Source organism: Meles meles, chromosome 20 (assembly GCF_922984935.1).
Source record: "Meles meles chromosome 20, mMelMel3.1 paternal haplotype, whole genome shotgun sequence".
Lineage (NCBI taxonomy): Eukaryota > Metazoa > Chordata > Mammalia > Carnivora > Mustelidae > Meles > Meles meles.
In genome coordinates, this window is record NC_060085.1 from 12,485,368 (window position 1) to 12,551,557 (window position 66,190).

General features: G+C 43.2%; 4 protein-coding genes and 1 pseudogene across 4 annotated transcripts; 3 read left to right on the plus strand and 2 right to left on the minus strand.

The window, feature by feature from the left end:
* The first annotated feature begins 9,218 nt into the window (after nucleotides 1–9,218).
* Nucleotides 9,219–10,166, plus strand: LOC123932992 (olfactory receptor 10H1). The gene has a single exon (XM_045991813.1). The coding sequence runs from the start codon at nucleotides 9,219–9,221 to the stop codon at nucleotides 10,164–10,166; it is 948 nt and encodes a 315-aa protein (XP_045847769.1).
* Nucleotides 10,167–22,319: 12,153 nt separating this feature from the next.
* Nucleotides 22,320–23,438, minus strand: LOC123932993 (olfactory receptor 10H1-like). The gene has a single exon (XM_045991814.1). It carries the CDS (start codon nucleotides 23,391–23,393, stop codon nucleotides 22,320–22,322), a length of 1,074 nt encoding a protein of 357 aa, XP_045847770.1. The 5' UTR covers nucleotides 23,394–23,438.
* A 10,716-nt stretch (nucleotides 23,439–34,154) lies between these two features.
* LOC123933006 (olfactory receptor 10H3-like) lies at nucleotides 34,155–35,093 on the minus strand. The gene has a single exon (XM_045991846.1). It carries the CDS (start codon nucleotides 35,082–35,084, stop codon nucleotides 34,155–34,157), a length of 930 nt encoding a protein of 309 aa, XP_045847802.1. The 5' UTR covers nucleotides 35,085–35,093.
* Nucleotides 35,094–37,155: 2,062 nt separating this feature from the next.
* On the plus strand, nucleotides 37,156–42,975 carry LOC123932197 (annotated as a pseudogene).
* A 12,806-nt stretch (nucleotides 42,976–55,781) lies between these two features.
* On the plus strand, nucleotides 55,782–56,726 carry LOC123932958 (olfactory receptor 10H4-like). The gene has a single exon (XM_045991747.1). It carries the CDS (start codon nucleotides 55,797–55,799, stop codon nucleotides 56,724–56,726), a length of 930 nt encoding a protein of 309 aa, XP_045847703.1. The 5' UTR covers nucleotides 55,782–55,796.
* The last annotated feature ends 9,464 nt before the right edge of the window (nucleotides 56,727–66,190 follow it).

The window sequence follows — 66,190 nt, forward strand, 5'->3', positions numbered from 1 at the left end:
AAGAAATAAGTTGAAATCCACCCTGAAATGTTTGCACAGTATTTTTTGGTAGATTAAAGTTTGAGAGGCTGGCAAAACTTCTCTGTAAATGGACAGATGGTAAATATTTTCAAGTTTGCAGGTCACACTATTTCTGTCACAGCTACTCAGTTCTGCCCTCTTAGAACAAAAATAGTCATAGCTGATGAATGGGGATGGATGTGTTCCAATAAAACTTTACTGATAGAAACAGAAAATCTATGAGAGGTAGTTTTTAACTCTAACACTATCTTATAAAAGCATTAGAAGAAACCAAGGATGATGCTCTGGGTGTTATACACAGCTGATAAATTATTATTATTATTTTTAAAATATTTTATTTATTTACTTGACAGACAGAGATCACAAGTAGACAGAGAGGCGGGCAGAGAGAGAGGAGGAAGCAGGCTCCCTGCCAGGCAGAGAGCCTGATGTGGGGCTCGATTCCAGGACCCTGGGATCATGACCTGAGCTGAAGGCAGAGGCTTTAACCCACTGAGCCACCCAGGCACCCCATATGGCTGATAAATTATTGAACACTAGGTTGGAAACTAAGTATGTCCTATATGTTGGCTAATTGAATTTAAATAAAAAATAAATATAAATCGTGAAAAAAAGGAAGAAACTAAGGAGAATGTCTCTGACAGGAAAAGTAGTGAGGCATAAGATACAAAAGGCAGAGGAAAAAAAATGTACAAAAACTAGTATTTAGAATCTCTTCAAAAATGCCTGCAAATCAATAAGAACAAGACAATCCAACAGGAAAATGAGGAAAGATTTTGGATAGACATATCACAAAGAGGGAACTCATACAGTTAAAAACCAGTGGAGATTTTCAGCCCCACCAGTAATTAGGGAAATGTAAATTAAAGCCACAATAGGAGACCACTTGGCAACCATATTGGTAAAATTAAGTTTCACATGATCAGGCATTAGTGAGGGTGGGAGAAATAAATCCTCTGACACACAGGTGCTGGGAGTGTGAATTAGCACAGCCATTTGGGAGTTTAATTTGGCAATTCTTCTTAAATTTAAGAATCGTATTTCCTATGACCTAATTATCTCACTAGTAGTAATTTGTATTTTTTTAAACAAGATTATTTATTTATTTATTTGACAGACAGAGATCACAAGTAGGCAGAGAGGCAGGCAGAGAGAGAGGAGGAAGCAGAGAGCCCCTGGTGAGCAGAGAGCCCGATGTGGGGCTCGATCCCAGGACCCTGAGATCATGACCTGAGCTGAAGGCAGAGGCTTAACCCACTGAGCCACCCAAATACAAATACGTAATTTGTATTTGATAGTGCCTGTGGGTAGTAAATGATATACAAAGATATGTATTGTATTATTCCTAATAACAGTGAAAATTTAGAAGCAACTGAAGTGTCTATCAGATAACTATATATTGTGCATATTCATAAAATTGAATATTAAACTGATTTTATAAAAATGGGGCGGTTCTATAACAGTGGTTCTCAGTGGCAGCAACAACTTTGCCACAGTGGCAATTTTGGCAATATCTGGAGACATTTTTGTTATGACTGGGGTGGGGAGGCTACTGGCATCTGGCAGGTAGAGAACATTCTGCAATGTACCAGACAGCCCCCACCACAAAGAATGATCCGGCCCCAAATGTCAGTACTGCCAAGGTCCAGAAACCTTGGTCTCTGTAAACTAACATGGATTTCACTTTGTGATGTTGAGTTAAAAAAAAATGCCAAGTTACAGAAAGATACCTACCTTAAACCACAGCAAAAACTCATAATAATAATCTTATTTTATGTTTGTTTACATGCTACATGTGTACAAAGGTGTGGAAGGACGCCCACCAAATTCACCCTCATAATTGCATGGCTGGCCATTGCATGATTTTAGCCTTAGTTGTGGTATCTCGACTATTTAATAAGAAGAAACAAACAGTTGTGGGTTTTTTTTTTTAATGTTTTAAATCTTTAAAAAGACATTTAATTGTGTAAGTGACCCGGGTGGGGAAGGATGAAGGTTAAGAGGGCGTATTTGGCAGACTCCTTGACCCCAGTGGCCCATGGCAGGGCTACTCGCATCAGAAGTCAGGGCCTCAAATCCCAAATTTGCAGAGCATTAGACTCTGCTCAAGTCCCTGAGAACCTCAGGTAATTGACTCACCCCTGGCAAGCAGGGAGAGAAAGAAAGTGAGGACATAGTCTCTCTGAGGTTGCCCCCTCCCTTGCAGGATCCCAAGGGGTCCTGGCATCCCTGTAGCAGAAGCAGAAGCAGTAGGACCACAGTGAGAGAAGGCAGCAGGTAAGAAACAGAGGCAGCATAAATAATGGAGGTCAGGCTTATGTACCCCCCCTTCCTGTCCAGCTGGCACGCTCAGGGCAGCAACTCCTTGTTTTGCAGTCCAGCCTTCACCTGCAGAGCAACACTAACCAAGGACCTCCTGCTGGAGTGAGGCAGAGGCAGATGCAGAGCCTTGACCCCAGGTGAGTCACCTTCCTCACATTCCACCTAAGAGAGACCTGGGGAACCAGCATCCTTCCTGGACTCAGTGAAGCCATCCTGTTTATACAACCCCTTGTGCAACTTGAGTCTTTGGCATGGGGGCAGCAGGTGGGGGTCCACTTCCTAGCTTTGAGGCAATGTGATGATTGCTTTGCAGGCATTACTTTTTTGGAGCTCACATTACTTTATGAGGGAGGTTCATTGGATAGCTGAGAAACTGAGGTACAGAGACAGAAGAGCTGCCACTCAAAGTTACCCAGAATAGCTATCTGACTTTGCACCTCTCTCTCCTCTCTGTCCTGCCCAGAAACCAATGGTAAAGGATCAGGAAAAGGCAAAGCAAAGAGAGAATAAGAGGATTCAGGATTGAGAGACTCTAGCCACCTTCAGGGGTGCAAACTGTCAGAGAGGCCTGAGGGACAGATGGGGTGATGGTGAAGGACTCAAGGATGAAGAGAGGGAGAGACAAGGCATGTAGGAGATGTCTAAAGTGTGAAGGAGGATGCAAAGAGGGGAAAACAAACTGTTTGACTAAGAAGAAACAGCCAGGATGGGGGCAGACAGGTAAGGCAAGATGGGGACTGAGAGGCAAGACAGTTCTAGCCTGTGGTTCTTAGTGAGGGGCACTTCTGCCCCCCAAGGATACATAGGGCAATATGCAAAGATACTTTTGATTATCCCAACTGAGAGGTATTATTGGTATCTATGGGTACCAGAAATGCAGCTCAACCCTGTAATGCACACATAGTCCCTTCCACAAGGAACCCAGCCTTACGGGTGTATATGGGCAGCAGCTGGTCCCACCATGGTTTCCTCTAAGTTCTAGGTAGCCAGATCTCTTTCTCGCTCTCTCCCCCACTCTCTCTCAGTAAAAAGACTGGTCTTCAGGGAGAGAGAGGATCTATAAGAAATCTCTGCATTATCTGCTCAATTTAAAACATTTCTTTATTTGAGAGAGAGTGGCTCATGTATCTGTTCACACTGCCTTAAGCGTCTGCCTTCAGCTTAGGTCATGATCTCAGGATCCTGATATCGCCCCACATCTGGGCTCCCTGCCAAGGGAGGAGTCTGCTGCTCCTTCTCCCTCTTGCCCCTCCACTCTCTCTCAAATAAAGAAATTTAAAAAATGTTCCGAAAAATTGAGAGGAATTTGTCAGTTGCATATAACACCCGGTGTAATGAGCACCGGGTGCCCTCCTTAATGCATCTGAAACTAATGATACACCATATGTTCACGAATTGAATTTAAATAAAATAAGTAAAAAAATAAAAAGTAACAAAAAATTGAGCAGATAACGCAGAGATTTCTTAGAGATCCTCTCTCTCCCTGCACACAGTCCCTTAATATCCTGCATTAATGAGGTACATCTGTTACAGTAGCTGAGGTAATACTGACACATTATTATTGACGAAAGCCTACAGTTTACATTAGGGTTCACTGTTCGTGTTGTTCCTGCTGTGGGTTTTGACAGATGCATGATGTCATTATCCACCATTACAGTATCATACAGAACAGTTCACCAGCTTACCCCACGCCCCCAGAGTTTTACCTATCTATCCCTTCCTCTCTCACCACTGAGCCTCTGGCAACCACCAGTCTTTTTACTGTCTCCATAGTTTTGCCTTTTCCAGAATGAACAGACACCCCTCTTAGGTGCATTCTTCATCCCCATCATTCCAGAGGGTGCTTTATGCAGCTCTGGACCACCTTCTCAGGACATGGTAACTTCTCTTCTTCTCATATGTCCTCTCCCTTTCTTTCTTCATGGCTGTGCATTTTTGTGATCTTAACTGATACCGGAAGGGAGTGGTCCAGCATAGTGAAGCTGACATCTCCCAGGTCCTGGGAGTGGCCTCTGACCTTCATTAGTAGCCACCAGTAAGTGGTGAGTATGACAGAGAGGTTAGGAAGAGATAAATTTTGGCAACATTCAAATACAGGTTCTGATCCTGGCTTCCTTATTCCGCAGCTGCGGTCCCTTGAGCAAGTGATGTGTCTTCTGTGGGATTCGGTGGCCACATCTATAAGATGGGGATCATAGGGGATGCCTTATAATGTTGGAGTAAAGATTTAATACAAAATGCATAAGCCCAGGTGCTGGGTTTATAGGATACATCCAATAAAGGGTAGCTATTCTCACCAAGAACTCAAATTCCAGTGCCAGAAACAGTTGTGTCTCCAGCATGACCCATTATGATGAGAGTCATGGTAAGTTAGGAGCAAGGAATTTTAAACTCACTCAAGAATCATTTTTTTGGAAGCATGCAGGAATGAGTGATTAAATCTGCTTTGGGAAGAGAATGTCCAGGATGACATTTAAGCTGAATCTTAATTTATTTACTTATTGTTTATTATTTTATTTTTTCAGTGTTCCAATATTCATTGTTTATGTACCACACCCAGTGCTCCATGCAATATCTGCCCTCCTCAGTACCCACCACCAGGCTCACCCGTCCCCCTACCTCCTCCCCTCTAAAACCCTCATTTTGTTTCTCAGATTCCATAGTCTCTCATGCTTAATCTCCCCCTCTGATTTCCCCCTCTTTACTTTTCCTTTCCTTTTTCTAAGGTCCTCTGTATTATTCCTTATGCTCCACAAGTAAGTGAAATCAATGATAATTGATTCTTTCTGCTTCACTTATTTCACTCAGCCTAATGTCCTCCAGTCCTATCCATGCTGATGCACAAGTTGGGTATTCGTCCTTTCTGATGGCTGAGTAATATTCCATTGTATATATGAACCACGTCTTCTTTATCCAGTTGTCTATTGAAGGACATCTTGGCTCTTTCCACATTTAAGCTGAAGCTTAAAGATAAACAGGCATTTGATGGGCAGAGAAGGGAAGGAACCAAGATTGGGGCAGAGGAAACCTGCCAAGGAATGGCTACTGCACTATCTAGATCATTGCTTTCAACCAGGGTTGACTTTGCCCCCGTGGGAACATTGGTGATTGCCTAGAGACATCTTTGGTTGTCACAACTAAGCAGTTTGGTTGTCACAACCCTGGTAGTAGCCAAGGGTGCTGCCAAACACCTTATAAGGCACAGAATGCCCATCACCACCACCCCCAGCAAAGAATAATCTTGCCTTAAAAATCAAGAGTCCCACAGTTGAGAAACCTTGCATTAGATATCAGAGAGCCACAGGAAACGTGTGAGCACAACTCATGACACTAGTCTCACCCATTCAGCCTCCTCTAGGAGGTTCTTGTTTCCAAATTATTGACTTTGACTCACCCGCCAGAGTGGCAGGACTGACTGGGGGGGGTTTTTGGGGCCAGAGTCCTGGGGACCTATGGCTAGGTGCTACCCAAAAGAGGAGGAAGGATGCAAGGGACTCTAGGGAAGGGAAGCCACGAAACTCTGAAAACTGGCGGTATTTGGAGAATGCAGTCTCTAGTCACCAACAGTTGCTCCCCCCTTCATTTCTCACTATCAACCTGTCAGGGCTTGATCAGGGATCTGTGGCCACTTAAGAAGGCATTGACCACTTTTCCCCCATTTTTTTATTGTGGTAAAATACTATAACATAAAACTTACCATTTTAGCTATTTTATAGCATACAGTTCAGTGGCATTAACTACATTCACAATGTTGTGAAGCCACCACCTCTATGTAGTTCTAGAACTTTCTCATCATCCAAAGGAAACACTGTGTCCATTAGCAGTCATTCCCTATTCTCCCTCCCCAGTCCCTGGTAACCACTGATATGCTTTGAGCTCCTGCAAGAATGAGTATTCATAGTAGCACTCACTATTCACAATACTGAAAAAGTGGAAACAACCCAAATGGTGAGTAAATACACAAAAAAATAGACAAAAGTAACAAAGTAAATAGACAAAAAAAAATTAGGCAAAATAGTTTATCCATACAGTGGAATATTGGTCAACTATGAAAAGCAACAAAGTTTTCAGAATGTTACATGTTACAGTGTAGATAAACCTCAAAACTAGTAGGCTGAATGAAAGAAGCCAGACCCCAAAGGTCATATAGAGTATAATTTCATTTAGATGAGTGTCCAGAACAGACAAATAGAGACAGAAAGCTGATTAGTGGTTTACACCCTTTAAACTTTATATTGCCTAATAAAAAGATCATTGAAAAATGGTTAAGTACTCATAAAGAAACATGGAAATGTCATTAAATTGAAGTTATTTCGTGATCACAGACTATGTACATTTGTTCACTTAGTGTATTTATTTATCATAGGCAGTACTTGCTGTGTGTCAGGTGACCTTCTAAGAAACTCATTTATTTCTCATAACAACTCTTTGAAGTAGGCAGGAGGACATGGAGGTACAGAGAGGTGAAGAAACTTGCTCAAGTTTATGAAGTAGGCAGAAAAAGAATTCAAACTCAGTTTGGCTGGCTCCCATGTCCCTTTGTCTGATGGCCATGTTGTGTTGCTTTAGAACATATAGACTTCCCTCTGGGAGCTGGAAAATAACCATAATGTTATTTTAAAATTTTTTTTAATTTATTTCTTATTTTTTATAAACATATAATGTATTTTTATCCCCAGGGGTACAGGTCTGTGAATTGCCAGGTTTACACACTTCACAGCACTCAACATAGCACATACCCTCCCCAATGTCCATAACCCCACTCCCCCTCTCCCAATCTCCCCTCCCCCCAGCAACCCTCAGTTTGTTTTGTGAGATTGAGTCACTTATGGTTTGTCTCCCTCCCAATCCCATCTTGTTTCATTTATTCTTCTCCTATCCCCCTAACCCCCCATGTTGCATCTCTACTTCCTCATATCAGGGAGATCATATGATAGTTGTCTTTCTCTGACTGACTTATTTCACTAAGCATGATACCCTCTAGTTCCATCCACGTCGTCGCAAATGGCAAGATTTCATTTCTTTTGATGGCTGCATAGTATTCCATTGTGTATATATACCACATCTTCTTTATCCATTCATCTGTTGATGGACATCTAGGTTCTTCCCATAGTTTGGCTATTGTAGACATTGTTGCTATAAACATTCGGGTGCACGTGACCCTTCAGATCACTATATTTGTATCTTTAGGGTAAATACCCAGTAGTGCAATTGCTGGGTCATAAGGTAGTTCTATTTTCAACTTTTTGAGGAACCTCCATGCTATTTTCCAGAGTGGTTGCACCAGCTTGGATTCCCACCAACAGTGTAGGAGGGTTCCCCTTTCTCCGCATCCTCGCCAGCATCTGTCATTTCCTGACTTGTTAATTTTAGCCATTCTGACTGGTGTGAGGTGATATCTCATTGTGGTTTTGATTTGTATTTCCCTGATGCCGAGTGATGTGGAGCACTTTTCCATGTGTCTGTTGGCCATCTGGATGTCTTCTTTGCAGAAATGTCTGTTCATGTCCTCTGCCCATTTCTTGATTGGACTGTTTGTTCTTTGGGTGTTGAGTTTGCTAAGTTCCTTATAGATTTTGGACACTAGCCCTTTATCTGATATGTCATTTGCAAATATCTTCTCCCATTCTGTCAGTTGTCTTTTGGTTTTGTTAACTGTTTCCTTTATGGTGCAAAAGCTTTTGATCTTGATGAAATCCTAATAGTTCATTTTTGCCCTTGCTTCCCTTGCCTTTGGTGATGTTCCTAGGAAGATGTTGCTGCGGCTGAGGTCGAAGAGGTTGCTGCCTGTGTTCTCCTCAAGGATTTTGATGGATTCCTTTCTCACATTGAGGTCCTTCATCCATTTTGAGTCTATTTTCATGTGTGGTGTAAGGAAGTGGTCCAATTTCATACCATAATGTTATTTCTAATCGGCCTCCTGCTTCTGACTCCCTGCATGGGTAACTCCAGGGGAAGAATCCGTTTAAGTTAGAGGGGCAAGCTGATCCAAGGAGTTGTAGCCATGGGGAAGGGGTATCTTGTGGTCTCTGAGGATATGGGGAGAACAGGCTTATCAGAAGGGAGTAGGAGAACACAGGGACAATGGGTGGAAGCTCCAGTGGAGGAACGTTTTCATTTTGGTAGGCAATCCAGAAGGATAGTGAAAGGCATAGTCGTTGGAGACAGCCAGGCATGGATTCAAGTCTTAGCTCTGCCATTTTGACAGCACCACCTTGAGCCAGCAGCCCAGCCCCTATGCACACCAATATTCTCAATGAGTATGCTCAAGATACTCAAAATGCTGGTGATAAAAACAGCACCTTCTTTATTAAAATAATGAGAGAGTCAAATCATAAGAGGCCCAGAGTGGGAATTCAATCAATGTGTTAACCTTAAAAATAAAAACAATCAGTTATTTCACCAGCAAAAGATGTGTTTATTTGGGAATAAAGGAGAATCACAATCCAATGCAAACAAGCTGCTGAAAAATTGAAAGCAGGTTGAAGGGAACAAACAAGAGGTAGGGTTTTTAAGAACAGGGGTAAGATAGGAAGGCTGTTATAAAAAGTCCATTAGAATAAATGGAGAATTCAAAGTATAGTGGCTTCTTAAGAGGAGAACTGTTAGGGGCAGGGAGTAGTATCCATACCAAGGTCAAGTCCACCTCTTCCTGTCTTGTTGTCCAGTTTGCAATCCACCAGGAGGGACAAGGGATGAGAGCTCTTCCTGCTGAAACCTTCCAGTGCATTTTAGTGAGGTTTCCCTCTACTAATTTTCACAAATGCCAGCTTCACAAAAAGGCAGCTTCCTGAGCCATTCCAGGTATGGTGAAATCCTTTCCCCATCCAGTAGCTGACCTCTCTCTGTCACACTTCATCCCAGACACAGCCTCCATGCAGAGAAGCAACTTCTCAGTGGTAACTGAATTCATACTGGTGGGTTTCTCCACCTTCCCTCACCTTCAGCTGATGTTCTTCTTGCTGTTCCTGTTGATGTACCTGTTCACGCTGCTGGGAAACCTGCTCATCATGGCCACTGTCTGGAGTGACCGCAACCTGCACACGCCCATGTACCTCTTCCTGTGTGCACTGTCCATCTCCGAGATCTTTTACACCTTGGCCATCACCCCGCGCCTGCTGACTGACCTGCTCTCCACCCGCCATGCCATTGTCTTTGCAGCCTGTGCCAGCCAGATGTTCTTCTCCTTCATGTTTGGCTTCACCCACTCCTTCCTTCTCACCATCATGGGCTATGACCGCTATGTGGCCATCTGCCACCCCTTGCGCTACAATGTGCTCATGAGCCCCCGCGGCTGCTCCTGCCTGGTGGCCTGGTCCTGGGTTGGTGGCTCTGTTATGGGGCTGGTGGTGACCATGGCCGTTTTCCACCTAACCTTCTGTGGACCCAATGAGATCCACCATTTTGCTTGCCATGTGCCACCACTGTTGAAGCTGGCCTGTGGAACTGATGTACCAATAGTGGCCTTGGGTGTGGGCCTGGTGTGCATCACTGCCCTGCTGGGTTGCTTTCTCCTCATCCTCCTCTCTTATGCCTTCATCATGGCTGCCATCTTGAAGATTCCTTCTGCAGAGGGCCGGCACAAGGCTTTCTCCACCTGTGCGTCCCACCTCACCGTGGTGGTCGTGCACTATGGATTTGCTTCTGTCATCTACCTCAAGCCCAAGGCTCCCCAGTCTCTGGAAGGGGACACTCTGATGGGCATCACCTACACAATCCTCACACCCTTCCTCAGCCCTATCATCTTTAGTCTCAGGAACAAGGAGCTGAAGACTGCCATGAAGAAGACCTTCCTCAGCAGACTCTACCCAGAAAAAATATAACGATCTGGGAGGAATTACTTGGAAACAGCTAAATCGTGTTACCAGATGCTACCATCAGAAATGCAATAACCTATATTTATCTGATGTTTTAAGGTTTACAAGGACCTTTGAAGGCAACATTCAACTGTACACACAATGGTTAATCAACATTAAGAGTGTATGAAGATGTATGAGATGGTGGTACACAGAGAAAATCAGATTTCATGATTCTTACCTGCTGCAGGACACTTTACTAGGCAACATCAAACCTAGGATCTGTTCTTTTCCTGCCAGAAGGTCTAATTACTTCCACAACTATTAATCCATATTATGAAGAGAAATGGAGGATGTCAGTCTCCCACCTTCTACTAGGCAGCAATGGGTACGCACAACATGGATTTTGCAAGGCTACAAAAGACTAAGCCAGATTATAACAGAGGAGAGCAAAGCACCCAAAATTTCAGCATTGCACAGATCTGTGCAACAGCAGTTAGAAATAGTAATAAAGCAGACTCAGAGAAAAAAAAAATCATGGAAAACTGCATTTCAAGTGAGTATCTCCACAGTCAGTTCAAGGAAAAAGTCCCACTGTGAGAAATCACCTGTTGTGTTAGAAAGTGATGTGGAGATGAATGGATAAAGAAGATGTGGTATATATATACTATGGAATACTATGCAGCCATCAAAAGAAATGAAATCTTGCCATTTATGATGACGTGGATGGAACTAGAGGGTATTATGCTTAGCGGAATAAGTCAATCAGAGAAAGACAATTATCACATGATCTCCCTTGATATGAGGAAGTTGAGAGGCAAAGTGGGGGGTTTGAGGGGTAGGAAAAGAATAAATGAAACAAGATGGGATCGGGAGGGAGACAAACCATAAGAGACTTTTAATGTCACAAAACAAACTGAGGGTTGCCAAGGGGAGGGGGGTAGGGAGAGGGTGGTTGGGTTATGGACATTGGGAGGGTATGTGCTATGTTGAGTGCTGTGAAGTGTGTAAACCTGGTGATTCACAGACCTGTACCCCTGGGGATAAAAATACAATATATGTTTATAAAAAAAACTAAAAAAATGTTAAAATTATATGTTTTCTATATATTTTTCATGAATATTTGGAATATACCAAATAAAACACAAAACCAGCCAGAGAACAAAACCCAAAAATATTAAAAAAAAAAAGAAAGAAAGTGATGTGGAACAAAGCTAGTGGGGAACTCTTTGTTGAGCCACAATAAATGCAGAGTCCAGGATAGAGGAGTATCTCATGATCAGATCAGCTTAATGCTTCCTAGTAGGCATGAGGAGGGATTTAAAGTTAACCATACTACATAGTATTTATAATTTGTTGAAAATATGTATATTTAAGAGAATAACAAATACTACATAATATCACAATATGCAAAACCTAAAAAAGCTGAACTTGTATAAAGCAGAGCAAAATTGTTTGTCACCAGGGACTGAGGGAATTGGGAAGATGTTGTTTAAAGTTACAAATTTGCAACCAGTAGATAACTAAGTCCTGGAGGTCTTACCCAGAGCATAGTGATTATGGACAACGATACTATATCGATAACTTAAAAGTTGCGAAGAGACTAGATCTTAGTTGTTCCCACCACAAAAATGAAATGATAATTATGTGACGTGATAGAGGTATTAGCTAATGATACAGTAGTCATCATATTGCAATATATAAATTTATCAAATCAACACATACTATACCTTAAACTTACACAATGTTATGTGTCAATTATATCTCAATAAAAAAAAATTTTCCTTGAGTTACCTGGCTGGCTCAGTTGGTAAAGCATGTGACTCTTGATTTGATTGACTCTTGGTTTCATTTTGAGGTTGTGAGTTCCTGCCCTATGTTGGGTATAGAGATTACTTATAAATAAAATGTTTAAAGAAAGGTTTCCTTAAATTGTTTCTGCATATGAATTCATGAAATTTTTAAAAAAGATTTTATTTATTTATTTACTTATTTGGCAGAGAGAGATCACAAGTCAGCAGAGAGGCAGGCAGAGAGAGATGGGGAAGCAGGCTCCCTGCTGAGCAGAGAGCATGACAGGGGCTCCATCCCAGGACCCTGAGATCATAACCTGAGCTGAAGTCAGCAGCTTAACCCACTGAGCCACCCAGGCACCCCTGAATTTATGAATTATTTTAAAATAGCAATTTATCATAATACTTAATGGACACTAGCTTATGGTGCTACTGTTGTACACAACAATACATGTAATTAAAATGCACAAAAATGCACAAGCAATACATTTCAAATTGGCCAAAGCTAATAAAAATACGTTTATTCATATTTAAGTTGAATAGTAAACTATTCGTCATTTGTCCTAAAGTTGAATGCAGTTTTTCTTTACAAGTTGAGCAATAAAAATATCACATGTTATCATGAAGTGGGAGGATGTAGGAAACAACTTCAGTCAAAAGTGGGAAACCTCCCCCCAAAAACAAGAAGATGACAGTAATAGAAGTGAAAAAAAAAAAGTGGGAAACCCAGACCATCCTCCTTTGCAGAATGTACACTGCACTGCATATTTCTTGTTATCTCTCATGTACATTATCTCATAGCCTCACAATGAGGGATCATGGCATATAAATTCACATCCCCTCCATTTAACAGAGGGGAAACTCAGGGTTAACATGTTTTGATGACTCATACAACATCATGCAACTTAGTAGGGCCAAGCTTCTGTTGTAGGTCTTTTGTGAATCCCAGTCCTGGCCACCAAGCACTTCACACGGCATCTTCCTACAGTGGGTTTTGTGGGTTGCCTGTCCATGGAGGACTAGTCTATCCTCAAACCAAACACTCCAGAACTCTGAGAGTCTTTTATTCATTTTTCTAATTTTTAGTTTTCTAAAGATAGAAATAGAGTGCAAATGAGGGAGGGGAGGGGGGAGAGGGAGAGAGAGGATCACATGCGGGCTCCAGGCTCAGCACTGAGTCCAATGTGGGGTTTGATCCCAAGACCTGAGATCATGACCTGAGCGGAAACCAGGTCAGATGTTCAGCCAGCTGAGCCACCCAGGTGCCCATCCTGAGAGCCTTTTCAACCACACAGGTAGGCAATTACAACCCACCATGCACTGGAGCAGGAATCTTTGGGAGACTGATGGGCTGTTTCTACAGATTCAGGACTACCTCATTATTTTATAGTAAATTTGGTCTTGCAGTGAATTCCTTTCACATTGAGTTAAGATGCTCCACTTTCCCAGAAGTGTAGCCAATCTGGACAAAAATACAAAGTAGCCTCTTTCATTGTCTTCATTAAGGCCAGTTGGCAAGAACCTGGAAGGTGGCTGGGTACCCACCGTGAGTCAGACCCCCAGTGTCTTTTGCTAACTCATTGGGATCTCTTAGGCTATTAGCTTTCTGAGGTCAGGAAGTCTGTCCATTTTGCTCACCATTACGTAACACCAACATGATACTTGGAAGATATAATTGGTTAATTAATAAATATTTCTTGGGTGGACCAATGTATTCCCTAGAATACTGAACAAACCAGAAGGCTGGCTTATAATATCTACTGTGAGAAACCTCATTGTCCTCCAAAGCAGTGGGAGACAGTGTGTGGGGGAGCTGTGTTTGAGGTCAGACTGACCTGGGTTTGAACTGGCTTCTCATCTTCCTACCAAATTAGATTGGCCTCTTACAGATATATCCCATATCTGTGCAAAAAAAGTATATTCAGAGCAGTGACATTATTGATTGTAAAACACGTTAGATATACTCATTAGTGAACCATTGTTAAACAAATATTGGTTTATTCATACTTGGAACACAAAACGGCCATTAAAACCATCTGATCCTTGAACTTCATCAGTGTTCTTCCTTCCTGAGGGGTCCTATCAGTACCAGGGCTTTATGTATACTCTGCACACAGGCGACCCCCAAATTCTTACCTTCATCCCTATCCAACCGCCTATGCAGTTATCTCCACATGGATACCTAGTAGGCATCTCAAACAATGTGTCCAAACCCTAACTCTTGGAAGTTCTCATTGCTGTTATCATTCTCTCTTTCTCTGTCTCTGTCTCTGTCTCTCTCTGTCTCTCTCTCTCACATACACAATTCTTCCACAGTCTTTCTTATCTCAAAAAACAGCAACTCAATCTCAAATCCCCAAAAACATGCCTGTTCAAAAATCATAGAGCCCTTCTCTAACCCTACCACAGAAATTAGAAACACCTCAGCCATAACCTATGTCTCTTGATCTGGTTATTTCCTGACACGTGCTTATTACCACCTGGCATATTATCTACTTATTGGATGTTGTCTGTCTCCACACACCAGAATGTTTTTTGAGGTAGTCAGGGACTCTTGGTCCATTTTGCTATGTCTACATAGTATATGCTAAGTTCTCAAATATTTGTTGAATAAATCAGTTTAGATGATGGCAAATGAAGGTAACTGTGAGGTACAATTTTTGTCTTTCCGAGCAGAAGGACAAAAAAAATTTCAAGTTTATTAACACTGTTTCAGTAGGGTGGGGAAACTGGCTCTCATACTTTGCTGTTTGTGCTTGGGCAGTTCACTTCCCCTCTCAGCCTACCCTGGAGGAATGCATAACACCTACCTTCTAAGACAGTTTTCTTTTTAAAGATTTTTATTTATTTATTTAACAGACAGAGATCACAAGTAGGCAGAGAGGCAGGCAGAGAGAGAGAGGAGGAAGCACGCTCCCCGCTAGAGCAGAAAGCCTGACACAGAGCTCGATCCCAGGACCCTGAGATCATGACCTGAGTGGAAGGCAGAGGCTTTAACCCACGGAGCCACACAGGCGCCCCCTAAGACAGTTTTAAGACTGAAGTAAGACAATGCTTGTGAAGGGCTTAGCATGGTGCCTGGCACAAGGATATCCACAGTAGTTAGGATGACTTTATAATTTCAAGTTTTGTTTGATGAGCTGGGGATCAGAGAGAGGTGTGAGTTGAGGCAATGACCAATTGGAGTCTTCAACTTTGATATATCCATCTTGGTTATCAGTGCTGCAGAAGGAGCTGACCTTCAGTGGAGAGGATTGGGGTCCATGAGGGGGCACCATTGGGAGAAGTGCAGCTCCAACTAAGCTTCCTGACCTAACCCTCTTCTCCCAGAACCCTCTTATGGAATATCCTCCTCTCTATGGCTCCTAGCCTCCATGAGTGATCCCCATGACTCATCACCATGGCAATAGCTAATGGCACTAGAGATAGGTGAAACCTAGCTCTCTTGAGAGATAAAAAGATGCTCTGAATTGCAGACAGGATTGTGCAGTGGGTAAGGGATGAAGCAAAGTGGCATTGGTTAAATTACATCCTATCTCTTGGCCTCAGTTTCCTGTCATTAAAATGGATTTAATAATAATGTAGTCATCCCTTAGGATAGTTCTGAGAATTAAATAACATCATCTGTGTAGGGTGATTGACAATGACTGACATGCAATTGCACTCAATTAATGCCAGCTTTTTAAGATCGGTTCTATAATTATTTGCAGCCTTCTGTGTCTCAAATCCTTTGCTAGTTTGGGGAGTACAGAGGTGGGTCCATTGCTCTTCCCTGTCTTTGAAGAGTTTCTAAGTGCTTGATGGAACGACAAACAGAGAAATATAGACCAAGGTACAGACCAAGCACTAAAGGCCACCAAAAGGGGCATGACTTTCACCAGTGCTCCTCAGAGGACACTTGCAAGTTTCTGGAGAATTTTTGGTTATTACAGCTGAAGGAGGGTGAGATGTTTTTCAATATCTAGTGGGTGAAGGCCAGGGATGCTGTTCAAAATCCCACAAGAGCAAAACCTGCCACAAAGAATGAGCCATCCGCAAAGGTCAATAGTGCCAATGATGACAAACCTTGTTGTATTTATTCAACAGCTATTGAATACCTACTGTGTGCCAGGCACTTTTTAGATATCACTAGGGATACAATGTTACACTGATCAGACATGACCCCTGATTTCAGTGCTTGTACTTGATAGAGAAAGACATAGATATTAAACAAATAGTCAACCTAGTGGATATATATGATAAACTGTAATAAATGCTATGAGGAAAAAGAAAGAAGTTGCTGTGATAGGAGTTGCTTATAATAGGGATGGTAACCTGGTATGGGGAAATCAGGAAAGGGTTTCCTGAGGAAGTGGCATTTAAGGTCAGACTCAAGGATGTGTAAGCATAGGGGGAGGGTGTTTCAAGAAGAAGCAACAACTTGTGCAAAGTTCCTGAGATCCAAGCATGCTTGCTTTGTTACAGAACAGCTGAAGGCGTAGTGGGGCTGGAGAGCAGGGGAGGGCTGGGGAATAGAATTGGAGATGAAGCACTGATCCAACCACACTAGAGTTTGCACTGTATCTAAAGAGTATAAAAACAGACCAATGATTTTTCGGTTTTTCCCTTTAGAAAGTTCCCTCTGGCCTCTGGACAGAGATAGTCTGGTGGGGGTTGAGGGGGAGGAGGAGGAAAACACTCTTCAGGAAGGAGCTGGCAAGGGCAAGGGAATCAAGGCCAACATTGGAGGAGAGCAGAACAGGCGAGGTAAAGGCAATAAATTGCATCTCTCAAGCTGGCCTTTGCCTCCAGCAATTAGCATTAAAACACTACAATTAGTACAGGGAGGGATGGGTCCTCTAAAGTCTGGAGATCTCCCCAACAACAGCCCTTCTCTGTGCTCCAGGACTTTTAATCAACTCTCTGGGCTCTGGCTCTGCCTTGGGGATATGGAAGAATGTGGCACAAAGGGGACCATTAGCAAGGAGTGGTAAAGAGCTAGGAATGGAGGGGGTGAGGGAACTTCAGAAAGTGGGAGCTGAGTAATGGAGGGGAGGTGGGACAGGGCTCCTGGGTGTGGGGATGGGGTCCTGGTCAACCCTAGTGAGAGGAGAGGTGGGGGCTGTCTCCACCTCTGTGATGTCAAGGATCATTCTGTAAGAACTTGTGTTTACATTGACTTTCTGGCATATGTTCCTATTCTATTTTCTGTCACCAGATAAGTTAATGATGGCTTCTATTTTTTGTCTTTTTTAGGAAAAATAAATGCAAGGTTACTGGAGGGCAAGGAAGGGGAAGTCTAGCAGGGCAGGGACTAGGGTCAGACAAGTGAGGCATTCACCTTGACTACCAAATTTAAGGGCAACCAAAAAACTCAGTGATTAGATAAATCATATTTAATGCAGTATATTAAAAGTCAAAATTAATGCAAAAATTTATGATGAATAGCACATCAACATTTTCAATAAAGATGGGATGAACACTGTGCTTTTGTAGCCCTGCCTCAAACATCGTCCTGACCCAGGCCTTGGAGTTTAGAATATGTCACTTATAGAAACAATATACAGGTGGTGGGTAATAGGGAGGGCACGTATTGCATGGAGCACTGGGTGTGGTGCAAAAACAATGAATACTGTTACGCTTAAAAGAAATTAAAAAAAAAAGAAACAATATACATTCACTAAGTTCAGTTTCTTTGGTTGCTTTAAATTTTCAAAACGTCTAATACTAAAAAAGCAAAGGACTAAACTAAATAAACTAAATAAACATATGGTTTATTTAAATTTCAGAATGCATTGACATTGGTCATTCAAACTAGAGTAAGTTGATTTTCTGAAGACCACGGGAGCCACACTGACACTTCTTGGATATAATCCAGAAGATGCTTTTGCCATCAGCTCTTTCAAATTCAGTCTCTTACCTATTTCCCAGGTCAACCAGGATACTCCAAGTTGTCTCTGGATCTGTGAACAGACAAGCTCTGGCTATACCCCAAGACTTGTGCAGGCCACTTCAACATACCTTGTACAGGACAGCTCTAAGAGGAGCAGCTCTTACCATCTGACACTCTTTCTCATTATGTAAGGGAGGCAAAGGATGTTGCCAGATATTGCTAATTAACTACCTCAAATCTTCTCAATATAACCCATGAACCTGGCTCCAAAAGAGGTCAGAGTTTTTTCTCCTTATAGAAAATTTATTTATTTATGGAATTTAATTAATTGATTAATTAATTTTTATGTTCAATTAACCAGTATATATAGCACATCATTAGTTTTTGATGTAGTGCTCAACGATTCATTAGTTGTGTATAACACCCAGTGGTCATCACCACAGGTGCCCTCCTTAATACCTATCACCCAGTTACCCCCATCCCCTCTTTCTGTAACCCTCAGTTTGGTTCCCAGAGTTTTTTTCAGAGCAAATAACTTGGTGTTTGAACATGACAATATTTTCTGTATTAATGCATCTATTAATGAAAACTAAAACCAGAAATGCCACGGCCAGTTTTGTCAAGCTTACAATGTGTCTCTCCCATATCATCACACTGGATCCTTCTCTCTAACCTCCCCACCCCTCAAGATATCTTCAGTTCTGCCTCATTTCATCAGTGCTTCCTAAAATTGGTCCCTTCTTTCCAATCCAGGTCTTTGTCCCTTCTTGGAACACACTGGCTTCCTCTCCTTGTAACCCCTGAAAAATCTATGCTTCTGATACCCTGTACCAGCTCAAAGAATTCTAGTTTTTCCATTTCAGGGGCAAGACCTTTAATGAATATATTTGATCTCTTTATATCTCTGTTTCCTCATCTTCAAAATGGAGCTAATAATATGATCTTCCTTGTGAAGTAAAAGAACTATTATGTGTTAAATCATTTAAGATTGTACCTATCATGGGGCACCTGGGTGGCTCAGTGGGTTAAGCCTCTGCCTTCAGCTCAGGTCATGATCTCGGGGTCCTGGGATCAAGTCCCACATCGGGTCCTCTGCTCAGCAGGGAGCCTGCTTCCCCCTTTCTGCCTGCCTCTCTGCTGACTTGTGATCTCTGTCTGTTAAATAAATAAATAAAGTCTTAAAAAAAAGATTGTACCTATCATTAGTCATCAGTGAAAATCAAATCAAATCACAATAAGACACACTAGAATGGTTATGATCAAGAAATTAGATATGTTAGTGTTGGCAAGGATGTGGAGAAACTGGGACACTCACACACTGCTGGTGGGGATGTAAAATGATGCAGCTACTTTGGAAAACAGTCTAGAAGTTCCTCAAGTGATTTAACATAGACTTACCATACGATCCCTCAATTCCACTCCTAGTTCATATGCCCCTGCGGATGAAAATGTATGTCCACGCAGAAGCTTGAACATGAATGTTTATTGCAGCATTGCTCATAGCCAAAGGTCAGAAATAGCTCAAATATCTATCAACAAATGAATGCATAAACGAAGTGTAGTCTATCCAAACAATGGAATATTATTCAGCCATAAAAAAGAATGAGACTCTCATAGTTTTGGAGGGGAGGGAGGTGGAAGGTTGGGTGAGCATGGTGGTGGGTATTACAGAGGGCACGTATTGCATGGAGTGCTGGGTGTGGTGCATAAACAATGAATTCCAGAACACTGAAAAGAAATTTAAAAAAATAAAAATAGGGGTGCCTGGGTAGCTCAGTGGGTTAAAGCCTCTGTCTTCGGCTCAGGTCATGATCTCAGGGTCCTGGGATCGAGCCCCACATCGGGCTCTCTGCTCCCCGGGGAGCCTGCTTCCTCCCCTCTCTCTGCCTGCCTCTCTGCCTACTTGTGATCTCTCTCTCTGTCAAATAAATAAATAAAATATTAAAAAAAATAAAAAAATAAAAATAAAAAAAAGCAAAGGAATAAGACACTGATTCATGCTATCATGTGAGTAAACCTTGAAAACATGCTAAATGAAAGAAGCCAAACACAAAAAAATCAATATTGCATGACTCCATTTATTAAAAAGTGTCCAGAACAGGTAAATCTATAAAGACAGTGGATTAGTAGCTGCTTAAGCCTGAAGGGAGGGAAGAAAAGAGAGATGACACCTAAATGGTATAAGGTTTTATTTGGAGATGATGGAAATGTCTAAACTGACTGTGATGGTTATACATATATATTTTTTAATTTAATTTTATTTTTTCAGTGTTCCAAGATTCATTGTTTATGTACCATACCTATATATCTTTAAGTGGGTGAATTATATGGTACTGTGAAGTACATCCCCATACAGCTGTTTGTTAAAAGACCACACCTAGCTGATGATAAATGGCCCCCCAAATGGGAAAAAAATGGAAGCTGTTATCAGCATAACTATTAATAAGGAAAGAAGGAAGATAGGAAGGAAGGAAGGAAAAGAAAGAAGAAGGAAAGAAAGGAGAGAAGAAAGAAAGGAAAGAAGAAAGGAAGGAAGTAAACTCCTTTTGTTTCCAACTCAAATATCTGGCTTTATCTTTGAGCTAGAGATTCTGTAGACCAGAGGTTTCCAAACTGTCATCAGCAGACCAGCAGTCTCAGCACCTGAGAGCCTGTTAGAAATATAGTTTCTAAAACCCTTTCCCAGACCTGTTGAATCAGACACTTTGGAGTGAAGCCCAGTAGCCTTTGACCTAACCAGCCCTCCAGGTGACTGTGATGTGTCCCCATTTTGGAGAACCATTGCTCCTGAGGACTCACTGGGCCGACCCCATACTGCATCCCTGCACCTTGCTGGCTTTTCAACACCGAGCAAGTCCTGAGCCTCGCTGTGCCCATTTCCTCATTTCAAAACTAAGTGCTACCCCAAGGGGCTGCCTGACTTGCCTGAGCACCTCCTTTGAAACAAGACCCAGCTTGTGGATGCTTCCCCCAATATAACTGACTCCACAACACATGAAAGAGAAATGGATATTTAGTGAGGATTTTAAGAGAGTCAGGGAAGGGAATTTACATCAGGCACTTGATGGCAATTGTAAAACCTTATAAAATGCCCATTTACATGCCTGTTCTTTCCTCAAACTTCTTCACCAGTCACTGGACCAATCACTTCCTTTACATCCTGGTCAACTACCAGCAGCTGGTTTTTTTCTCCTGTCCCAGTCCTTTCCCTCAGCCCAGTCCTCACTTACTGAGCCTTCTCCCACATCTTTGCCCCATCTGTCCACACATCTTTTCTCTACCAAGGAGAAACAGATCACCCCTCTTTCTTTCTGTAATTTACATCCCCAGACTGGTCATTTGGCTCAGCCAACAAGACAACACATAAGAGGAGACATCTTTCCACGAAAAATTTGAAGAACTAAAAATGAACAAATCATTTTCTTCATCAACAATGCTTTCTTTCCTTCAACATGATATTCGGAATGAGAGCAATGATGTGTCTGAAACAGAGGACACAGCAGGTGCCCAATCACAGTTTATGTATTTTGGGCAGAGCAAGCATCCCTCATTCACACTTTTTTTTTTAAAGATTTTATTTATTCATTTGACAGAGAGATCACAAGTAGACAGGTAGGCAGAGAGAGAGAGAGAGAGAGAGAGAAGCAGGCTCCCTGCGGAGCAGAGAGCCCGATGCGGGGCTCGATCCCAGGACCCTGAGATCATGACCTGAGCCGAAGGCAGCGGCTTAACCCACTGAGCCACCCAGGCGCCCCCCTCATTCACACTTTTGTGATAGACCATGCACATAGGCTACCCAACCCAGCAATGTGGGCATGACCCCACACCTGCCCACCCCCAGCCACTCTCAGGCACAGGAACCAGGAGGAAGTTGATATACACAATCAATACTGAGGAGGTTGTGACCCCAGTGAATCCAGAAGGAATGAGGTCACTGAGACTGGGGGAAAGGAGAGAAAACAAACATCTAGAATTTAGAGTACTTGCCAAGAAGACAGGTGGGAGAATTCACATTCAAGAACCAGGGACACTTGGGTGGCTCAGTTGGTTAAGCATCTGCCTTAGGCTCAGGTCATGATCTCAGGGTCCTGGGACTGAGTCCCATGTTGGGCTCTCTGCTCAGTGGGAAGTCTGCTTCTCCCTCTGCCTCTGCCTCTTCCCCTGCTCATGCATTTTCTCTCTCAAATAAGTAAGATCTTTTTTCAAAATTTAATTTTATTTTTTTCAGTGTTCCAAGATTCATTGTTTATGCACCACACCTAGTGCTCCACGCAATACGTGGCCTCCTTAATACCCACCACCAGGCTCACCCATCCCCCACCCCCTTCCTTCCCAAACCCTCAGTTTGTTTCTCAGAGTCTGCAGTCTCTCATGGTTTGTCTCCTGAAATAAGTAAGATCTTAAGAAAAAAAAAAAAAAAGAATCGTCACCAGTGAAGCATAGTCATTCCCATTTTATAGATGGAAGCCTGAGGAGCCTCTACCCAAAACATCTGCTGCCACAATAGAAACAACTTCAGGAGCTCTGGGGATAGAGTCTGCTGAGGAATGTCTTCTTCATGGCAGTCTTCAGCTCCTTGTTCCTGAGACTAAAGATGATAGGGCTGAGGAAGGGTGTGAGGACTGTGTAGGTGATGCCCATCAGGGCGTCTCCTTCCAGAGACTGGGGAGCCTTGGGCTTGAGGTAGATGACAGAAGCAAAGCCATAGTGCACGACCACCACGGTGAGGTGGGATGCACAGGTGGAGAAGGCCTTGTGCCGGCCCTCTGCAGAGGGGATCTTCAAGATGGCAGCCACGATGAAGGCATAAGAGAGGAGGATGAGGAGAAAGCAACCCAGCAGGGCAGTGATGCACACCAGGCCCACGCCCTGGGCCACTATTGGTACATTAGTTCCACAGGCCAGCTTCACCAGAGGCGGCACATGGCAGAAGAAATGGTGAATCTCGTTGGGTCCACAGAAGGTGAGGTGGAAAATGGCTGTGGTCACCACCAGCCCCATGACAGAGCCACCAACCCAGGACCAGGCCACCAGGCAGGTGCAGCCACGGGGGCTCATGAGCACGTTGTAGCGCAAGGGGTGGCAGATGGCCACGTAGCGGTCGTAGCCCATGACGGTGAGCAGGAAGGAGTGGGTGAAGCCAAATGTGAAGGAGAAGAACATCTGGCTGGCACAGGCTGCAAAGGCGATGGTGCGGCGGGTGGAGAGCAGGTCGGCCAGCAGGCGCGGGGTGATGGCCAAGGTGTAGAGGATCTCAGAGATGGACAGTGCACACAGGAAGAGGTACATGGGTGTGTGCAGGCTGCGCTCGCTCCAGACAGTGGCCATGATGAGCAGGTTCCCCAGCAGTGTGAACAGGTACATGAGCAGGAACAGCAGGAAGAAAATGGGCAGGAGATGAGGCGGGAAGGTGGAGAAGCCCACGAGGATGAATTCAGACACGGAACTGTGGTTTAGGCCCAGAGCGGCAGCCATCCCTGGGTGGGGAGAGAGCGAAGGCGGCCTGGTGGGCAGGAGCTCTGGGTCCAAGCTGAACCCAGCCCTGGAGGACTTCCCAGGGGAAGAGGGGGCCCTCACCCTGCAGACCATGGCCAGTCCCTCTGCCACCCGATGCTCATGATGACTGTCAGCGCTTCTCGGAGCTGCTTGGGGTTCATGGAAGATTGTGTGCCTCAAGTGCATAGTGCAGGGCCTGACACATAGTAAAAATTCAGGAAATAATGACAATAGTAATAGCAATAATAATAATAATAGCTACTATTTTGGAATCTCAGTGGAAGGAACTCTGGGTCTCTATTCAGCCACACCTGGGTTGAGTCTCTCTTCAGAGCTTGTCAGTGCCTCCAACCATATTTCTAAGTACGAATGGAAAATTAAAGAAAAAAAAGCAACAATTTAGTCTTCTTTTTAAACAAAAGTTATTGTGTGGGGTCTCCAATAAAAATGTTCAAACTGGAACATTCTGGTGCTGGTTGGAATTCCATCTTTGAAAGGTTAATGCAGATCTTGCCATCACTATCCCCAGTTTGCTGCATCAACTCTGAGCTGTTTGCAAGGCTTAGCAAGTGTTACATGGTGGCTTTTTTTCTTTTTTAGACAAAACTCTACCATGTGATCCACATGAGTTAAATAAATTTGAGAAGCTGTTTTGAAACAGTGCTTCCAACAACTATACCAACAGTAACAATATTGGGTTGGTTCCTTAATTTTTTTGAGCTTTAGTTTCCTCACCCCTAAAAGGAAGTCGATTATAATAATATCTAGCTGACAGAGTTGTTATAAGGATTAAATAAGTTTATACATATAACCTACTTATTGTGGGGCATGGAATAGATAATAAACATTGGAGAGGTTAAGAGTGAGGACAAGCACACATGACCAGAATCAGATTCCCTTAAAATGTAGCAATTTATGATTGTATCTCTCTTTTAATTGGGTATTTATACATTTTCCTCTTTTGTAATTACTGGTGTCTTAGGGCTTAATTCTGTCCCACTATTTAATATTTGAGCTTTTATATGTATTAATGTACATAGCTAATATAAACTTGTATATATATATTTAATCTGTACAAATACACAAAGACACATGTACATTCCTATTTACTATACCAAAAACAAACAAAGAAACAAAAAGAAAACAAGATTGGATTATGGACAGTGGGGAAGGTATGTGCTATGGTGAGTGCTGTGAAGTGTATAAACCTGGCAATTCACAGACCTGTATTCCTGGGGCTAATAATACATTATATGTTAATAAAAAAATAAAAAAAAGGAAACAAGACCCCAAACACCAAGAGCAGGTAATGATCATGAAAAAAAAAACAAACCTTGTGTGAGGCCATAAAGGAAGTGCTGGTACATTCCCAAGTACCAGTATTACAAAGACACAGGTATCTGACCATTTGACAATGAAACTAAAACTTAATAAGAGGATACCTGAAAATTCCCAAATACTTACAATGTAAATATTAGGTTGAACCATTTGACATTGCCACCATTACATACTACTCATTAATCTTCAGGCTTCTGAAGATTAAAAGGAAAATTAAGAAACACTACGAAGTGCATGATAATGAAAAGTTGAAATAACTAAATGAAATGGATCGTGTCCTGGGATAGAAAAAGGATATGAATGGACAGCCAGAAAAATTCTAGTAAGATCTGTTGCTTGCTATATAGTTATATACACCAACAGTCATTTCCTGGGTCTCTCATTGTCGTGGGGTTCTGTAAGATCCTGCTGTTAGAGGGAGTTGTTGAGGGGAAGACGAGAATTTTCCGTATTATTTTTGCGACTTTTTCGTAAGTTTAAAATTTGTTAATAATTAAACATTGCAAATAAGGTATCACTCACTGTTGCACAAAACCTGTCACAATCTAGGAATTACTTTAAACAAGAACACACAAGAGCTGCATGGAGAAAAATTAAACCTCTTTAGATTAAAAAAATGACAGATCATATACATAAATGGATGAAAAGAAAAGACAATATAAGAAAGATGTTCATTTCCCCCCCAATTTAATCTATACATGCAATGTAATCTTCGCAGAACTATCCAGCTCAATTTCTTTTCTTTTTTTTAAAAAATATTTTATTTATTTGACAGAGAGAAATCACAACTAGGCAGAGAGGCAGGCAGAGAGAGAGGAGGAAGCAGGCTCCCTGCGGAGCAGAGAGCCCGATGTGGGGCTCGATCCCAGGACCCTGGGATCATGACCTGAGCCGAAGGCAGAGGCTTTAACCCACTGAGCCACCCAGGCGCCCCTCCAGCTCAATTTCTTGAGAAAGATGATAATAAACTTATTTCAAAATGTTTATGAAAGAAATAAAGACCCATGAATCACGGAGGCAGTCTTGAAATGAAGAGTGAAAGGTGGTGGAGGGGTGGGGTAATTGCCTTCTGAGACACAGAGACATTCTACAGAGTCTTGGAAACAAAGCAGGGTAGGATTAGTGCAAGGGCAGACAGATGACCAGTGGTTCCGAATGCAGACCTCCAAAACAGAGTTGGCCATTTGTATATGGTTAAGGTCACACCACAGATCTTTTAGAAAGAAATGAATTGTTTAAGGGATGCTGTTGAGGAAAGTATCTCTGTACAAACAAAAACCAAAACTAGACTCTCACTATCCCAATGAAAGGAGAATCAAGATAGATTAGTAACATAATGGTGACAGATAAAAACAGAGATAATGAGAGCAAGTGTAACAGGATCTTTGTGCTCTAAGAACAGAAAAGAAGTTCCTTAAACAGAAAAAAAAGCACAAACCTTAAATAAAAAATTTTACATCAGATTTATGAATCATATTAACAAAGAGCATCATGGATAAAGTTAACAGATGACAGAGAACAGGAAGTTATTTGCAATATAAGTTCTAGAGCTCTGCTGTACAACCCAGAGCCTATACTTAACAATACGATAGTGTGCAATTAAAATCTTTTTAAGAATATAGACAACAATATTGTATTATAATCATCAAACTTGCTTAGAGAGTAGATCCTCATTATTCCTAACACTAAAAAGAAATAATTATTATGTGACCTCATAGAAGTGCTAACTATCACTCCAAGGGCAGTCATATTACAATATGTAAGCATACCAACTCAGCATGTTGTATACCTTAAATTGATACAAGTTACCTGTCAATATATTTCATTTTTTATTAATTTAGCCACATAACGTACATCAATAGTTTTTGATGTAGTGTTCAATGATTCATTAGTTGCATACATTTCAATAAAAGAACTTGCTAAGATGATTGATTTCTTTAATGTTATTAACACACACACCCACAGAGGAAGGGGACACAAGGTATCATTTGGAGCTGATGAATACATTTATTACCTTGATTGTGGCGATGGTATCACAATTTTAGGCACGTATGTCCAAACTCATAAAAATGTATACATTAAATATACGCAGATTTTTGTAAATTATGTATACTTCAGTCAGACTGAAAACAAATCCACTGATAGAGCAGTATCTAGAATCTACAATGACAAAAAAGAGAAATGAGAAAACCAAGGAGAGAAAAGACAGGATCATGATAGAAAGAGGGTAACAGAGGGGCACAGGAGATTTGCAGCTGAGGAAATGCAATAGGCAAGCAGAAAAGATATGAGCAGCTGATTAGCAACTAGAGGAATTCAATTTAAAACTGCAATACTCTCATGGTTCATCTCCCCATTCGATACAAACTGAGGGTTTTGGAGGGTAAGGGGGTGGGGCATTAGGTGAATCTGGTGGTGGGTATTACGGAGGGCATGTATTGCTTGGAGCACTGGGTATGGTGCATAAACAATGACCCTTGGAACACCGAAAAAACAAAATTAAAAAAAAAAAGAGTCACACCATAAAAATAAATAAATAAATGAAACAGCAACACTTTGCGAATGCAATGAGTACAGGCATCCCCTACCACCTGTTGCAGCAGCAAGGCTTAGAAAGTTGGATCTGCTATGTGTTGCCCCAGATGTGAGATAAGTGGACTAGAGTTACTCTCCCGGTACTTGGGTGGTTCATGGCCAAATTAAGGGGACACTTACCTGAAGTCCCAAAAACACTGCTCATAGGTCTCCATCTGAAACTCTCATAGAGCTCAGTAAAGGGACGTGGTCAAGGCCATTCATTGCAGCATTGTCTCTGATGGCAGAGTTGGGGGACAGTCTGAGAGACCCCCACAACCTGGGACGTGAAGAAGTAACATGTGGTGAGCCTGAACCATGGAGCTCTAAACAACACGTAAGAAAGAAACAAATCTGACATCCACATAGCAATGTGGGTGGGCCTTAAACCATAGCTTTGGGTGAAAAATTAGAAAAGAAGTATATTTATGTATATATATATATATATATACACACACACACACACACGCACGTATATATATATATATATATATACACACACATATATATATTCATATTTATACCTGTATCATTGATACATATATATCTCAATGACACATGCATATATATCTATGATACACATATCTATCATATACATTTTTTTTTCATTTTATTTATTTTTTCAGTGTAACAGTATTCATTCTTTTTGCACAACACCCAGTGCTCCATGCAAAACGTGCCCTCCCCATTACCCACCACCTGTTCCCCCAACCTCCCATTGGGTACATTTGATGACAAGCTTTGAAGTATTTACCTAGGAGCAGAGCTCACCCCCATATTACAACCCTGCTTCCATCCTCCCTACTCCCTCCCCTGGAAGACTGTTATTAAGTGTCATCTCAGAGCCATGGTGAGCCAGTGCTTGGAGGACCCAGAATCTGGTAGAAAATGGACAATTGGGCTGAGTGTCAGAATGGGGTCCCTCATACAGGAAAGCAGCATTGGGCTACAGGGGCATGGGGCAGCCCAACAATTCCAGGGGTACCTGTCTCAACTCCCTTCTCTACCTCATCCCTTGGCCACCTCTCTGGCCCCTACCCCCAGCCTCTCTGTGCCATGGCTAGCCCTGGCTCTGGCCTCATTCCCTGTCTCCTGGTGAACTGTGTGTGCCTGCCCACCTCCTCTTTTGACTCCAAATCTACACTGGCTTCCAGAGTCCATGTCCATCTTTGGAGACACATGCACCTTGGGGAGTCATTCCAACCCGCTTCAAATCCTGGATCCTCACCATGTGTTGGGATAACCAGAGAACTGCCCTCATGGGTTCTCTGTGGGGATTGGATGCCAAGTGATTAGCACAGAGAAAGTTCTCAAGGAATGCTAGCTGGCCTTGTGATCAATTTTTATCATCGTCTTTGGGCTGGCTGTTACTCACTCTTCTCTTCCAGGTGATGCATATTGGCGCCAACCCCTATTCTGGGGCACCCTATGTCTATACTGTGAATGCCGTCACCCTAGCACGTACTCCTACTTCCTTGGGCAACCCACCTCTTCCCCTTTGTTGGCTACAAACAGGCCAAAGTATGTGCTTCAAAATGTATAAATGGTACCAAAAAAGGGGGTCTCTCTTGGCTCTGTGTCTCTGTCTGGCACTTGTTCTGTCATCCTTCCCAGAACAGCCCCTGTGCAATGCTCTCCATGGGAGGGGGGTCTCCAAGTGACCTGACCAGGTATGAGTTAAGGAAGGAGAAAGGCCAGGCCCTCATCCTAGCTATGGGCTCTCAGCCAGAACTGCAAGTCAGGGCACATTCGGGCTGGCCCCACATCCTGCCCCTGTGCCCTTCCTTCCTCCTTGAGGGGGACACTATTCTACTCATTCAGCTCTCTCTGCTTATGCATCGGTGTCAGAGACCCAAGACTGGGCTCCCAGGAGTATAAGCAGACAGAGCTGAGCACTGCCACATAGATACACAGATTCTGAAATACACACCAGCAGTGAAACCCAGGAGACACTCAGCCAGGAACAGAGACACTGTTGCTCATTCTGCACCCCTCTACTGAGCATGAACCAGGTGACTGGAGCTGGTACAGGACTGAGATAAGCCAGAGACACACAAACAAGGGTACCATGGTGGGTTGAATAGCATCCCCCTCCAATTCATGTCCACTGGAATGTCAGAATGTGACCTTATTTGGAAATAGGGTCTTTGCAGATGTAACCAAGGGAAGGATCAAGGTGAGATCATCCTGGATAAAGGTGGGCCCTAAATCCAATGACTGGTGTCCTCCCAGGGATAGGAGGGGACACACAGACAGAAGCAGGCTTTGTAAAGACAGAGGCATGCCTCAGGCCACCAGAAGCTGGAAGAGATTAGGAAAAATTCTCCCCTAGAGTCTTTGGAGGGAGCATGACCTGACCCTGCCAATACCTTGGTTTTAGACTCTAGCCTCCAGAACTGTGAAAGAATAAATTTCTGTTGTTTAAAGCCACCTGGTTGTGGGACTTGTCACGGCAGCCACAGGAAATGAATATGGACAAACACAAGTGCGCATAAACAAACAGTGACCACAGAAGCACACACAACATTGTATAAATGAACACATGTACATGGTGACAAACCCAGGACCACCCTTCTGGCTCAACACCATTCTCCGTACGCCTGGTATAGAGAACACTTCCTGCCTGGGATGGACCCTGGCATGCCTGACTGCTGTGGGTCCAGAGTTTGGGGGGAAGGAGGCAGTGTGGGCAGTAGATGGACTCAGTGTGGGACCAGGTTGCTGGGACTATAACCCCACTCCACCCCATCGCTCTCCCAGCCCCCTTCCTCCAGCCAGAGCCTCCCTCTGCTTTGGCTTTCCATGGTCCGTAAAATTTCTCCCTTCCAGCTCCCCTGGCTCTTGCCACCTGTTCCTGGAAAACATTGCTGGAAAGAGGGTTCCTCTTGTCTTGCTTGCAGACTGCTGCCTGGGATGCCCTGTTTGCAGCTGGGACAGGGGCTGTGCATCCTGCCGCGGGCAGGGCCAGTGGTGAGCCGGGGCCAGCTGTAAGCCAGGCAGGAGCTTTATCCCCCTGGTGCTCTCCCCTGTGATGGATTCCCAGAGGTCTTTCCCCAGAGTCTGGGATGTAGGATGCCAGCTTCTCCAAGTTCAAGGAGGGTGACAGGGGCCCTGGAACTGCCCTTTCTCTCTTGATCTTTCTCTCTTTTTCCTTCCTCTCTCTCTTCCTCAGGTCCTCCCTCACTTCTTTTCTTCCTGTGATCCCTCCCTTCTTGTCTCTCATGCTCTTTCCCTAATTCCGCCATCCATCACACCTTCACTGAGCCCTAGCTAAAGAACTTGGTCTGAATCCTGGAATCCAAAGAGAGCATTGCTGTAACCCTAAAAGAGCTCTCAGTCTAGCTGACAGCTGGATGCAGACATATTACATTATATAAAATGCAACAGTATAACATAATGTATTATAATCTATAGTAGATTGTAACTGCACAGGAACATTATTTACTTTCTTTTTTTTTTTTTAAAGATTTTATTTATTTATTTGACAGAGAGAGATCACAAGTAGACAGAGAGGCAGGCAGAGAGAGAGAGAGAGGGAAGCAGGTTCGCTGCTGAGCAGAGAGCCCGATGTGGGACTCGATCCCAGGACCCTGAGATCATGACCTGAGCCGAAGGCAGCGGCTTAACCCACTGAGCCACCCAGGCGCCCCCATTATTTACTTTCTACCTTGAGTTTTTTTTTACTCAATTAACAAATATTTAATAAACTCCTACTATATGCCAAGCAAGCTTTTCCTTTTTGATACTATTTTAAAGTTTTTTCTTTGTTTTTAAAATTAGTGCCAAAAGAGAAAGGCATTACAATTTGTAAATGAAATTACATATCTTGTATCTCTTTAGCTTAGTAGTTGGGGCTCCTTAGTCTTTAGCTGCAAGACTATTGTTCTAGTACCAAGGAAAAAATGTTACATGTGCATGAGATTGTGCATTTTTAAAAAATAAAAGCAAGCAGTAAAAAGATGAATTCAAACATACAATAACATTATTACATATGTTATATGATATATATATATATATATATATATATATACACACACACACACACATACATACACACATACTGGTATATATATAACACACAGATATGAATACGCATTCATCCTGGTAGTTCTCTGGAGAATTCTGACATCCACAAATCCAAAAGAAAAAGAAGCCTTATAAAAATGTCATCTTTCCATCTAAAGAGGTGAGCTTCAGATCTCCAGATCCCTGGTGGTTTTTACTTTGTGTAAGTTTTTCCACCAGGTCAGCCTCCTGCAACTCACCGTTCTCTCTGATGAGGTACTTGTTCATGTACCCTTATTGTAATGCAGAGGTCCCATCTCACAGCAGTTTTAGCATCTCTTACGAGCTCACACGGCCCACACCAATATGGAGAAAGTTCCTGGTGTCCTCCAGTTCCTACTCTGCTGAGTAGGTTTGTTGGGTGTAGACCATAGTCCCTGGGCTGTGTACCCTACAGCTTCACAGCATGTGTGTCCTCACAACACTCCCCAAGGGCCTTGCTGCCAATGAGCGAAGCCTGCAGCCGGGCTATCAGGATCCTTCACCTTTGCTGATGGACTTCCAAGGGTACTCAGCCCTTCTCATGAGTGATCGCAATGTCCTAAGTCTTCTCCATAGAGCATAGCCCAAGGATCTGGCTTGAAACAAATTCTGTCACGAAACAAATCACATAGAATGACAGGATGCCATTCCATGAGTCAGTTTTCTAGGGCTACTTAACAAAGCACATACACCTAGTGACTTAAAACCACACACATCTACCCTCCTCTATGCTGGAGGCCAGAAGCCAAAAGCAGGGTCACCAGGTGTGAGTCAAGGTGTGAACAGGGCTGAATCTTTTAGGGAATCCAGGAGAGATTCTGTCTCCTGCTTTCTCAGCTGCCTCTGACTCAAGGTTCCTGGCTCAGCTACTCCAATCCCTCCTTCCAGTGTAACATCGCCTACTTCTCTGTGTCTGACCCCTCCTGCCCCCTTTCAGAAGGACACTTGCAGTTATTGCAAGCCCATCGGGATGATCCAGGGCAATCCCTCTGTCTCAGACCCTTAACTGCATCTCATCAGCATGCAGTCCCTTTTGCTGGGGGAAGGGAACACAGTCACAGGCTCTGGAAAAGAACCTCTTAGGTGTGATGGGTTGGCAGGAGTCATTAACATCAATAATTGTAAAATAATGAAATGGAACCCCAGGGTCTCATTGTCAGTGTCGGTGTGACAAAGTGTCTCCATAACTCCTCTGGAGTCAGTGTTTCTCTCTGGCTCTGTGAAGGGGTGTGTCTAGGGCTGCACCTGCTCTCCCACCCTGAAGGGTGTCTATTCCTTCTAATGACAGCCTTCCTCTTCCAGTCAGGACCACACTTCACTGCGCAGGCACCTGAGAGAGGTGCATTCCTGATCACCAACGGCACACATATGCAGATTGTAATGAATTCCTGCTTCACCAGTCCAGGGCACTGTCTCTGGGGACAAATCATCTCTCAGATTTGCATTTTCTGCTTTACAAAAATGTGAATAGGAATAGATTTGGGTCATGTCTATATGTTTAGAAATAATAACTTATTTTGAGACGTAGAAGAGTGAATGCACAGGAAATCCTTCCCACAACATTTGGCAAACGGCAAGTGCTCATATGTGATAGCCATTCTTACATTTATATTATAAAACGCCTTCTATCTGCAGCCTAAATATCTGGCCACAGCTTTGAGTATGAACTTACACCAACAAAAGGTCCTCTTCTTGGGGGCGGCTGGGTGGCTCAGTGGTTTAAGCCGCTGCCTTCGGCTCGGGTCATGATCTCAGGGTCGTGGGATCGAGTCCCACATCCAGCTCTCTGCTCTGAAGGGAGCCTGCTTCCCTCTCACTCTCTCTGCCTTTCTCTCTGCCTACTTGTGATCTCTCTCTGTCAAATAAATAAATAAAATCTTAAAAAAAAAAAGGTCCTCTTCTTGGATGTTCAGATATATGGTATTCCCAAACCCCAGCATGGAACTCAGACCGATGTAAAATTTCATGTGACTCCTTCATTCATGGGTGATGTCCTGCAACATTTCTAATCTGTAAAGAAGGTACCCATACCCTGATCTCTCTTTGTGCCATCCTGAGATACTACTGTGCCCTCCAGCACATCCCCCAGATAGATTCAAGTAAAACACAAGAATGAGAAATTGATGTTTCACTGAAAGTAAGGTGGGGAAGAAGGGAAAAGGATTTCTACAAGATGTCAGGTAGCAACACACTTTTAGCATTCTGTGTGTTTTCATATACTGAGCCCTCTACTCCTCCACTCCGACCTCCTCTCTAGTCCCTCCCTTTCTACCTCGTACTCTTCACTTCATATTCTGACATCCTTCTCTCAATTCAGATCAGTTATAGAAAAATTCGCCTAGGATCTGTCACCTACAGACAGAAGGGAATAGACCGGGTGAAGTACCTTCATGGAGACAAATAGTTTGTTTACTTTTTCGTACATTTTCATACTAAAGGGTGACTATAAAACACTGGACACAATGCCCCACCCCCTAAATGCTGCAATGTTGGTGGCATTCATTATTATGCTAATTTCTGTTTATACTTATGTTGGAGGAAACAAAGTCTTTCCTGGTTTCTCCATTCAAGAAGAACCATTGGCTTCAGTGCCCAAACACATCCATAGGATGCCCCGCTCTGGCTCATACGCAGAAAACATATTCTTAGACATAGGCAATGGGATGGACTTCGTCTCACAGAGGAAAGAACAAGAGATGACGATCGCTAGTTCCTAGGCAAAAGGGGGCAAACAAATTGAAGAAAATCAAATATGTAGCGTGCTCCAATACCTATGCATGCGTCCAACCATACCTTTCAGTATTTTCATATATTAAATCTCTACAAAAGTCCTGTGGAGAGATTCATGATTATCCCCAGCCCAGCTATCCTATTTCCTCACCAACAAACTGGCCATCAAGAGCTTAGGGGACTGAATTTTCTCTGGAAACTTCTCCTTATGGCATTCTTGAGCTCCTTATTCCTGAGGCTGAAAATGATCGGGCTGAGAAAGGGAGTGAAGACTGTATAGGTGGTGGCCATCAGGGTGTTACTGTCCATAGAACGGGGGCCCTTGGGCTTGAGGTAGATAATGGACGCAAAACTGTAGTGCACAATGACCACAGTGAGGTGGGACACACATGTGGAGAAGGTCTTGTGCCTGCCTTCAGCTGAGGGGATCCTCAATATGGCGGCCACGATGAAGACATAGGAGATCACGATGAGGAATAAACATCCCATCAGAGCTGTGACGCACACCAGGATCACACCCAAGGTGACAGAGGAATTCTCATTCCCACAGGCCAACTTCAAGAGAGAAAACACGTGGCAGAGAAAATGGTGGATGACGTTAGACCCACAGAAGGTGAGATGAAAAACTATCAGGGTCACCATCATCCCCATGACTGAGCCACCAGCCCAGGTCCAGGACACCAGACGGGCACAGGTGCGGGTACTCATGAGCACGTTGTAGCGCAGGGGGTGGCAGATGGCCACGTAGCGGTCATACCCCATGATCATGAGCAGGAAGGAGTGGGTGAAGCCAAATGTGAAAGAGAAGAACATCTGACTGGCACAGGCCACAAAGCTGATGGAACGGTGGCTGGAGAGCATGTCAACCAGCATGCGAGGCGTGACGGCAACAGTGAACAGAATCTCGGAGGTCGACAGAGCACACAGGAAGAGGTACATGGGTGTGTGCAAGCCGCGCTCACTCCAGACAGTGGCCATGATGAGCAGGTTCCCCAGCAGCGTGAACAGGTACATCAGCAGGTACAGCAGGAAGAAGATAGGTAGGAGATGCTGTGGGAAGTTGGAGAAGCCCACGAGGATGAATTCAGACACCATGCTATAGTTCTGACCAGCCCCGGATGCTGCATCTGCTCAGATCACAGAGGGAATGAAGGCGATCAGAATAAAGATCATGAATCTATATAACAATATACCCCAGAAAATATACAAAATGGAGGAACACAGACGCAGTGTCTTAGGATTGGGAAAATGACAAGGATACTCACTGTTTCTGCTGTTCTTTAACATGGAACTGAAAACCGTGAGTGGTGCTCTGAGAAAAGAAAAGGAAAGAAGGTATGTAAGGACTGGAAAGGAGGAGACTGGCTTGTCCACCCAGAAAAAGCGAACGAATGAGGTCAGAACATATCACAGTGTGAGAGAGCACTGAGCTGTAGAAAACAAGACCTGCTTCCAGAAACCAGTATTTCTCATAGAAGTGCAGAGTAGTCGCCATTCACAGTATGAATTTGAAGTAAAAAGTAAGATACCATTCCCAGGAGTGACACAAAGTATAAAGAAACAGCTCTCTCGCATTTTGGTCTGGCGATTTCTTTACACTCAAGAAAAGTTGAGCCTCTAATGGGCTTTTGTTTGGGGGCATTATCACTTCCCTTGTTCACCAGATTAGAAAGAAACACAGATTTTCTGACAATATTCAGTTATGGATACGTTCTAAAGAAGAATCAACCTGTTCAATGTCAGTGTAAGTAACAATTATTTAGGAAAGTAACTACTTTTACAAAATTAACATTTAGTCACAAGAGTGGTTTCTTTCCTACCTTCCTCCTCCTTCTCCTCCTCCTACTTCTTCTTTCTTCTTTTTTCTTCTCCCTCTCCTCCCCCTCCTCCTCCTCCTCCTCCTCTCCCCCTCCTCTCCCTCCTCCTCCTCCTCCTCTCCCTCCTTCTTCTTCCTACATTTTAGCAAATTTGTCCTGGCTGGGTGGGAGACAAGATGATGCTTGAATCTGCTTCTTCATTCAGGCTATGGCAATATGTGGTTGTAGTTGAAGCCTATGGTGAAAATACATCCTCACCTTCAGTGGAAAACTGAGAACCTGATGGTCCTCCAGAAAGGGTCTCTGGGACCCCAGGGTCCTCATATCACACTTGGGAAGCCTCTGTTGTAAAATATCTAGGAATCAATCAAGCACATGAATGCCTCCATATTCAGAAATTTTTACCATTGATAAAATGCAGGTGGTTTGAATACAAAGAGAAAGATCTACACTCTCAGATGAGGTCAGTGAGTATGGAAATGGTAACACTTCTTCCTCAAATCAGAGCACCAGAGCAACTGCATTTACACTTTCAGTGAAGCAGCTGTGCATCTCATAACAGTTTCCTCCAATCCCTTCTGAAAACTAAGGTCAGTGCAAAACCATACTGATCTTCTGAACGTGGAGTCAATAGGAAAGAAATGCTCTGGCAGGTGTGAAGACTCATCATGGACATTATACACATCATAGTCATTTTTAAGTGTGAACCAGGAACAGACACAGACACTGACCAAATTGATTGGATACCTCAGAAAATATCCCCACATGAGTCACAGCTTAACATGTGCTAAAGGTGGGAGCACAAGTCAAAGGGAAAAGGTGGATTGTTTAGGACTTTGTGGTGGGAAAACTGGTCCTTTTATGAAGCAAACTCAGTCTGAATTTCTGCCCAAGACCATATGCAAAGGTGGATTCCAGCATTCAAGACATAAATACGAAATATGACCGTGGAAGTTAAGAGGAGAAGGTATAGGAGAAGAATTTTGTTGATCTGGGGTTGGAGAAGGACTTCTTAAACAAACTTCAGAAACACAAACATTAGGTGTTTTTGAAAGAATGAAAACATCAAGAAGAAGAGTATTCGTTCAACAAATGATGTTCTGGATCCAGCTAAGAGTAGATGGAAAGGTGAGGAAAGATCACTGTCATTGTCCACAACTGACCAGGGAATATGATGTAGAATAACAAAAAACCAGTTCTATCTACAAGAAATAGAAATCTCAACGCAGAAATGAGCAAAGGTGTGAGCAGAGAGCTCACATCGGGTATAGCACAAGCAAATGAAAACATGTTAGAGAGAGAGAGAGAGAGAGAGAGAGAGGGAGAGGAAGGGAGAGAAAGGAAGAGAAATGCAGTGGAAATTCAGTGTCTACGTATTTAAGGTCCCAAATTGGAAAGTGCCCAGTGCTGATCAGGTATGGGGAGAAGGCAATATTAGTGTACTGCCTGTGAGAACTAGAGGGCTAAAATTAAGAGTTCCTGGGCTCTATGCTCCAGCACATGTACTCCTGAATATCTATCTCCATTGCTGACAGGTATTTATAAGGGAACATGTCAGGGAATGTTTTGTAACATTGCTTGTAGTGCAGAATGTGAGAAGTGCTTGTCCATAATTGGAAAGAGGGCAGGTCATATGGGTTGGGTGCAAACACTGGAGTCCCAGGCAGCAGTTGGATGCACACTCAACAGACTAAAGTACCCTTAGAGACTCTTAATCATAGGGAAAAACTGAAGATTGCTGGAGGGGAAGGGGGTGAAGGGATGGGGTAACTGGGTGGTGGACATTAAGGAGAGCAGGTGATGTAATGAGCACTTGGCATTATATAAGACTGATGAATCACAGACTTGTACCTATGAAACCATAGTACATTATGGGTCATTTAACTCAATTTAAGTAAAAATTCTTTAAAATAATATTGAGTGAATGACACAAAAATTAGATGAATTCTCCAGTATAATCCCATTTGGGCACATGAAATACGGAGCCCCTGAAACTCTTCTGAATGATGCATATCACTATACATTTGTCAAACCCACACAATGTGCAACACAGACAGTGAACTCTAATGTAACCCGTGGGCTGAGTCAATAATAATGTATCCATATTGGTTCACCAACTGGAACAAATGTACTACACTAACACAAGAGGTAGAAGAGGAAATAATATGCAGGAGAGAGGATGTCTGCCTTTTTCTGTAAACTAAAAACTTCTCTATAATCTAAAAGTGACCAATTTTCTATGAAACTAAAAAAAGGAAAAGATAATTTACAACATAGGTATGCACAGAGAATACCTCTCTACAAGTGCATACAGAAATCAAAAAGCATGACTTCAGTGTCTTAGAATGGTTGGTTGTCGAAACTGGAGGGAAACAGGGTGGCAGAAAGAGAATATGAATAAAAATAGAAAAGGACATTGAGAAAACCAAGATTATCAAAAGCAGTGAACCAGAAATATCATTGACTCATACCTCTGCACCTGTTGTCTGCCATAAAATAAAACAAAAATATATTTTTATGAATAATTTGAGCCTCATCTTCTGCCTAGAGCTCCCAAAATCCTGGGTTCTGGGAGAGGACCCAGCCATAATTGCACCCCATGGTCTCCCTGGAGTCTTGTTCCCAAGGATCCCCCATAATAGGGGTCAGAATGGAGCCTAGAGGACACAGAAGCAGCAGGATGGGGAGGAACCTTTCTGGAGTGAGGAAGGCTGTGCTGATGACCAGGAAATTGTCTGGTGGCCACGCAGGTATCCCTCTCAGAAACCCAGACACCGGCGTCTTCTCCCTTCTGTGCCTTATTCCCCTCCACTCAGCATCCTCACCGTCTACAAAATGCTGCCCCTGTGCTCTGCTCCTCTCCGTCTGTGTGGCTCCACTCCTCTCCCCTGCACTGCTCACTGCCCCGGGCTCCTTCTCTGCTTCTACTCCTTTCGGGATCCCAGAGAGCCTTGCCTGAAACACACACCCAGTGTAGTCATCAGAACCAGTCTTCAAGTCTCAGCTTTTGCTGTGTGTTTCTGAGAAAGAAAGTTCCATCTCTGAGCCTCCTCTCCCCCAAATGAAAGGGGGGAGTAAGCAGAGAACCATCTGGAGAAGGTCCATGGGCTTTCCCAGAAAGGGCCCCATGTTCACCTAAAGTGGGTAGTTATCACTGAATTTGACATCTTTTTTTTGTCCTCTAAGCTGCTTTGCTGTCCTCAGTCTATACCACATGGAACCAGTTGGCCCCATTCTAAATTCATGGTCTCTGCCCTTATGACGACCCTTAGTCCCTCTGGTAACCTGACAACCCAGTTCTGTTGGGGGTTGGCTGGTCCAATCTCCACCTTCTCACGTAGCCCCTATTTTACCATTATAGTCTGCCTTCCCACATCCTGCTGGGTGGGGTGGCAGCCATTCTCTGGACTGGGTTCCCCAGTCTCCTCTGACAGGTGCACGAGAGAATTCTGTCTACTCTGTTCTCACAAAGGATGGCTCACACACAGATGTGGAGTCCATGTCACACACCACAGGAGTACATCCAGCTCAACCTTCTGCCTCCCCCACAAGGCTACCCTCCAGGATAGCAAAACTCCTGTCAGCCAAGTCAGGACACAACAGCACAGACAAGACACACACCTGGAGCAGGGTTTCTGATCCTCAATACTCCTCGCATTTGGGGCCATATCATTCTCTGGGATGGTGGCTGTCTTCTGCATTTTATTATGCTCAACATCCCTGGCCTCATCCCCCCAGTGGCAGTAACCTCTCCTGCCTTCCTGAGTCATGACAACTGTCTCCAGACATGGGCACATGTCCCCTGTGGGGTAGAATCACCCTAGACTGAGAACTACTGACCTAGAAGCTGCAAAGGGCACTAGGTTGGGTGAAGAACACTAGACCCAAAATGGGCAACCCCCAGCAGCTGCCCAAGGCTAAGAGCCTGTCTTCTGACCTTTGTCCCAGACCCTGTCCAAATTCCGAGTCTGGGTCTCCCTCTCCACAGCTGCCTGAGTATTGCCACCTACCCTGTCCCTCCTGGTCGCCCTCAGCCTGGGTTTCCTCTTCCAGGAAGCAGCCAGCAGGGGAGGGGAGAAGAAGCTCTCCAGCCTGAGGCTGTCAGCAGCACACAAAGGCAGGTGTGGGGCCAGACCTCAGGGCTCCTGGAACTGAGGCTATGTGCTTTATCCCTGTTACAACTTCCCAGGAGGCTGCTCTCCAGGGCCTCCCCAGGACACCAACATGCAAGGTCAGCCCTCAGAGTCTTGAGAGGCCAGGAGGATCATCAGAGAGCCTCTGGGGACCTGCAACCTCTACTCCTTCCTCCAACACTCCAACACAATCAAGACTCCTTATTTTCTAACTCTGCCCAGAGACCCAGCCCCAGCCCCTGCTCAGGCCTAGGAACTCCCAGTCTTGGGGGAGACAGGACAGGATTAGATGCCCTCAATGAGTTGGGATCAGGGCAAGGTCAGAGGGAAGGCGGGAGCTAGAGCAGCCCAGAGTGGGAATCCAGGGCTCTCCAGTGGGATCAAGGTAGCTGGAAGGCTTCCCAGAATAAGGGTAATTTAGAGCTAGGTCTTGGAGAGTGCTTGCTTTTGATCAATAAAGTGTTCAGTGTCTTCTGGCCAAACTGGATAGCCCCGCTTCTCCCCTTGGTTGACTTAAGCTATCTCTTGTTTTCATGGTGATCCAGCCAGAAAATTCAAATTAGTATGTGAATTCTTGGGCTATAATAACTCACTTGGTCTTGTCCAGTTCCTGAGACAGAGCCCCTATGCCCTTGTCTCAGGAGTGATAGTGGTTTCTGTATGCTACTGAGATGAGTGGTGGCTGAGCCCTCAGCCTGAATAGTTTTAGGAAGGGGGCTGCTCCCCAGAACAACCAAGGGGGTAATTAGAGAATTGGAACCTCCAGCGAGGGGACAGGGGTAAAGATTGATGCTCAATTAGGGATAAATGACTCAATCAATAATGTCTGTGTAATCAAACCCCCATAAAAATTCCCTAAAAATGGGATTCAGAAACCTTCCCAGCTGGTGAATACACAGTGGTGCTAGAGGGTAGCGTGTGCAGAGAGGGCGTGGAAGTTCCTCGCTCCTTCCTCCATATGTTTCAGGATACATCTCTTTCATTTGGCTGTTCCTGAGTTGTTTGTTCATAATAAACTGGGAAGAGTAAGTGTTTCATTTTCCTGATTTCTGTGAGTTATTCTAGCAAAGTATTCAAACTGAAAGGGGGAAATGTAGAAACCCTCATCTTTGTAGCCACATCAGGCAGAAGCACCGGTGCCCTGGGCACCCAGTACTTGTGACTGGCATCTCCAGGTAATTGGTGTTAGAACTGAACAGAATTATAGGACACTAACGTGTGTCTGGGTAGTTGGAGAATTGGTCACTGGTGTGGAAAGAACTCACACATTTGGTGTCTTGAGTGTTAGAAGTAGAAACAGTTCACTTCCTGTCTCCCTCTGTCCAATCAACAGCACTGTCCACTCTACATCTGAAATCAACCTCAGTTTGCCACTCCACCCCATCCAGGATGCCCTCGTGCACCTCTCCCCATCTCTTCCTGAGTCTGCCCACCCTGCCTGCCCTCAGCAGCCTGCTTCCCTCACACCAGCCGGAGGGGGTCTCGACAAACAGGAATCTGACCATGCCACTTGTGCTTAAAATGTACCTGTTGGTATCATCAGTTTGCAAAACTGTTTGGCAGTATCTATTCTAGCTGAACCTAGACATTCCCTATGAGTCGGCATTTACACACCTAACTGTAGACCCAATACAACACATAAGTATTAATCCACCAAAGGACATGTACTAGATGTCATAAGAACACCCTCATAGGAAGCCCCAACTGGAAACATGCATGAGAATGTTCACGTAGTGGAATACAGCTCTTTCCTCTTGCATATTGCATGCAACACTGGGTGTTATATGTAAACAATGAATCATGGAACACTGCATCTAATGATATACTATATGGTGACTAATAAAACATATTAAAAAATAAAATTTACCCAAAAACACATTTATTGGTCCCCATTCCCCTTAAAACAAACTCCTCAATTGGACACCATTGTCTTGCATGCCCATGCCCTTCCCACCTGCATGCCTTCAATTCCAGAAATACACTAGCGACCTTCAGCTCTCCCTGGTGCACTGAACACACAATTGCCCCAAATGCACTATGCCTCTGTCACCCTGAGCCTTTGTATTTGCTGTCCCCTCTGTCTGGAAACCCCTCTTCCACCTGCCTGGCTCAGCTGAATCCTACCTACTCACCCTGCAGGACTCCCACCAATTTCAAAGTCCATAAACCCAGGCTGGATGTGTGACCTACACTTAGCTTCTGCAGATCCCTAAGCTGTCCCCAACACCCCTCTAACCACTCTGTGCTGTCATCTTGAGTTATATGGCAGCTTCCCTCGGTAGACCATGAAAAGGACAGAGCAGACCCTAGCCCTTGGTCATTGCTGGATTCAACCACCTAGAATATTTCCATATAAAATAAGCCTTGGATAACACTTCTTGACTATATGAATGAATAAATGAGGGTAAAGAGCTCATGAGGACATATAGCACTCCTTTCTGTCCATGATCATGGGCAATGACTGCTATGTGTCCATCTGCCACCCACTGAGATACAATGTGCTCATGAGTCCACATGGCTGTGCTACCTCATGTCCAGGTGCTGGGCTGGTGCCTCAGTCATGGGGATGATGATGACTCTGATAGTTTTTCACCTCACCTTCTATGAGTCTTAAGTAATCCATGATTTTGTCTACCATGTTCTTTCCATCCTGAAGTTGGCCTGTGGGAAGGAGACATCCTCTGTCATCTTGAGTGTGATCCTGGTGTGTGTCATAGCGCTGATAGGCTATTTATTCCTCATCATCCTCTCCTATGTCTTCATTGTGGCTGTCATATCAAGGATCCCTTCAGCTGAGGGCAGGCACACGATCTTCTCCACATGTGTGTCCCACCTCACTGTGGTCATTGTGCACTATGTTTTGTCTCCATGATCTACCTCAAGTCCAAGGACCCCCGTTCTATGGACAGTAACACCCTGATGGCCACCGCCTATACAGTCTTCACTCCTTTTCTCAGCCTGGTCATTTTCAGCTTCAGGAATAAGGAGCTCAAGAACACCATAAAGAAAAGCTTGCGAGAAAATTCAGTCCCCTAAGCTCCTGATGGCCAGTTTGGTGGTAAGGAAATATGACAGGAGGGCTGGGAATAATAACATCTGTCTCCATAGGACCGTTGTAGGGTTTTGAGGATATGAAGATACACACATCCAGAGTTGATAGATGCATGCTCAGTATTTGTTTACCCCCCTTGCATGGGATCTAGGGATCAGGATCTCCTGTTCTTAACCCTGTGTGATGAAGTCTATCCCATTACCTCCATCAGAGAATGTGTTATCTGCCTAAGGGCCAGGAGGGCGGCATCATGTAGGTGCGTCTGGGCACTGATGCACAGGGTTCTTGAATGGACAAGCATCGGATAAGCATCATAAGGATAAACAAAAACAAGCATTATAAAAATACCGAAAGTGTTGACCCTTTTCTTTTTCTAAAAAGGATTTTATTTAATGAGCGACTATGGGCTCCAAGAAACAAACTGAGGGTTTTAGAAGGGAGGGGGATGGGAGGATGGGGGATCCTGGTGGTGGGTCATAAGGAGGAAAGATATTGCATGGAGCACTGAGTGTTATACGTAAACAATGAATCTTGGAACACTATGTCAAAAACTAATGATGTATTGTATGGTGACTAACATAACACAGTAAAAATAAATAAGGACAGAGGGGCAAAAGGAGAAGCAGGCTCCATGCTAAATAAGGAGACCAGCGTGGGGAGTCAATCCCAGGCCCCCGGGATCATGACCTGAGCCAAAGGCAGACACTTAACTGACTGAGTCACCCAGGCATCCTTCATTAATCCTTTTCTTACAAGCATTGTATCCAGTGTTTTATAGTATTGTGTTTTGTTTAGTTTTGTTTTGTTTTTCCATAGCCTGTTTTATTTTATTTTTTAACATTTCTTTTATTTAAATTTAAATAATTAACATATAAGGTATTATTGATTTCAGAGGTACAACCCTGTGATTCATCCGTTTTACACAACACACAGCACTCACCACAACACATACCCTTCCCAATTTCCGTCACCCAGTTACCACATCCCTCCACCCCATCCATTCTAGCAACCCTCAGTTTGTTTCCTATGATTAAAAACCTCTTATGGTTTGTCTCCTTCTCTGATTGTGTCTTGTTTTATTCTTTCCTCTCTTCCCCTATGATCTCTCCTCTGTTTTGTTTCTTAAATTCCACATATCAGTGAGATCATATGATAATTGTCTTTCCCTGATTGACTTGTTTCACTTAGCATAATACCCTCTAGTTCCATTCACATCATTGCAAATGGCAAGATTTCATTTTTTATTTTAATTAATTATTTTTATTAACATATAATGTATTATTTGCCCAGGGGTACAGGTATGTGAATCATCAGGCTTACACATTTCACAGCACTCACCATAGCACATACCCTCCCCAATGTCCATAACCCAACCACCCTCTCCCTACCTCCCACAATTTTGTTTTGTGATGACTGCATAGTATTTCTCTGTGTGTGTGTGTGTGTGTGTGTGTGTGTGTCACATCTTCTGGTCCATTCATTTGTTGATGGACATCTGGGCTCTTTCCATAGTTTGGCTGTTGTGGACATGACATTGTTGCTATAAAGATTGGGGTGCACATGACCCTTTGGATCACTATGTTGGTGTCTTTGCGCTAAATACCCAGTAGTGCAATTGCTGGGTCCTAGGGTAGCTCTATTTTCAACTTTTTTGAGGAAACTTCATACTGTTTTCTAGAGTGGCTCCACCAGCTTGCATTCCCACCAACAGTATAAGAGGGTTCCCTTTCTCTGCATCCCCACCAACATCTGTTGTTTCCTGATTTGTTAATTTTAGCTATTCTGACAGGTGTGAGGTGGTATCACATTGTGGTTTTGATTTGTATTTCCCTGATGCTGAGTGATGTTGAGCATTTTTTCATGTGTCTGTTGGCCATTTGTATGCCTTCTTTGAAGAAGTATCTTCTCATGTCTTCTGCCCATTTCCCGACTGGATTATTTGTTCTTGGGATATTGTTAATTCAGGTTCTTTTCTGACTCCATACAAATTTTAGGATTATTTGATCCAGCTCTGTGAAAAATGTTAATAGTATTTTTCCCTTTTTATTTATTTTTTCAGCGTAACAGTATTCATTCTTTTTGCACAACACCCAGTGCTCCATGCAAAACGTGCCCTCCCCATCACCCACCACCTGTTCCCCCAACCTCCCACCCCTGACCCTTCAAAACCCTCAGGTTGTTTTTCAGAGTCCATAGTAAATGTTAATAGTATTTTGATAGGGATCACAATGAATGTGTAGCTTGCTCTAGGTAGCATAGACATTTTAGCAATATTTTTTCTTCCAATCCATGAACATAGAATGTTTTTCCATTGTGTGTGTGTGTGTTCCTCAATATCTTCTATGAGTGTTCTATAGTTTTCAAAGTACGGATCCTTTATCTCTTTGGTTAGGTTTATTTCTTGGTATCTTGTGGGTTTTGGTGCAATTGTTTTTTTTTTTTTTTAAAGATTTTATTTATTTATTTGACAGAGAGAAATCACAAGAGAGGCAGGCAGAGAGAGAGGAAGGGAAGCAGGCTCTCCACCGAGCGGAGAGCCCGATGTGGGACTCGATCCCAGGACCCTGAGATCATGACCTGAGCCGAAGGCAGCGGCTTAACCCACTGAGCCACCCAGGCGCCCGTTTTGGTGCAATTGTAAATGGGATTGACTCCTTACTTTCTCTCTCTTCTGTCTCATTGTTAGTGTATAGGAATGCAACTGATTTCTGTGCATTGATTTTATGGTCTGCCACTATGCTGATTTACTGTATGAGTTCTAGTAATTTTAGGGTGGAGTCTTTTAGGTTTTCCACATAGAGCATTATGTCATCTGTAAAGAGTGAGAATCTGTCTTCTTCTCTGCCAATTCATATGCCTTTTATTTCTTTTTGTTGTCTGACTGCTGAAACTAGGACTTCTAGTACTATGTTGAATTGCAGTGATGATAGTGGACATCCCTGCAGTGTTCCTAACCTTAGGGAACAAGTTCTTAGTTTTTCCACATTGAATGATATTCACTGTGGGATTTTCATAGATGGCTTTTATGATATTGAGGTATGTTCTCCTCTATTCCTACACTGTGAAGAGTTTTAATCAAGAAAGGATGCTGTACTTTGTCAAATGTTTTTCTGCAGCAATTGAGAGGACCATATTGTTCTCGTCCTTTCTTTCGTCCTTCTTGTGCTCTTTCTTTTATTTATGTAGTGTATCACACTGATTGATTTGCAGATATTGAATCAACCTTGCCGCCCAGGAATAAATCCCACTTGGTCGTGGTGAATAATCCTTTTAACATTAATAATCCTTTTAAATCCTTAGTATTTTGGTAAGAATTTTTGCATCCATGTGCATCAGGGATATTAGTTTGTAATTCTCCTTTTTCGTGGTGTCTCTGTCTGGTTTTGAGATGAAGGTAATGCTGGCCTCATAGAAAGAGCTTGGAAGTTTTCCTTCCATTTCAACTTTTGAAACAGTTTCAGAAAAGTAGGTATTATTTCTTCAAATTTTTGGTAGAATTCCCCCTGGGAAACCATCTGGCCCTGAGTTCATGTTTCTTCAGAGATTTTTGATGACTGCTTCAATTTCCTTCATGGTAATGGAGATATATATATAACCTTACTGGTTATGGGTTTTCTATTTCTTCCTGGTTCAGTTTTGGTAGATTATAATGTCTCCAGGAATGCATCCACTTCTTCCATATTGCTTAATCTGTTGGTATATACTTGTTCATAATATAATCTTATAATTGTTTGTATTTCTATGGTGTTGGTTATGATTTCATGATTTTAAAAATTTGGATCCTTTCTGTTTCCTTTTTGATAAGTCTGACCAGGGGTTTGCCAGTCTTTTTTTTTTTTTTTTTTTTTTTTTTTTACTTGACAGAGATCACAAGTAGGCAGAGAGGCAGGCAGAGACAGAGAGGAGGAAGCAGGCTCCCTGCTGAGCAGAGAGCCCGATGTGGGGCTCGATCCCAGGACCCTGAGATCATGACCTGAGCCAAAGGCAGAGGCTTAACCTACAGAGACACCCAGGCACCCCGGGGTTTACCAGTCTTATTAATTTGTTCAAATTAGTTTATTTGTTTTTTAATTTAATTTTATTTTTTTCAGTGTTCCAAGATTCGTTGTTTGTGCACCACATCCAATACTCCATGCAATACGTGCCCTCCTTAATACATGCCAAAAGGCTCATCCATCCCCCACCCCCACTCTCTTCCAAAACCCTCAGCTTGTTTCTGAGAATCCATAGTTTCTTATGCTTCATCTCCCCCTCTGATTTCCCCCAGTTCACTTTTCCTTTCCTTCTCCTGATGTCCTCCATGTTATTCCTTATGCTCCACAAGTAAGTGAAACCATATGATAATTGACTCTCTCTGCTTGACTTATTTCACTCAGCATAAGGTCTTCCAGTCCTGTCCATGTTGATACACCTCTGATGGAGGTGTAATATTTCATTGTATATATAGTCCACATCTTCTTTATCCATTCATCTGTTGAAGGGCATCTCAGCTCTTTCCACAGTTTGGCAGTTGTGGCCATTGCTGCTATGAACATTAGGTACAGATGGCCCTTCTTTTCACTACATCTGTATCTTTGGGGTAAATACCCAATAGTGCAATTGCAGGTTCAAAGGATGGCTCCATTTTTAATTTCTTAAGGAATCTCCACAACTATTTTCCAAAGTGGCCACACCAACTTGCATTCCCAACAACAGTGTAAGAGGGTTCCTCTTTCTCCACATCCTCTCCAACACTAGTTGTTTACTGTCTTGTTAATATTGGCCATTCTACCTGGTGTAAGGTGGTATCTCAATGTGGTTTTGATTTGAATTTCCATGATGGCTAATGATGATGAACATATTTTCATGTGTCTGTTAGCCATTTGTATGTCTTCATTGGAGAAGTGTCTGTTCATGTCTTCTGCCCATTTTTTGACATGATTATCTGTGTTTTGGGTGTTGACTTTGAGGAGTTCTTTATGGATCTTGAATACCTGCCCTTTGTCCATAGTGTCATTTGCGAATATTTTTTCCCATTTAAGGGGGTTGCCTCTTTGTTTTGTTGACTGCTTCCTTTGCTGTGCAGAAGCTTTTTATTTTGATGAAGTCCCAAAAGTTCATTTTCGCTTTTGTTTCCTTTGCCTTTGGAGACGTGTTTTGAAAGAAGTTGCTGTGGCTGATGTTGAAGAGGTTACTGCCTAGGTTCACTAGGATTTTGATAGCCTCCTGCCTCACACTGAGGTCTTTTATCCATTTTGAGTTTATGGTGCTGGGAAAATTGGACAGCGATGTATAGAAGAATGAAACTCGACCATTCTTTTACAACTTCTAGTTTTGTTGATCTGTTCTACTGTTCTTTTGGTTTCTATTTCATCGTTTTCTGCTCTAATCTTTATTATTTCCCCCGTGCTGCCTGGTTTAGGTTTTATTTGTTGTTTGTTCTCCACCTCCTTTGAGTGTAAGTTTAGCTTGTGTATTTAAGACCTTTCTTGTTCCTTGAAAATCCGTGTATTGCTATATACTTCCCCCTTAGGACTGTCTTTGCTGCATCCCAAAAATTTTGAACAGTTGTGTTTTCATTTTCATTTGTTTCCATGAATTTTTAAATTCTTCTTTAATTTCCCAGTTGATCCATTCAGTCTTTTTTTTAAAATTTCATTTCTTTTCAGTGTAACAGAATTCATTGTTTAATGACTACACCCAGTGCTCCATGCAATATGTACCCTCCACAATACCCACCACCAGACTCCCCCAACCTCCCACCTCCTGCACCTTCAAAACCCTCAGCTTGTTTTTCAGAGTCCACATTCATTCTTTTTTAAAAAAGAGTGTATTTATTTTATTTGAGAGAGAGAGAGCACGAGAAGGGTGAGGGTGAGAGGGAGGAGCAGACTCCCTGCCAAGCAGGTAGCCTGATGCAGGACTTGATTCCAGGACTCTAGGATCATGAACTGAGCCAAAGGCAGTTGCTTAACCAACTGAGCCACCCAGGTGCCCCCTTTCATTCTTTTTCTTTTCTTTTCTTTTTTCTTTCTTTTCAGTGTAACAATATTGACTATTTTTGCACCACACCCAGTGTTCCATGCAATACATGCCCTCCCTAGTACCCAGCACCTGGCTCCCGCAACCTCCCACCTCCCGCCCCTTCAAAACCCTCAGGTTGTTTTTCAGAGTCCATAGTCTCTCATGGTTCACCTCCCTTTCCGATTTCCCTCAACTCCCTTCTCCTCTCCATCTCCCCATGCCCTCCATGTTATTTGTTATGCTCCACAAATAAGTGAGATCATATGATACTTGACTCTCTCTGCTTGACTATTTCACTCCCTTTCGTTCTTTAGTAGGATGCTCTTTAGCCTCCATGTATTTAAGTTCTTTACAAATTTCCTCTTGTGATTGAGTTCCAGTTTCAAAGCACTGTGGTCCAAAAAAATATGCAGGGAATTATCCCAGTCTTTTGGTACTGGTTGAGACCTGGTTTGTGACCCAGGATGTGATCTATTCTGGAGAATGTTTCTTTTTTTTTTAAATTGTGTTATGTTAGTCACCATAAAATACATCATTTGTTTTTGATGTAGTGTTCCGAGATTCACTGTTTATGTACCACACCCAGTGCTGCATACAATACATGCCCTCCTTAATACCCACCACCAGGCTCGCCCATCCCCCTACCCTCCTCCCTTCTAAAACCTTCCGTTTGTTTCATGTACACTAGAGAAGAATGTGTATTCCGTTTCTTTAGGATAGAATGTTCTGAATATAACTATGAAGTCCATCTAGTCCAGTGTGTTATTCAAAGCATTTACTTCCTTGTTGATCTTTTGCTTAGATGATCTGTCCACTGCAGTGAGGGGGTTTTAAAGTCCCCCACTATTATTATACGATTATCAATATATTTCATTGATTTTATTATTAATTGGCTTATATAATTGACTGCTCCCATGTTGGGGTATAAATATTTATTTTAAACAATATTTTATTAATTATTTGTCAGAGATAGAGAGAAAGAAAATAAGCAGCATGAGCAGCAGGCAGACGGAGAAACAGGCTCCCAGCTGAGCAGGGAATGTGATTCAGGACTCGATTTCAGGACCCCAGGATCATGACCTGAGCCGAATGCAGATGCTTAACTGACTGACCCCCCACCCAGGCATCCCGGGGATATAAATATTTATAATTGGTAGATCTTCTTATTGGATAGACTCTTTAATTATGATAGAGTGTCCTTCTTCATCTCTTATTATAGTCTTTGGTTTAAAATCTGATTTGTCTGATATTAGGATTGCCATCCAGTTTCTTTTGATGTCCATTAGCATGATAAATCATTTTCCACTCCTTCACGTTCACCCTGGAGGTGTCTTTGGGTCTAAAATGAGTCTCCTGTAGACAGCATATTGATGGGTCTTGCTTTTATATCCGTCTGATACCCTGTGTCTTTTGATTTGGGTCCTTTAGCCAATTTACATTCTGAATATATAGTACTATCTTTTAAATTATAACAAATGCACTAAGGAAAATAAACTATTTGTCTCCTGGAAGATGGATTACTATTTATAATTGCTCCCTTCTTTGGAAAGGATAGACCCTAAGGGAGTTTTTCTATCTTAAGAGTTTAGTATGTGAAGAAGGGAGGGGAGAGAAAGAGTGAGAGATAAAAAGAGAGAGAAAGAGCTAGTGGGATGGGAGTCCTTTAAATTGATCTGAACAGAAAGTTGCAAAAAATTGGATATGGTACAAAATCTTGGAAAGGAATGAAGAAGGAGGAAGTTTGTAACAGGTCAATGTTCATCTGCGAGGGGGAGGGAAGAGAGAATGATAGAGGAAGGGACCAGAAGTAGAAGGATGGAGACAGAGAGAAATGAGGGCTAGAAGGGGGAGAGCGTTCATGTTTGGGTTAGAACATAAAGGATGGTAATGTTATTAAAGGATGGTGACATGTTATGGAAATTCTTTTCCCTTTCCCCACATTACTTTAAAAAAAACACACATCAATTTCTCATTCCTGTGTTTCACTTGAATCTAGCTGGGGGATGTGTTGTAGTCATGATGATATCTCAAGATGGTGCCAAATGAGATCAAAGGCGTGTGTACCCCTTTTAAGTGGATGAGAAATGTTGGTGGAGGTCACACAACACACGAGTGAGGGGGTCCCATGGAAATTTAAGTCTGTCTGACTCCCATGCTGGGGTTTAGGAAAGCCTATGTCTGAAGATCAAGGAAAGGGGCCTTCTGTGAATCTAAACTATTACTCAAAGGTGAGGCCAGATATTAGAGTTGGAGGCAGAAGGTGTGTTGTAACATTAAACCCACAGCCACCAGTCATCTTGGGAGCATACAGAGACTCTCATCAGTGGGTCAGTGAACAAAGACACACAAGAGACCAAATATTAGTTTGAGTGTGTCACAGATGTTAATGTAGCCTCTTTGACTTGGGACACCTGGAAAACAAGGATAGGGAAGAACTTGACCCCAAGATGAAGTGGGGCTATCCAGTTTGGCCAGAAGATACTAAACATTTCTACTGACCAAGAGAAGTGACTTTCCAAGACCCAGCTCTAAATTACCCTTATTCTCAGAAGTCTTCCAGCTGCCTCAACCCCATGGCAAAGCCCTGGATTCCCACTCTGGGCTACTCCAGCTCCTGCCTTCCCTCTGACCCTGCCCTGACCCCAAATGGTTGAGGGCATCTAATCCCAAAACTTGGAGCTCCTAGTCCTCAGCAGGGGTTGGGGCTGACTGGACAGAGAGAGACAGCAGCGAGCCTTGGTTATGTCAGGCTGTTGGAGGAATAAGTAGAGGACACAAGCCCCTGGAGGCCTTCTGATGATCCTCCTGACCACTCCATACCCTGAGGGAAGCCTTACAGGTTGGTGTCCCAGGCAGGCCCTGGGGAGCAGCCTCCTGGGAAGCTGCAGCAGGGGTAAAGCACACAGAATCAGTTCCAGGAACCCCGAGGTCTGGCACCACACCTGCCCCTGTGTGCTGCTGACAGAAGGCAGGAGAGATTCTTCTATCCTGCCCTGCTGGATGCTTCCTGGAAGAGGCAGCCCAGGCTGAGGGGAATCAGGAAGGACAGGGTAGGTGACAATACTCATACAGTGGTGGGAAGCAAGGCCCAGACTCTGGATGGGGACAGGGTCTGGGAGAAGGGTCTTATATCACATAAGACAGACTCGTAGCCTTGGGTAGCTGCTAGGAGTCCTCTTGGGCTGCCCATTCTGGATCCTGTGTTCCTTACCCCACATAGTGACTTCCACAGCTTCTAGCTCTGCAGTCCTGTTTGGGGCAGATTCTGCGCACGTGCATGCACACACACACATGCATACACACAGGAAATGTTTGTACATGTCTGGAGGCCCCTTTAGTTGTCAGGGTTCATGGGGAAGGAAGGGATGCTACTGGCATTTGGTGAGTGGAGGCCAGGGTTTTTGTTAAACCTTGTACAATCTGGTATTCTTGTGGTCCCTTTGTTCCAGTTGGTGAACAAGTATGGTTACATTATTAACTCAGCCCGCAGATCATTAGCATTCACGGTCTGTGTTACACAATTCTTGTGTTTTGGCAAATGTATAGTGACTTGTCCACACCATTACAACATCATCCAGAATAGTTTCAGGTGCTCTAATTTTCATGTGCCTGATGGAATTATGCTTGAATGTTCATCTGCTTTAGCTTCATTTACTCAAGATCATTTCACAGGATCCTTTACACTGCTGTGTGTGCATTGAACTTCTCCCTGGGGCTCCCGTTGTTGCATATAGCCCAACTGACCTTCCCTCTTCCACTTTATGGTTCCCAAGCAGCCTGGTCCATTTCCCAACTTCAAGCAATGCTACTGAAACCTCTTCTGACGTGGCTCCTTCAGAACAGGTGTGAGCAATTGAGATAGATTCTCAGGGATACATGTGCTGGTACACAGAACAGGTGAAGTCTGTGCTTCTCAATTCTCAGTTCTCACCAGCAAGCCATGAAGACTGCTTTCTCCCCATAAATTTAAAAGAATCAAAATCACTTGACCTTGGGTACTTTCTAATCTGGGCAAATGAACAGATAAACAGTGAAGGCCCATGATCATTGTCCTCTGTCTTTTCTTTTCTTAAAACCATCCTTTCCCGTGTCTGTGAAACTCCTTCTGTGAGTTCTCTGTTCATATCCTTGACTCATTTCTGCATTGAGTTCTCTCCTTCTGAATGTCACTGGTTTCTTATTTATTCTAGATAGCACTTCCTGGTCAATTTTCAATAATGCAAAGATTCTTTTCCCAATTTCCACCTGCCTGTTCGTGGATCCTGGATATCTTTTGTTGAACAAATTCCTTGGGGAAGCTTTCATGTCTGTTTCTTTTTCTAAGCAGTTAACATTTATTCCTGAGAATGGCATCAACACTTTACAGAAGATATGCTTATAAAATTCAAATACTCCCTTATATAGAAAACATGGATCTCAACTTTTCTTGTCTTTCGAAAATCACTTTAACATTCGTGCTTTTGAGGTTTGTTTAATAACTCCTTCTTCACTCTTAGATCACAAAGTTATTCTCCTGCACCTTCTCTTGCTGACTTCATATTTCCTTCGATGGGCGAAATCCATCTGGATTCTACCTTTGCCTGCAGTGTTGGGCCGGAATTCACATGTGCACCTCTTCATAAAACCACAGGTTTTCCCACCACAAACCAGCAAGCAACCCATTTTTCCCATTTGATTTTGTGCTCCCACCTTAAACACCTGTTGGGTTTTGAATCGAGCAGGGATATTTCTGAGGTATCCAACCAGTGTGATCTGTGTACCATACCTGTGATATAGATCTGTTCCAGGCTGACAGTTTTGCAAATGATTACAAGTCTAATGTGAGTCCAATACCAGGAGAGATATCTCTCTATCTCTCTCGTGTATTCCATTTTCATTTACTTTATTTTTTAAAAAATTTGTATATTTATTTACTTATTTGAGAGAGAGAGAGAGAGAGCACCCCCCAATGATCATGGAGCAGGGAGATGGACTGGGGCTTGATCCCAGCACCCCGGCATCATGACTGAGCTGAAATCAAGAGTCTGATGCTCAACCAACTGAGTCATCCAGGCGTCCCACATACACTCCATTTTTAGAATACCTGTATAGCTTTTCAGTGACTTTATTTTTCAGAAGGAGGTTTAAGATAGTACTTAAATTTAACTTTAAATTGTAAATGCAGTTGCACTGAGTATAATTTGGGAAAGAACTGACATAACTGTTATATTAACTGATCTCATCCAAGAGCGCACATTGGCTTCTACGTCTTCCCTGTATCCAGATCGTCTTCTTCATATCTATCAGTGGTTAAAAAGTCTTCCCTTGGAGATATCGCTTCTGTTTACTTAATGCCTAGTTGTTTTCTTTTTTCTTTTTTATGTTATGTTAGTCACCATACAGTACAGTACATCATTAGTTTTTGATGTAGTGTTTCAAGATTCATTGTTTATGTATATCACCCAGCGCTCCATGCAATATATGCTCTCTTTAATACCCATCACAGGGCCAACCCACCCCCCTCACCCGCCTCCTCTCTAAAACCCTCAGTTTGTTTCTCAGAGTCCACAATCTCTCATGGTTCATCTCCCTCTCCAGTTCCCCCCCTCATTTTTTCCCTTCCTTCTCCTAACGTCTTCCATGATATTCCTTATGTTCCACAGGTAAAAGAAACCATATGATAATTGGCTTTCTCTGCTTGACGTATTTCACTCAGCATAATCTGCTCCAGTCCCATCCATGGTGATGCAAAAGTTGGGTATTCACCCTTTCTGATGGCTGAGTTCCTCTGTATATATAGACCACCTCTTCTTTATCCATTTGTCTGTTGAAGAGGATCTCAGCTCTTTCCACAGTTTAGCTATTGTGGATATTGCTATGAACACTGGGGTACATATGGCCCTTCATCTGTAGCTTTGGGGTAAATACCCAGTAGTGAAATCTTAAGAGAAAAAAAAAGAAATGCTGAAACCAAAATGTTTGAGAGCTGTCTCATTATAGTTTCTGTCGCTAATGGTAATGTTATCTTCCTTTTTTCTTATAGTCTATGTTTTGCATGATTATTATGGGAGTAATTCTATGGGAAATGCTATGAATTTGGAAAGTTTATCTAATCCTCTACAGCATGTGTTCTTTCTTTGCTCTAATATATTCTGTCCTCTTTCTTTTATATTTCTAGGTAGATGATCACATCTCCTCCCTTCCAATCTTGATATTCCTTCTTTTTGTATCTTTCCTCAAAGTACCATTCCAGACTTTCAGTGCCCAGCTAATGACCAGCAGAAACAGTGAGTAACCTTGGCTTTTTTCTGATTCTAAAATAATGCATTAGTAGTTTCCCGCTTCATGTACTATTTGCTAGTTTTGCAGTATATATCCTGGTTACTTAAAAAAGACTCCGTTGGTTTCAGGAAATAACTTTTCAGGAGAAATAACTTTTAAAAAATCTTTACGATATGTGTAAATGTTAATCATTATGCTGTATATCTAAAATAATACAATTATATGTCAATTACATATCAATTTTTAAAATCATAAATAGGCACCTAAATTTAGTAAGCCAGTATTGCTGCCCATTGATATAATTATATGACATTTCCTTTTCGTATATTCATGTGACTAATCACATGGTAGGTTTTCCTTTTTTTTTTCTTTTTATGTTCAGTTAGCCAACATATTATCACTAGATTTTGATGTAGTGTTCAACAATTCCTTAGGGTTTTCTGATGCTGACTCCTCCTTGTCCTTCATGGGATAAGCCATACAACTTCATATCTTTTTGGTCTCACCAGATGCAGCATCTGTGGCTGGTCAGAACTATAGCATGGTGTATGAATTCATCCTCGTGGGCTTCTCCACCTTCCCACCGCATCTCCTGCCTGCCTTCTTCCTGCTGTACCTGCTGATGTACCTGTTCACCTTGCTGGGGAACCTGATCATCATGGCCACTGTCTGGAGTGAGCACAGCCTGCACACACCCATGTACCTCTTTCTGTGTGCCCTGTCCACCTCAGAGATTCTGTTCACTGTTACTCTCACCCCTCGCATGCTGATTGACATGCTCTCCACCCGCCACACCATCACCTTTGTGGCCTGTGCCAGCCAGATGTTCTTCTCCTTTACATTCGGCTTCACCCACTCCTTCCTGCTCATGATCATGGGGTATGACCGCTACGTGGCCATCTGCCACCCCCTGCGCTACAATGTGCTCATGAGTACCCGCACCTGTGCCCGTCTGGTGTCCTGGACCTGGGCTGGTGGCTCAGTCATGGGGATGATGGTGACCCTGATAGTTTTTCACCTCACCTTCTGTGGGTCTAATGTGATACACCATTTTGCCTGCCATGTGCTTTCCCTCCTAAAGCTGGCCTGTGGGAAGGAGACATCTTCTGTCACCTTGGGTGTGATCCTGGTGTGTGTCACAGCTCTGATGGGATGTTTATTCCTCATCGTTCTCTCCTATATCTTCATTGTGGCCGCCATATTGAGGATCCCCTCAGCTGAAGGAAGGCACAAGACCTTCTCCACATGTGTGTCCCACCTCACTGTGGTCATTGTGCACTACGGTTTTGCCTCTACTATCTACCTCAAGCCCAAGGGCTCCCATTCTTTGGACAGTAACACTCTGATGGCCACCACATATATAGTCTTCACTCCCTTTCTCAGCCCAATCATATTCAGCCTCAGGAATAAGGAGCTCAAGAATGCCATAAAAAAAAGTTTCCAGAGAAAATTCAGTTCCCTAAATTCCTGATGGCTAGAGGAAATATGGTGGTAATGAAATAGGACAGAAGGGCTGGGAATAATAAGGACTCTTTCCATTGAACTTTTGTAAGTATTCAGTATATGAAAATACTGAATAGCTATTGCTGGATGCATCAATAGGTGTTGGATGCATGCTATGTGTTTGTTTCTCTCCAACTTTACATAAGCTCTAGCAATCATCATCTCTTGTTCTTGACCCCATGTGATAAACTCCAACCCACTAAGAATGTGTTATCTACCTATGGGCTGGTGGGGGCATCACGTGGGTGTGTCTGGGCACTGATGCCAACAATGCTTCTTGAATGAAGAAGCAAAGGAGGACCTTCCCTCCCCCACCATAAAGATAAACAAAAAGAAGCATAATAATAAAGACCACCAGCATTGGGGCTTTTCTTATCAGGTACTGTGTCCAGTGTTGTATAATTATTATCTTTTAATTATAACAAATGCACGAAAGACCATAAACTGTTTGTCTTCAAGGAAATAGTTGACTGTTCATAGTTCCTCACTGTCTATGAAGAGGATCGATCCTAAGGAGGTTTCAATGTGGATAAGAGTTGAGTGGCTGCTATAAACATTCGGGTACACGTGCCCCTTCGGATCACTATGTTTGTATCTTTAGGGTAAATACCCAGTAGTGCAATTGCTGGGTCATAGGGTAGTTCTATTTTCAACATTTTGAGGAACCTCCATGCTGTTTTCCACAGTGGTTGCACCAGCTTGCATTCCCACCAACAGTGGAGGAGGGTTCCCCTTTCTCCACATCCTCTCCAGCATCTGTCATTTCCTGACTTGTTAATTTTAGCCATTCTGACTGGTGTGAGGTGATATCTCATTGTGGTTTTTGTCTACAATAGCCAGACTATGGAAAGAACCTAGATGTCCATCAACAGATGAATGGATCAAGAAGATGTGGTATATATACACAATGGAATACTATGCAGCCATCAAAAGAAATGAAATCTTGCCATTTGCGACGACGTGGATGGAACTAGAGCGTATCATGCTTAGTGAAATAAGTCAATCGGAGAAAGACAACTATCATATGATCTCCCTGATATGAGGACATGGAGAAGCAACATGGGGGGGTAGGGGGATAGGAGAAGAATAAATGAAACAAGATGGGATTGGGAGGGAGACAAACCATAAATGACTCTTAATCTCACAAAACAAACTGGGGGTTGCTGGGGGGAGGTGGGATTGGGAGAGGGGGTGCGGGCTATGGACATTGGGGAGGGGAGGCGAACCATAAGAGACTATGGACTCTGAAAAACAACCTGAGGGTTTTGAAGGGTCAGGGGTGGGAGGTTGGGGGAACAGGTGGTGGGTGATGGGGAGGGCACGTTTTGCATGGAGCACTGGGTGTTGTGCAAAAAGAATGAATACTGTTACGCTGAAAAAAAAATAAATAAATAAAAAGGGAAAAAAAAAAAAAAAAAAAAAAAAGAGTTGAGTGGCTGATGTCAAAGGCAAAGTAGAGAGAGAGAGAGACAGAGAGACAGGGAGAGGTGAGGGGGAGAAGGTTCAGTGCTTAGGTAAAAGCATACACAAGGTTAAAAAGGTGTTGCATTCTGATATCTCATGGAAACCCTTGTCCCTATTTGCTCACATTACTTTCAGTAAAACATTAATTTATAATAATGCAATCCCTATCAAAATACCATCCATTTTTTTCAAAGAAATGGAACAAATAATCCTAAAATTTATATGGAACCAGAAAAGACCTCGAATAGCCAAAGGAATATTGAAGAACAAAGCCAAAGTTGGTGGCATCACAATTCCGGACTTCAAGCTCTATTACAAAGCTGTCATCATCAAGACAGCATGGTACTGGCACAAAAACAGACACATAGACCAGTGGAACAGAATAGAGAGCCCAGAAATCGACCCTCAACTCTATGGCCAACTCATCTTCGACAAAGCAGGAAAGAATGTCCAATGGAAAAAAGACAGCCTCTTCAATAAATGGTGCTGGGAAAATTGGACAGCCACATGCAGAAAAATGAAATTGGACCACTTCCTTACACCACACACGAAAATAGACTCCAAATGGATGAAGGACCTCAATGTGAGAAAGGAATCCATCAAAATCCTTGAGGAGAACGCAGGCAGCAACCTCTTCGACCTCAGCCGTAGCAACATCTTCCTAGGAACAACGGCAAAGGCAAGGGAAGCAAGGGCAAAAATGAACTATTGGGATTTCATCAAGATCAAAAGCTTTTGCACAGCAAAGGAAACAGTTAACAAAACCAAAAGACAACTGACAGAATGGGAGAAGATATTTGCAAACGACATATCAGATAAAGGGCTAGTATCCAAAATCTATAAGGAACTTAGCAAACTCAACACCCAAAGAACAAACAATCCAATCAAGAAATGGGCAGAGGACATGAACAGACATTTCTGCAAAGAAGACATCCAGATGGCCAACAGACACATGAAAAAGTGCTCCACATCCCTCGGCATCAGGGAAATACAAATCAAAACCACAATGAGATATCACCTCACACCAGTCAGAATGGCTAAAATTAACAAGTCAGGAAATGACAGATGCTGGAGAGGATGTGGAGAAAGGGGAACCCTCCTCCACTGTTGGTGGGAATGCAAGCTGGTCCAACCACTCTGGAAAACAGCATGGAGGTTCCTCAAAATGTTGAAAATAGAACTACCCTATGACCCAGCAATTGCACTACTGGGTATTTACCCTAAAGATACAAACATAGTGATCCGAAGGGGCACGTGTACCCGAATGTTTATAGCAGCAATGTCTACAATAGCCAGACTATGGAAAGAACCTAGATGTCCATCAACAGATGAATGGATAAAGAAGATGTGGTATATACACACAATGGAATACTATGCAGCCATCAAAAGAAATGAAATCTTGCCATTTGCGACGACGTGGATGGAACTAGAGCGTATCATGCTTAGTGAAATAAGTCAATCGGAGAAAGACAACTATCATATGATCTCCCTGATATGAGGACATGGAGAAGCAACATGGGGGGTTAGGGGGATAGGAGAAGAATAAATGAAACAAGATGGGATTGGGAGGGAGACAAACCATAAATGACTCTTAATCTCACAAAACAAACTGGGGGTTGCTGGGGGGAGGTGGGATTGGGAGAGGGGGAGCGGGCTATGGACATTGGGGAGGGGAGGCGAACCATAAGAGACTATGGACTCTGAAAAACAACCTGAGGGTTTTGAAGGGTCAGGGGTGGGAGGTTGGGGGAACAGGTGGTGGGTAATGGGGAGGGCACGTTTTGCATGGAGCACTGGGTGTTGTGCAAAAAGAATGAATACTGTTACGCTGAAAAAATAAATAAAATGGAAAAAAAAAAAAGAATAAACAGCACATCAGAGCTATGACACATACTAGGACCACAACCAAGGTAACTGAGGAAGTCTTATTCCCACAGCCAACGTTAGGAGGGAAAGCATGTTATAGAAAAAATCATGGATTACTTTAGACCCACAGAAGGTGAAGTGAAAAACTATCTGGTCACCATCATCCCTATGACCAAGAGACCAGCCCAGGACCAGGACATGACATGGCACAGCCATGTGGACTCATGAACACATTGTACTTCAGGGAGTGGCCGATGGCCACATAGCAGTCATTGCCCATGTTCATGAACAGAAAAGAGTGCTATATGTTCTCACAGCTCTTTGCCCTTAATTATTCATTCATATAGTCAAGAAATATTATTGAACCCTTATTCTATATGGAAATATTCTAGTCCGTCGGCCATGGACACAATGTCTGTGTCCCCCTCAACTTCTTATGTTGAAGCATACATGCCCCCCTCAGCGTGATGGTGTTAGGAGGTGGAACCTTTGGGAGGTGACAAGGTCGTGAGGGGGAGTCCTCAGGAATGGGATTAGTGCCCTTGTAAGATGAGGCAGGACACAGTTTGCTTCTCCCACACAACTGTCGGGGCCTTACACAGAGATTGAATGGGAAGGAACAAGAAGGATCCTTCTATGGCTTATGGTGGTGATTATACAGGTGTATACAGATACCAAAAGTCTAAAAATTCAGTGAGCCCCCAATACTTGTGCACTTGCCTACAGTATTATGTGTGTCATACATCCAAAAGAAAAAAGAAAAAACAAAAACCTTCAAACAACACCAACCAGCATGTCATGGGATTTGACATAAAACAGGAAAAGGAAACGAGAAAGACCAACCAAGCCACAGGAAGGACATGTTGCAGAAAGTCAGGTTCAAGGACCTCAGAGGCTTCAGTATTAATGAGTCTGGACTGGGAAGCTCCACACCTCCTCCTGTCCTCCAAATAGGGGCTCCATGGGCCTTTCCCACACCCAAAGGCTGCTTCAGGGACGTGGCCTGGAGACAGTGATGCGGTGTTAACATTTGGACGGTATATATGACTGAACCCAGTTAAGGCCACTATAGAAATGTTTAAACTTTGGCAGTGGAGGGGGGGATCCATTCCTCTTGCTGCCACCCAAGACAAACGTTGTATGTAAGTTCCTTTTGATTTAGCACGGGGATCCTGCTTAAGATTCTCTCTCCCTCTGCCCCATCCCCGCCTTTTGTTCTCTATAAATAAATAAATAAATAAATAAATAAATAAATACACAAATAAAACTAATGTCTATCAAAAAAAAAAAAAAAGAAAGAAATATTCTAGGTACTCAAATCCAGCAATGAGCAAGGACTAGGGCTCTGCTCTGTCCTTTTCATGGTCCACCGAGGGAATCTGTCATATAACCAAAGAAGACAGCACAGAGTAGTCAGAGGAGTGTTCGGGACAGCCTAGGGATCTGCAGAAGCTAAGTGTGGGTCTCAGACCCAACTTGGGATTTAGAGGCTTTGAAATTGGTGATGTCTACAGGGAGACCTGCAGGGTGAGTTGGTATGATTCAGCTGACCAGGCAGGTGGAAGAGGGGTTTCCAGATAGAGGGGACAGCGAGTACAAAGTCTCAGGGTGAAAAAGGCATAGTGCATTTGGGACTGTTCAGTGGTATGTTCAGTGCACCAGGGAGAGCTGGAGGTCGGTACTGTGTTTCTGGAATTGAAGGCAGGTAGGTGGGAAGGGCATGGGCATGCAAGAAAATGGTGTCCAATTGAGGAGTTTGTTTTAAGGGGAATGGGGACCAATAAATTTTTTTTTAATGCTTTAAACATTGGACTTTCTTTTTTTTTTGTAGTTACAAAATTTGCTAAATTTATAAAGGGAAGGGCTGTATTCCATTATATGAACATTCTCCTGGATATATCCAGATGGGGCTTCCTATGAGGGTGTTCTTATGACATCTAGTACATGTCATTTGGCAGATTAATACTTATATGCTGTGTTGGGTCTATAGTTAGGTGTGTAAATACTGACTCATAGGGAATACCTATGTTCAGCTTGAACAGATGCTGCGAAACACTTTTCCAAAGTGGTCAGATTCCTGTTTGTAGGGACCTCCTCTGGCTGGTGTGAGGGAAGCAGCCAGCTGACAGCAGGCTAGAGTGGGCAGATGCAGGAAAAGATGGTGAGAGGTACATGGGTGTATCTTGGATGGGGTGGAGTGGCAAATTGGGGTTGATTTCAGATGCAGAAGGGACAATGTTTCTGATAGGACAAAGGGAGAGAAAGTGAACTATTTCTGCCTCTAATACTCTAGACACCAAATGTGTAAATTCTTTCCACACCAATGACCAATTCTCCAACTACCCAGACACCACCTTGGTGTCTGATAATTGCGTTCAGTTCTGACGCTAACAACATGGAGATGCCAGTCACAAATATTTACTGCCCAGGGCACCTGCAATTCTTTCTGATGTGGCTACAAAGGTAGGGGTTTCCACACTCCTCAGTTTCAATACTTTGCTAGAATAACTCACAGAAATCAGGAAAATGCAACACTTACTCTTCCCAGTTTATTATGAATAAACAACTCAAGAACAGAAAAATAAAAGAGATGTATACTACAAGGTATGGAGGAGAGAGCGAGGAACTTCCGTGCCCTCTCTGCACATTCCACCCTCTCGCACTGCCATGTATTCACGAGCTGGGAAGGTTTCTGAATCCCCGAGTTTAGCGAGTTTTATGGGGGTTTGATGACACAGACATGATTGATTAAATCATTCATCATCAGTATTGAATATCAATTTGTATCCCCTCCCCTCCCTGGAGATTCCAATTCTCTAATCACCCCCTTGGTTGTTCTGGTGAGCAGCCCCCTTCCTAAAACTATCCAGGTGCCCTCAGCTACCACTCATCTCAGTAGCATACAGAAACCACTATATTACTCTTGAGACAAGAGTATAGTGGGTCTATCTGGACAAAGAGCAAATGTGTTATTAGAGCCCAGGGATGCACATGCTAAATAGATTCACTGGCTTGGATCACCATGACAACAGAGATAAAGTAAGTCAACTGAGGAAGAAGTGGAGCTCTCCAGTTGGTCAGAAGACTCTGAATATTTCCAAAGACCAAGGAAAAACAGTCTCCAAGACCAAGCTCGAAATTACCCTTATTCTGGAAAGCCTTGACCCTGGGGCAGAGCCCTGGATTCCCACTCTGGGTTGCTCCAGCTCCTGCCTACCCTCTGTCCCTGTCCCAACCGCAAGTGGTTGAAGGCATCTAATCTTGTCCTGTCTCCCTCAACAATGGGAGCTTCTAGTTCTCAGCAGGGACTGGGTCTCTCTGGGCAGAGAGAGACAGAAGGGAGCCTTGATTGTCTTGGAGTGTTGGAGGGAGGAATAGTGGCTTCTAGTCCCTGGAGGTCCCCTGATGATCCTCCTAGCCTCTCAAGAACCTGGGGGCAGACCTTGGAGGTTGGTATCCTGGGGAAGTCCTGGGGAGCAGCCAGCTGGGAAGCTACAGCAGGGGTAAAGCACACAGCATCATTTCCAGGAGCCCTGAGGTCTGGCCCCACACCTGCCCCTGTGTGCTGCTGATAGCCTCAGGCAGAAGAGTTTCTTCTGCCCTCCCCTGCTGGCTGCTTCCTGGAAGAGGCAGCCCAGGCTGAGAAAGACCAGGAGGGACAGGAGGTAGGTGGCAATACTCATATAGTTGTGGGAAGCAAGGCCCAGACTGGTGATGGGAACAGGGTCTGGGAGAAGGGTCATAAGACAGGCTCTTAGACTTGGGCAACTGCTGGGGGTCTTCCTAGGTTGCCCATTCTTGGTCTTAAATTCTTTCTCAGCCTAGTGCCCATTGCAGCTTCTAAGTCTGCGTTCTAGTTTGGGGCTCCTACTCCCCCTCCTCAAATGTTTGTACATGCATGGACGACCTTTTGGTTGCCCCTGCTCCTGAGGAGGTAAGGGATGCTACTGGCATCTGGTGAGTGGAGGCCAGCGTTGCTGCTAAAGATTGTACAATCTGGTATTCTTGTGGTCCAATTGTTCCAGTTGGTGAACCAATATGGATAAATTATTATTAACTCAACCCACAGATTACATTAGGGTTCATTGTCTATATTTCACATTTTTGGGTTTGGGCAAAAGTACAGTGACTTGTACACACCATTATGGCATCACCCAGAATATTGCAGGTGCTTTAATTTTCATGTACCCAAATGGAATTATGCTAGAGTGTTCATGTGCTCATGCTTCATTCACTCAAGATCGTTTTACAGGTTCATTTATGCTGCTGTGTGTGCATCAAACTCTGTCTGGAGCTCCAGTGGTTGCATCCAGCCCATGTGACCAGCCCTCTTTCCACTTACGGACAAGCACTTTCCACATTCCTCACTACAAGCAATGCTACCAAACATTCCCTGACATATTCCCTTATAAATACCTGTCAGCAATGGAGATGGATACTCAGGAGTACGTGTGCTAGCGCATAGAGCCCAGGAACTCTTAATTTTAACCCTCTAGTTCTCACAGGCAGTGCACTAATATTGCTTTCTCCCCATACCTGATCAGCAGTGGGCACTTTCTAATTTGGGACCTTAAATACGTAGACACTGAATTTCCACTGCATTTCTCTTCCTTTCTCTCCCTTCCTCTCCCTCTCTCTCTCTCTCTCTCTAGCATGTTTTCATTTGCTTGTGCTATACCCAATGTGAGCTCTCTGCTCACACCTTTGCTCATTTCTGCGTTGAGATTTCTACTTCTTGTAGATGGAACTGGTTTTTTGTTTATTCTACATCATATTCCCTGGTCAGTTGTGGACAATGACAGTGATCTTTCCTCACCTTTCCATCTACTCTTAGCTGGATCCAGAACATCATTTGTTGAACGAATACTCTTCTTCTTGATGTTTTCATTCTTTCATAAACACCTAATGTTTGTGTTTCTGAAGTTTATTTAGAAGTCCTTCTCCAACCCCAGATCAACAAAATTCTTCTCCTATACCTTCTCCTCTTAACTTCCCACGGTCATATTTTGTATTTATGTCTTGAATCCTGGAATCCACCTTTGCAAATGGTCTTGGGCAGAAACTCAGACTGAGTTTGCTTCATAAAAGGACCAGCTTTTCCACCACAAAGTCCTAAACAATCCACCTTTTCCCTTTGACTTGTGCTCCCACCTTTAGCACATGTTAAGCTGTGACTCATGTGGGGATATTTTCTGAGGTATCCAATCAATTCGGTCAGTGTCTGTGTCTGTTCCTGGTTCACACTTAAAAATGACTATGATGTGTATAATGTCCATGATGAGTCTTCACACCTGCCAGAGCATTTCTTTCCTATTGACTCCACATTCAGAAGATCAGTATGGTTTTGCACTGACCTTAGTTTTCAGAAGGGATTGGAGGAAACTGTTATGAGATGCACAGCTGCTTCACTGAAAGTGTAAATGCAGTTGCTCTGGTGCTCATTTTTGAGGAAGAAGTGTTACCATTTCCATACTCACTGACCTCATCTGAGAGTGTAGATCTTTCTCTTTGTATTCAAACCACCTGCATTTTATCAATGGTAAAAATTTCTGAATATGGAGGCATTCATGTGCTTGTTTGATTCCTAGATATTGTACAACAGAGGCTTCCAAAGTGTGATATGAGGACCCTGGGGTCCCAGAGACCTTTTTGGGGGACCATCAGGTTCTCAGTTTTCCAATGAAGGTGAGGATGTATTTTCATCATATGCTTCAACTACAACCACATATTGCCCCAGCCTGAATGAAGAAGTAGATCAAGCATCATCTTGTCTCCCACCCAGCCAGCATGGGACAAATTTGCTAAAATGCAAAAAGAAGAATAAGGAGGAGGAGGAGGAGGAGGAGAAACCCCTCTTGTCTCTAAATGTTAATTTTGTAAAAATAGTTACTTTCCTAAATAATTGTTAATTACATTGACATTGAACAGGTTGATTCTTCTTTAGAACGTATCCATAACTGAATATTGTCAGAAAATCTGTGTTTCTTTCTAATCTAGTGAACACGGGAAGTGATAATGCCCCCAAACAAAAGCCCATTAGAGGCTCAACTTTTCTTGAGCGTAAAGAAATCGCCAGACCAAAATGCGAGAGAGCTGTTTCTT

What these genes read in the sequence shown, in the direction of transcription:
- LOC123932993 (XM_045991814.1), bottom strand. Translation starts at nt 23,393, where the DNA reads ATGGTCTGCAGGGTGAGGGCCCCCTCTTCCCCTGGGAAGTCCTCCAGG.
- LOC123932992 (XM_045991813.1), top strand. Translation starts at nt 9,219, where the DNA reads ATGCAGAGAAGCAACTTCTCAGTGGTAACTGAATTCATACTGGTGGGT.
- LOC123932958 (XM_045991747.1), top strand. Translation starts at nt 55,797, where the DNA reads ATGGTGTATGAATTCATCCTCGTGGGCTTCTCCACCTTCCCACCGCAT.
- LOC123933006 (XM_045991846.1), bottom strand. Translation starts at nt 35,084, where the DNA reads ATGGTGTCTGAATTCATCCTCGTGGGCTTCTCCAACTTCCCACAGCAT.